The sequence below is a fragment of the Perca flavescens genome, chromosome 22, assembly GCF_004354835.1.
Source record: "Perca flavescens isolate YP-PL-M2 chromosome 22, PFLA_1.0, whole genome shotgun sequence".
NCBI classification, from domain to species: domain Eukaryota; kingdom Metazoa; phylum Chordata; class Actinopteri; order Perciformes; family Percidae; genus Perca; species Perca flavescens.
In genome coordinates this window covers 17,134,254-17,206,342 of record NC_041352.1, presented here as the reverse complement: position 1 = coordinate 17,206,342, position 72,089 = coordinate 17,134,254, and the positions used below count along the sequence as shown (strand labels likewise).

Sequence of the window (72,089 nt, the reverse complement as noted above, 5' to 3'; positions counted from 1 at the left end):
ATACATCACTCTGACACTTTTGGGGGGGGATGTCCTAGCATATGAACTCAAAGTTAACATCACACTGAATTGACATTGCATTACAATGGCTGTCTGCTTTCTGGTATGTTGAATTTTAGACACACTGTTAAAAAAAGAAAAACATGCATTCCCTTCTCACAAGAATCCAAGGTCATATTTAAGTTTGCCTCATGTATTCACAAAATGATGAAAGACAAGGATCTGCACCTGATTTTATGTTAGTGAAAATATAAAGCACAGCAGAAATGATTATAGACCTAACTAGATATCATAAGATAATAGCTTAATGCTGTATTATTTTGTCATTAGGGTGATGTGTATGGATTTAACCTAATATACCCACCTTCTGAATGTCAGCTCAGACAGCTTGACGTATTTCTGCTTTTCCCCGAGCTGAACACGCAACAGCATTTTGCCTCTGTTAACAAAGAAAATATATATTCAAAATCATCATTTAGTGCTGGTTCAACTAAGTGTTAGCTAACTATCCATTTCTCTCAGTAGTACAAGCTACGCAATGCACTATGCATTACTTAGACGTTACACTGCAATTACAAAAGCTGAAGTAGACAAAGTTGTGCTGGTTGAATATAACCATAGATATATCTATGGAATATAACGTTAAGCTGCCATTTTCTGCAGCAAATGGGTGTAGGCTAGTTCAAGTTTAGAGGAACGTTGTCCCATTAGCTACCAAATAACTAGCTATGTGCCAAAGTTAGCTAGCTCATTAGCTATTTTAGTTCGAACAGTAACCATTAAAATGGTTAAGCACTGTTCAACAAACCCGTCATGCAAATCAGTGATGTAAGTTATCGTTTTATAACACCAACATTAGCTAGCTAACTATCAGAAGCATGCTAACATTACCAGTATATATAGCTTTATAAAACACAGTTAACGTTAGTGTAAGGAAGCCTGGGAAGCTATACAATAACGTTAGCTAACAATACTATCTGTATACATGTTTTGTTGTTAGCGAACGTTATTTTACGTATTTACCATTCTGACAAACTTCATTCGTGAAAATATTGCAACAAATAAATAAAGACAGTTACCGATACTGATGCTAGCTAGCTAACCCCATGACAAGCACAATCTGCGCTCATGCCAAACGGTGGTGTCCTTCAAACGAACTGATTAAGTTAATGTTACCTATTTATAGCCATATGAAACAGCAAGCCATTCACAAAAATATCCAACAAATTCCATGGTTATATCATATAACAGTTATTGCTGTCAACCATCTGAAATGACAAGCTAATTTAGCTGGCTGATGACGAGCTCACTGCAAGGGGGGCCGCCGCATGGAACTCGTAACTTATAATATGACCTCAACATCAGCACAACTCTAAAATTATGTAAAGTTAAAAAATACCGGTTTGGTGGTGACAAACCGGGGATGTAACTTACCTAGCAATACCAGTGGCCTAGCTACTCCTTCGCAATCTTCCTCCACCAACGTACGTGCCAAACTTCAGCAAAGCAGAGTGGCGGGTATTCGTCACTGCTGTAGAGTTGAAATTGTCACTGCGTATCTGCAGATTTTTACACTCACTTTGAACTCCACTGATAGAGCAACTTTACTCTCAAAAATGTTGAAAATACTCTATCTGGGTTAAAATAACTTTACTCTGAAATATTAACACCCCATTTTTTACTGTGTACCCTTTTTGAAAAGGGTAGTTACCCTTTTTGAGAAGGGTAGTTACCCTTTTCAGAAGGGTAACGAATGGTTAGTTACCCTTTTTGAAAAGGGTAGTTAGTTACCCTTCTGAAAAAGGGTAACTACCCTTTTCAAAAAGGGTAACTACCCTTTCAAAAACAGTAACTAATCATTAACTACCTATTTTTTTGTGAACCTTATTGTAAAGTGTTACCCATAAATATTATAGGGAATATAAACGCTCAATCCACAGAAAAATGCACACAGCCAGTATTCAGAAACAGTGCCTTTAAACGAGCTGTCAGGTCTTCCATTCGGTTTTGATGTCACAATTGTACTATATAAAGGTAGAAAGTGCCACTAAAGTGCCGTTACAGTCATTCACTGGCTGCAATGACATGCAGAGACGCCGAGAGTGCATATCTCTGGTAAGAGACAGGCACCAAAAGGGGGTCATGTTTTATAAATAAATACAGATTACATTATTATTACGATTGTTCTGATCACTTTACTTCTTCACTCTCAACCTTTATTTACCTATTTTGTCCTAACATTACAGTTGCTGTCCTGTCCTATATTATAACAACAAAAAAGTAGTTCTGCAAGAAAATAATCTTGGGCCTGATTTTATTGTACATGGGTTTTGGGGGCTTTGACATAAAAACTTTGGGAGCCCCATTGTTAGCAAGCTAGCAAACAACCAACTAACCAGCCTCTGCAATTCCAGCCACCGGTCTGCTTCTTCATCTCTTGGCTACATTCATTCTGTCAGTCTCCTTTCATGTTATACATATTACAGCAGCAGGTACTGTAGCTAATGCAAAGGTTTTTAGCTCACTTGACAGCTCACACAACCAGAGGCGCAACTCCATCTGTCACGCTCTAATAAACTGACACCGTCTGAGATGTTGTCTGCTTTTCCTCCTGACAAATGTATTACTTTTAAGTGAAGCGCTTTGTGTAGAAGCACAGCATTTGATCAACACTGGTGGAGAGACAAGGTTTGAAAATAAGAGGATAGCACATTTTTCATACTGTATCTCCATTTCTTTTTTCATTTCATTTCATTTTAATTTCTCTGAGTCAAGGCACAGAAAAAAACAATGAATCAAATATGTGGCTAAAGTCCCCTTATCAGCTAAACTGGCTAATAAAGCAACAGTCAATCATGTTCTGAGATAATTATTGGCTATACAATGGCACCTCAGTTTTCTGACTAGCTTAGATTAGGCTCCTGTATTAAGTGTGCATGCAGCTACGGGTAAGTCCACTTCTGCTACAGCTAAATTTAAGTATTGTATTTTATTGTTTAAAGGGGGTTTTGGCTAATAGTGTCTCATATAAGAAGCAGATATATGCAGACACTTACCGATATAGGATTGGTGGCTTATTGTGGAGCATTTGCAAAGTTGATTTAATCATAGAAGTGCATCTTTTTGAGTGTTTTTATTTATCAGTAAGGTATGTTTCAGTAATGTCTCATCAGTCTAGGAATTCAGATGCTACTATTTTACAGTAACCAGTCTTTTAGGTAAATAATCGTTTTTATGCTGTATGAGTGTATTTTTATTCTGAATTATTTACCTTTTAAAACCACATTTGTACACAGAGAATAAATGTGCAAAGAAATTAAATCCATGTTCAAGTGCATTTTCACCAATGCCTTAAAGCTACAATGACCGCAATCTGACTTGCAGCTATCACAACAAAAATGAAATCTTCGTATAATACTGAGGGTTTTAAGACCCTACTTGTCCAGTACACACTGCAGAAATAAAACTTGAGTTGTCAGTTGCAGATTGTAGAACATTGTAGAGTGTAGAATTTAGACATCTCAGAAATTAGCAGGCCTTCTCTTTGGTGTCATTAAATGTCAAGAAAGAGATTGGTACAGACAATTTGTACAGACAGTTGTATGTTTAGGAGCTCAAAACTTTTTTCTCAACTACTGTATTGAGAAACATTTTTAACAAAATTAGGAGAAGGCAGGGTGCCTGGGTAGCTCATCTGGTCAGCAGGCGCCCATATATAGAGGATTAATCGTCGATGCCGCGGCTGCAGGTTCGACTCCGACCTGCAGCCCTTGGGCATGTCATTCCTCCTCTCTCTTCCCTTTCATGTCTTCAGCTGCCCTATAAAAAAAAAAAAAGGCCTAAAATGCCCCCCCCCAAAAAAAAAAAAAAAAAAAAAAGCAAGACAGGAGGAGAAATGCAGTCCATGACTCCACACAATGACCTGACTCTACGTCTTGCCTATCACCTGCTTTGATCCACCGTGAGCATTTAATAGGAAATGATAAAGGTGACGGATGTGTTTGAATCTAACTTTATTGCCACAAGGCAGAAAACAAATTGAAATGACTACAATGAGTGGATTTTCAGGACACAATGTCACACATAAGCAAGCAAATACACACAAAGTCTTACTCCATTGCAAAAACTGCTCTGTCATTTATTTTTTCTGCAATTTATAATCCCTAATATACTTTCCTCTTTGGCAAAGGCAGAGCAATGGGTTCAACTGAGGCATTTCTGAATTATGAGTCAAGCGAAAAAAAACGGTTTAAGAACTTGGCTTGAATTAAGTTTGCTTCGATGACCTCATTACACAATTTAAGTAATCACTGCCACTGAGTCACCCACATTTAGAATAATGCAACTGGGAATGCAATATTGCAAAGTATTGATCTTTCATTTTCATTATTTGGTAACTTTCCATCAAAACCTTTTTGACAGACTGAGGATGAAAATGGCTGTGCCCTGAGTTAATTACTCGACTTGGAAACACATCCTGTGTTCAAAGGTTGGAGCAGAGAACATAAAAAAAAATCAGGCATGATCATCTATGTAAAACTTCACAGTGGCCCTTCATCTTCGACAGCAGCCAGCTCTACTTAGCAAGCCACAAGAAAGTGTGGCTGACGGTGTGCAGGAGCCCTCCTGTAATTCCTACTGATACCTGTGCATTAAGCTACCTATCCTCAGTGGAAGAACACATCAAAAGCAGATTAAAATTAAAACTTAAAAACAAGGTGATCCAATATATGGTTAAGTCTGCAGAGGATAAACTCTTCCCCAGAAATTCAAAACAAAAACCAAGACTTGAAGATGACTATAATGGAAATGTTCAAAACTGTGGTGGGCTGAAGGGTTTTTTCCCCCAGCAGGTGCCATAAATGATGCAATGTGGACAACCACGAAATATCAAGTGACCCTTTTATCACAATGTAGATTCAGACGATACAGGAAGATACAGGATTCAGAGATGATGTCTGTCTGGCGCAGTAAATTGATCACCGTGTGGATGTCACATAGTTTGTGTTATCCCCTTTTGGAGCCACAGAGAGGGTCATTGTTGTATTGTGAATACATGAATACAGATGTATGGCTTTGTTTTAGGGTTTGCTTAAGACCCTGAATGCATCAGTGCAGACTGTAAACATGCCCGGTCCTGCGTCTGAGCTCAAACATACAGGAGTTATGAAGGGCAAAGCTCAAGATGTGCTGCCACACTGATACCCCCAGACACCATTCAACCACAGCCATAATTAATACTTTATTCCCCAGCAGTTGCCTTCATGAGGAGCAGATGCAGGGAAGATGACCTGAGATTGGGAAACCACATGTGAAGAGGCAGCATGGAAGCGAGGTATCACGTTTACTTTCATAAATATGGCAATCCCCCCAATCATCCCCCCTCCCCACACCCGTTCTCCACCTAGCAATTAAATCCAGTTAGAGATTACTCTCAGCTGCATCCCGGTCTTCAGAGGAGTCTCAGCCTCCAGCCTGGACTGGTAATAACTATGGTCTGCTGTGTTTTAGCCATTCATTTGATAAAGTGTTTTTCACCTTGCAGCTTTCATTATCCACACACCAGAAAGTGTGTGCATGCCCACATGTGCGTTTATTTGCTTGGCTCGGAGTGAGTTGATTAAACAAGTGTCATGTCATTATTCTGTAATCAATTTTTTAATTATAATTCAGCCTCTATAATGCTGTAATGGAAGGTGAACTCGGATCTATACTGGAGCAGCGGGGTGATTAGACGTCGCTGGAAGCTTTCCAGTGAAGAAAAAAAGAAAAGAGGGAGAGACTTTTTTCCCCTGAGTTAGATCGATCCTGTTGACTGAAATGGCCTTGGTTCATAACAGACCATGTCTGCTAGCAACAGCTTAGCTGGTCCACTGAGGTGTCTGTCCACACATCTTTTGGGGGGTTCTTTAAAGACGGTGAGTAAAGCAGTCTCTCTGAGAAAGAAGGAAAAAAAGATGTTTATTGTGATGACCCCGCTTGACACTGTGAGGCTACTTCCTTGGTGCAAAAACATGCTACTCCAGGGCTAGACTTTCAGACAATCTGCACGCAAAGACTTCTGAAACTATATTAACATTGCATGAAGCAGATCACCCAATTTTTCCAATCATGATCTCTTTGTGTAAACTCATAAAGGAGAGTCTTTACATTAATTTTGTTTATTATCGCCTGTTTCAAGTCAGACTTGCCTTGAATCAAAATGCTGCTCGCTACAAGTTTTGTTTTGCTACCTTTACACTTCATTTCCTTAAAGCCGGTTAAGTGCTCATTCTTCACTGCTGTAGCCAGGCTTACTTGTTTTATCATAACTGATTCTTGTAGGACTGAAAAATGTAGGATCATTTTGGTTTATTACAACTTGGATGGTATTTTCAGCCATCATTTTTGTCAGTTATAGTAACATTTAGCATACCATCTTAATTGTTGAGATCTGGGACAAGTACAGGTTTTAAAGAAGCCCCCAGGATAGGCGGACTTATTTGGATGAGAAAACGTAGGTTGTAATAAACCAGAATTATGCTTTAAAGGCCCTGAAAACATATTTTCTCAATCGGCTGATGGATGGGATCCACATGGACAACAGATTGTTTTTGTCGAACTTCGAACAGTTTTGGTTATATTACGTGTTTTTATTATATATGTGTTTTTGCTCTTTTCTAATTGGTTTGAAGGGGGTGGGGCTTAGTTGGAAAAAAGGTGCTGTCATGTTTTTCTGTGCACCAATTAGAGTATAGCAACATTTGAATCAAAACGGAATGAAAGTTGCAGGGTTGGTTTGTTGTTTTGACTGTTAATAAATAAATAATAGACACAAATGTTTTTCTCAGAGGTTTATCTTTGAAAATTGCTTATTCAGTGATTAATATTTTAATAGAAAATATATTTTCTAATATTTAAATAGAAAAAAAAGAATTAAAGGTTATCAGTGGTATGTATACTAAACTTCAAATCACCTATAATGTAAATATGAACATTCATATCTACTGTTTGGGTGCAGAGAGCGAGCAGTGCCAACCTCACATATTAAAACAAAGAAACCAGGTGAATGACTTGCTCTTGTCAACCTTTACAGAACAATAGAAATCATCCTGACTTAGATTACACATTGGCATTGTTTGTGCACGATGTAGAAATATATTGGGTTTAGAATAAGAATGTCCTATAGCCTGTCTGGCATGTGTAAAATAAGACAGGTACAAATTTAGTGGAGTGCTCCTGATTTGTTTAATAAACATTTGGAACAGAATGCACCTAATGAAATATCTTAAAGGAACAGACAATCTTTAGGCCACGAGAGAAGAAGAGAATGAGAGCGATCCCAAGGCTAGCGCGCAACTTCTCTATCTTCTCAGAGACAGAAAGTCTGAGTGATATCCAACCAATTGGCGGCCCCAACGCAATGGCGGGAGGAGGTACCTGAAGATGAATAAAAGAATAGGGAAAAGGAAGGTCCGGGGTCAGACCCGGAGAGACTTTGATGGTGACTAGGGAGAGAAAGTCCTGAAGGAGCGGCTGATCCATATGCATATGAAATATCTGCTTGCAATATCATTTTACTAAAGATTGTTATAGTTTAACTTAACAAATCCTGAGTATTCATTTCCTGGTCTGCCTTTCAACAAACACAATAATTAAAGGGGAAACAGCCTGTTGACCCTGCTACCAGGGGCGTAGAACAAAATTCTGTGCCCTGTAGAAAGGCATTTTCTATGGGCCCCTCCCCGCATCCACAGCTATTCATTCTAGCATCTTTTTGGGCCCTCCTCACATTTTCCCCCCAGTCCGACACCCCTGCCTGCTGCTGTCTAGCAAGCGATACAGAAGTATCCACTGTCGTACCACCAGACTACAGAGCAGCTTCTTTCATCAGGCTGCAAGACTCCTCAATTCATGCTCCATACTCTACCATAAAGTTTGTTTTTTTTTTAGCATGAAGAGACAACTTGCATTTCATTGTGCAACCTGTGTTGTTGTATGACAATAAATTAACTTTGATCCTGTATGGCTCGTTAGTACAAACCACCAAAAAACAAACAAATTCTTTTTTTTTTCTTTTCTCAATTTCTCATTTTTCTGACTAGGAGAAATCGGGAAGTACGAAGGTGCGACCAGATGTCAGCAAAGTCAAATAACTACTAACCCTATCAATCATAACACTATTACCCCCCCCCCCACAGAAATACACACATTCACCTCACATGTACCGTTTTCCTCCCGAGAAATATTGCTCACTATACTGGCATGAGTTAGCAAATAATTGCTAGTCAGGGGAAGAGGTAGCTTATAATATGCATTGGGAATTTTAATCTTGACTTTTAATAAGCTTTTGACCTTCTTGCGTCTGCAGCCTATAATTAGAAATTCTGGCTGGGCCAGATTGACAGAATGCTTAGGGGAGGTAAAACCTTGTGCGACTGCGGTCAGCAGACCTTCTAAATCATGCGGCTGCATGAGAAATGTTTAATCTAACAAATTGGTTTTTGTTTCCTCTCCTTTTTTTCTTTCTTTCATGCAGTCGGTATTCTGAATATGGAGGTGATGTCATCGTCTCATCCTTTTAAGAGTGACTGTGGACCATATATTCTGAGAGAGAGGCAGAGAATCAGGACCGAATGGTCTTTCCTCCTTCAGCCAAATCTAATTGTGCCCTTATCTTTTCCAAGTTTAACTGCCCCATTGAAGAGGATTGAGCTTTTTGGACTTTAACTGTTGATTTGCCTGTGTGTGTGTTTTTGCATATGGGGAGTTATATATTAAATTGAGTTGCAGCGCTCCTTGATATTTCTGCTATTGACAGCATGCAGGTAACCTGGTTTGAACTTCCTCAAACAGCAGTAGTTGAATTTCTCTTGTATCTGATTATAAAATGAACTCTCTCTTCTTCTTCTGCTGTTAGCATGTGTCAGGCAGCACTAAATTTAGCAATTGGCATTTATTTACTTCATGTCCTTGCTGGTGTGTCCTTGCTAAATGAAGGCGAACAGGACTGTCACCATCCAGAGGACAGCACTGGCCAGCGTCTCGGGAGTTGATGGATAACGTGGAGATGTATACGCCTGCGTGTGTGTGAGCATGAGCAGAACAAGAATATACATGTGTGCAAATAATCTACGTGTGAACACACACATGCACACACACACAAAAAAAGACCTCGTTTTGCACAATCACTGTTTGCAGTAATCCATTCAGATCACACGGTACAGGAAGCTGGGTGCATGACCAGCCATCACAACAGGGCCTGTGCGCCTTCAGTTATACAGGTATTTGAGTTTGCAGCCTGTGAAGGTATTCAGGCTTCCATGTGGCATAGTGGTATTTGCACCTTTGCTGTTTCAGTGTGTCAGTGTTGAGCGCTACACAGTCCTATGGATCAGTGCCTCTGTATGGATCCCTTGGAGCAGCCTCTTGTTCCTTAAACATTCCAGGTACATCCACGCCAGCTCCTTCCTGTCGCTCCCCTTGTGTGGCGCTGATTGACAAGCGTCCGCTTCTCTCAGGCGCGTAATCAATCTGCTAATTGGTGTCGGAGGGTCGGTTGCTGTTGAAGCGTCCCTCGCTCTTTCTTTGGCTAATTTATCTTTGTCATCACCAGACTTGCAAGGTACATTAGTTGGGAAAGTTCAGTCTCTGCAGATCCTCCCTCTCCCTCTCTCCCTCTCTCCTCTCTCTCTCTCTCTCTCTCTCTCTCTCTCTCTCTCTCACACACACACACACACACACACACACACACACAAACACACACACACACACACACACACACACACACACACACACACACACACACACACAGTATGCTACTGTGCTTTGTTCATCTTTTTTTCTTACTGCAATACATCACACAAAAGGAGTGAGGGTAAATGTTAGCCTTGCACTGTTTCCATTGGTAACCACAGCCCATGAGGTAGGAAGGAGAGCAGGTCAGTCTCTCTGTGCAGGATAATTGGTGACAACAATGTGCTTTGTCATAATTCAGTACAGCTAATACATCAGTAGAGTTATAATTAGTGGGAAGGCTTCTCAAAGTTGTTGAGTACAGTCTGATAATGAGCAGGTTTTCTTTCAAAAATATTAAAACTGCATACATAGTGTATATATGTAAAACAATGAACAGTATTAAATGCATGTGTTTCCTGATAAAGGCATCTACAGAGAGCTGAAACAGCACTTCACATCTGATTGATTTGCAGGCCGTTTCTACCCAGGGTGCCAATCAAGCCTTGATTAGACACCACTGACTCGTTGATGACGGTTCAGACGGCAGCAGCTGTGTCCGCAGTCTCACCAAGCGCAGAAGATTGATTGCACAAGGCCGCTTTGCCCCAGATTAATCCTGGCAAATGACACAAGAGTCATGAAGTTTTCATCTTTCTCAGTTTACCAGGTGCAGTGTAATAGTGGGGAAGTAAAAGGAAAGGCATGTGTGGTGCTACTTGAACTACTGCTTGCTCCCAAACTTGTGGATTAGGCCCCCAGTGCCCCCTATTGGCCCCCAAATCATGTGTTGATCCTCTCAAACACACTGATCCTCCACATTCAGGAGGAAAAAACACTTCAATTTGTGTGAATGGACTGTGAAAAATAAGTTTTCTATGTTCATTATAACATATGCATGCATCCATTTGGTACTGCTATATAATAACTAAGACAATATAATGCTTTATGCATTCGTATTGTCCTATCCGTCTTTTCCACCTAGATGTTCCCTTTTTAGTGTATTTTCTGCTTGCTTCCGCTTTCTGTCTCCCTTTTTTTTAGGTGCAGTGATATATAGGTGCAGAAGTGAGGTAAGGTCTCTTATGGGAGGAAATTATGGTAAACAGCAGGGGAGAATTCTTTATTCTAGCCCTGCCAGCTATCTTACTCGCTACGCGACAAGAACAGCGGCTGCACACTGATCATACCCTCATTAAAGTTGTTCACTTTCTCCTTTTTCACTCTTTTTTTTCTTTTATGCACTCACTGCTCTTTAAGTGCTTTAAGCACTGCGGCAGTCGCCTCTCTAAAAGTCTGTTTCTGAGCTGTTAACAACCACCTTTTCAACAATGACAGGACTATCAGAAGATGATTTTATGCAAACTTCTTTCCGAAGATCGATCCAACTCCATTACCTCCATTTAATTCACTTGCTACTTTTATATTAGTGCCTTAAATGTCTTTTCAATGCAAAATAAGATTCTTAACATAGCTTAGGGATCAGAAGCTGACCTTCTCATTATTATAATTCACTGCAGTCGTGTGAAAGCCGTACCACTCCAGTTTTATTGATTTTCAAGTTTTGATCGTAACTTTTGGACTTTCATTACTTTTAGAACCCTGTGTACTTAAAAAAAAAAAAAAAAAAAATAAAGATGCACTTCAGTCATTCAGACACAAAAATGATTTATGTAGAAAGTTCACATTTCAGGGATAAATGTAATTCCCAGACTGTAAATTATATCTGCAAAGCATGCCCATTTGTTGTGTGACTGATTATTCCTGTTAAATTATTGACATACAGAATAATCTGATGGTAGATCGGTACAAAGTACAAAAAGATAAGACGGGAAATAGCCGTGTTTATAAGAATCTATTATCCGATTTCATAGTAAAACCTCAGTTTTTTAATAGGAATAGATTTCAGAAGGATGTCAAGGTGCTTCTTGATCCACATCAAAGGACATAAACTACCACAGACCTCCAACAGGTCATCATGACCAATGCTATGAGGCTAGATCTGATCACCCTCTCCACAATGTTGCTTCCTATATCGGCCTGCTATGCGTCACACTGCACGTTGTTTCAACCCTGACCCAGACATCCAACCAGACAAAAACTCTGATAAGACCAGTAGGCAAGATGAATACACTCCTTTTATCTGTGTCTTAATAATTAAATAAGTAATTGTTCTCATGATTTCTGGATATTCTATGCCGTTCTGCAAATTTTCATTTACTAGATTTAGATCAAGTCTAAGTCTTCTTGCCTGTTTGGACAATAACCCTTCTCTCTGTGTCTCTGACTTTCTGTATTTGAAGAAAAAGCATTCAGGGCAGTGAATTCAACACATTTTTGAGCATCGAGCTCCAGCCTTTTCGGCAGCTTACTTGACAATGTAGCGAGTGGGTGAGTTTTTAAACACTGCCCTGTCAGTTTTCAGGGAGCTACGCAAGCAGAGGATGTGGCGAAGTCTCACACCGGCCCCTGCCTTCCCAAAAGCTCTGCGGTGGAAGCCGGCCTCTGATAGTTTGGTGAGATTATAGAGGAACAGAAGAGGGTCTAAGCTGAACAAAAACACTTGAAAAGAAGCAAACAAAACAGCAACAAATCTCTGTAGCTACTGTAAAATATCCTAAAAATAGGAGGTTTCTTATGAGAAATGGCATGAGGTGAGGTTACTCGAGAACCAAGAGGATCTAAGGTGGGAAAACACCTTTTCTGCAGGAACAAAGCATAAACATCAATTTTAGCAGCACTAAACAATAATCCATCTGTGCCACTATTAAATAATAAGAGCCTTGAGCGAGATAATCTCTGTGAGATTGGTTGTACTGCAAGGTGTAACCATCATCCCCGCTCTGAGCAAGTCCGTTTCCTTTCTTTTGATCTGCAGATAGATCACGTCTTCACAAAGCTGAAAGATAATGTACAATACAATATTATGTTCATATGTACACGGTACTAAAACAGCCTTCAGTACACTCCTCAAACACCTGCACAGTCTCCTCTGTGATCCCCTCACCTGTGATCTAAGCCTTTTATAAACCTCTCCACCCTGCAGTAGCACAGGCAAAAAAACTTTCAAGCCATAAACTCCTCCCCTCTGCTCCTAACAGGGCAGCCGTTCTCTGAGGCAGTAAAGATAAAGGATGAGGAGTTTCCCACCTGCAGACAGAAGTGGGGAGAAGTTCACTCACTTCCAGGGCTGCCAGACACAGGCTTGATTGTACTTTCACCTGTTAGACCTTATCCTAATTTAGAATATACCGTATAAACTGACAACTGTTGAGCTAACCGTAAAGTTGGACCTTCTCTGAAATCTCAAAGTAATATGATGTTTAGGACTAGTTTGGACATGCCCATGCAGCCCCTTCTTCTCCATATATCCCACCCAAAGCAATGTTCCAGTTTTTTGTTTGTAGTGTTGAAATGTATTTAGTTCATGGGGTTTTATTTGCAGTGGCAAGACGGGATTAGTCCCGGCTTACCAAGCTGTATACAGACACATCGAGAAGAGAAGAAGTCGGCTGTTTGGATTGTGTGAACTCTGGTGGAGCATGAAAGAATGTAACCGGCTTCAATCCGTACACGTGTGAAGGGACAAACAGGGAGAAATATGTTATGTAATTACATATATATATATATATGTGTGTGAAATATTCATTAAGTGACCAATGGAGGCTAATGTTGCTCAGCTGGATGTGTAAATAAGCTACTGTTTGCCAACACATTCACCATATCAACTTTATAGGGCGATAATATACAAATATTGTTTTTACAAGTGGACATAAAAATCAATAAATGCAGGTTAAAGAAAACATAACACAATGGACAAAACACTAGTTAATGAAGACAAGGACTTCACCTCTTTAACAAAGAATATACTGCATTTAAAACATGTGGGGAAAAGTAAAATGCAAGCAAATTGAGAGACACATTCACAAATGTAGCCTGGCATACAGAAACAGACTGCAAATACAGAATACACAAGCAAATATACAAACGTGGGGAGTCCTACAACACAATAAAAGTTAGTTACAACATAGTCTCGCATTGCCAGATCTCTCTCCACAAGATCTGGCCAGTCCACACAGCATATATCCGGGATGGGAGAAAAACATGCTCTTGTTTATTGGCATTTCTTTAAAGCAATCACAATCGTCTTGGGCAGCGCTAAGTGCCGGACGGAGCAGCGGTGCCTCTGCAAAAAAGCCTCGGGAAGGAACTTGTTTTGGTGTACGTTCAAAGGTTTTAGTCGTGCAACAGAAAACTCAGACTGGACATATAGTCTAGCTAGCTGTCTGGATTTACCCTGCAGAGATCTAAGGAGCAGTTAACCATAGTCCTCATAAATCAACCAGAGCTTAGAATGCCAACACAAAGAAAGCAGAAGGTGACAGACATCCGGCCGAAATGGGGGAATCCGGTGGAATTTCCGGTGGCACCGGAACATTCACGAAAATGAAACGTCGTTGTTATAGAATAGTTACAACACAAATGAGAACGAACTACTTATTTTTTTAAAGATTATTTTTGGGGGGCTTTTCCCTTTATTAGTAGTAGTGACAGTGGATAGACATGAAAGGGGGAGAGAGACAGGGGATGACACGCAGCAAAGGGCAGCAGGTCGAATTCGAACCTGTCAGATCAGAAAACTCTATGGGTTGTTTTAGAGGGCATGGACAAACCATGTATTTTGTTGTTTAATTTAGAGGACTAAAAACAGGATGTTCCTGTTTGTCCCTTGTGTTTCACTGGCCTGGGGGGGGGGGAACAGGTGTGATTTAACCCCCTATCGTTGGCTAGTGAGGAGAGTAACTGTCTGGACCACAAAGTGTTATGCAGTCCAAAATAACAAATCAAACAATTCCATTGTTCAGCGTGGTATAACTCAACATCTCCTGGTGTCTTCCATGTTTGTCACATCAATGGCTAAATACAAGTCAGACCCATCCTAGGTGTGACGTCAGTGCTGACCCTCCAAAGTCTTCACACACGCCATAATCTACTATGCCAAAAGACTTATAGCAATATATTGACACAGGGGCGTAGCACAAAATTCTGGGCCCTGTAGAAAGGCATTTTCTATGGGCCCCTCCCCGCATCTACAGCTATTCCCGACGCCCCTGTATTGACATATTGCAATTTCCCCTATTATGAGGCTATTATAAGCTGTGTGGTAAGAGATGTGTCTGTTTTGCAAATAGACACACCCAAAAGTGATGCCACAAGTCGGTTTATGTCTGTATCCATCTATCTGTCTATCTATCTATCTATCTATATCTATCCTCCTTTTGAATCTGCTACTGATCAGACATCAAAGTTTTAATGCAGGTCAATACCACACATTTTCTCTCAGAGAAAAAAGAAGTGTCTTCCACGTAAGAAGTATCTTCCATGTAAGACAATTAACCCACACAAGCACGCTGTATATATCATAAAATAGGCATGAGAGCCAAGCAGGCTGATTGTTTGGCAGCTTTTTATGAAGCTGCCATGAAGGGATTTGAAGTATTTGATGTATCTCAGGGAGTTTCTGCTAGTTAAATGAATGAATGAAGATGTCTCGTGGTGGATTTTGTTATTCAGTGTGTCAGTGGAGGAAGGGGTGTGAGAGGCAGGGGTCATCACCAAGGTGCGAGCGAGAGGTGCAGTGCAGTCTGGATGCTAATCAGACTCGTCCTCCGGAGCAGCGTTTGACATTTCCCATCAACACCAGCTCCTGGCTCGCTCGCTCTCTTCACCTGGGCTCTCTCAGACGCTTAGCTCCGAACCAGACTATCTCCCATACTATGTTGACACAGGCAGGCTGCTCCGTCAGTCACTCACCTCATTAACTCCTGTTGGGCTGTTATTCCCACTGCTATAGTCGTACATGCACTTGCCCTCTAATATGCACACTCGCATACATCCACCGAATCAAAGTTTCCCACTCGGAGGCAGTCAAGTGTTTGTCAGTTTGCACATTTTGACATGTCTTGATGTTTTGCTGCTTGTGTGAATTACTACAGCTGCAGGATTCACTTTCTGTCTGTTAGCCTCTGATCAGGTGAATTGATTTTGGAGTGTGCAAACAGGATAAGTGTGTACTTTTTCCTTGTCTGTTTGTATTAAAGCTAAATAGATACATCACTTTCACTTTTACATAGATAAGGAAAAGTACAAATATTATTTGCAGGGAGGGCAGCTCGGAAAAGGGGGAAGATAATCTATTTTTAGTTTCTGCTAAGTAAAGGGTGGTTTATTTTTTGGCAGAAAAACATAATTTTACATTAACATATCAAAGGGCACCCCCCCCCCCCCAATCCTAATCATTTTGTACAGTCCCTAACTGAACCCTGGGAAGTAGTTCCTTCAGACTAAGTTGTATTTATACTTAGCCGAAAGCAGCCAAAGCAGGTGCATTCACGATAAACCGATAGCTGGATGTCAATCATCTACACATTTCAATAAAACAATAGGCTACAATGTGTATGCCAGAGGAAAATATTTGTTAGTGACAAAGAGCATTGATCATTATGCAGACCTCAGTATTCATCACAAAATGAATTGCTGCTTAACACCAGCAAATATCCAGCTGACAAAGATCTGTGTCCATCCAAAGCCACAACTCATAATTAGATATGAGGCAGTGTCACTTTGGTTTAACTTCCTTCTTCCTTCCAGGCAATAACTTTGATCAGTTTCCTGGATTAGTAAAGTTTGAATGAACGCACAGAACAGGAAGGACATAAGTTGCTGTGGAAATGATCGCTATCAACTTTGATTAAATACAAACTGTGACACCATGGAGTGTGCCAGCATTTCCTTTTTTTGATAAATAGGGATATCTTGCATCAAATCAATTTGAAATTGGTTTAAATGAAAGGGGAAAATGTAATGCAAGAGCACATAAAAGGTTTAGTGACGCAGAATAGTGTTACTGGGAAATGTGAAGTAAGTAATCTGTATTTAACAAGCCAACCAAACAAGTAAACAACTATGTCAGTTTGATGACAGACACAGTGTTTTGCAGATATTATTAAGGCAGATGAGAAAGAGGTGATTGAGGAGAGAACTGCCTGAGCAGTATGTTAGCGTATCATAATTGACTATCAGACACTCAGGTGGTTAGTGTGGTTTGCATGGGTAGTGTGGTAGCCTGCTAACGGGGTGTGATTAAGCTTCCCTGCTGTTTGTTGTGTTCCTACACCTCATTTTAGTCAGAAGGGAATTATAACCTCCATTTTTGTAGCCAGGGGTAAAATGGCACACACTGAAAGCACTCAGGGCTCATTAAAGAGATACAATCAGTGTCCTTTCTTTAATAAAAGCAAATGCTGAAAAGATCATGTTGAAGCAGATTGTTCCTCACTAAGAAGTATATTTAGGTAGCTAATAGTCTGATTAAGTTGGTACATCAGTCAGTTGTAGATTATTTCACAACTTTATGGTTTGAGTCACTGGTGGTGTTTTGATTGAAACTGTTTCCAGTAACCTTGTTGTTCAACACATTTTTCCAAATTAACTACCAGCAGGTTTAGATCATTTAGTTCCGGTTACAGATTTTCCTGAAATGCGCGTCTACAAACAATACGTTAAAAGTTTGCTGCTCTGTATTATCAATAAAATCAAACTAAAATAATGAGATAATGAAATAATCTCGCCCTATAGACATTTCTTTCCCACTTGATTTAAAACGGCACTCGACCAGTTTTACAAAGTTCTGAAGTTCAGTTTACGTGTCATGCGGACCATTCAACCTGTGAAAACAATAATGCTTTCTGTCTGAGAAAAAACCCTGATAATGTCATCAAACTGCGATACAAACTTGAAGCGTCAAGAAAGAAAGAAGTGAAAGAAATCGGTGTATACTACTCAAGGAAGAAACGAAGGAGGCTATAGAGTTGCAATTTGGGAAGTGTAGAATCCAGTGTTTTTGGAGCATGAGTCATGCTAAGGACTAAAAGTCGGGATATCTTAGCTTCTTCTGCATCAATTTTGACCATTCTTTCTTTCATCTGTCTGTCTCTTTTGAGTTTAACCCTAACCCATAAACTTAATATCCCTCAAGAACAAAACACTTTAGGGCTTAAAAAAAGAGACAAATCAATTTGCTAAGATGTACATTCTTTACCGTTTCTTCTCAGGAACTGTCAGAAATGCATGCAAGTGTCAAGACTTCCTCCTTGTTTTAAGGAAATAAAGAAAATTCTAGAACATTTTTTTAATGGAAAGGTTGAGCTTGTTCACTTTCTTGCCAAGAGTTAAGATGAGAAGATCGATGCCATTTCTCTATCTGTACATTAAATATGAAACTAGAGCAAGGAGAAGATTAGCTTAGCTTAGCACGAAGAGTGGGAACAGGGGAAAACAGCTAGCCTGGCTCTGTTCAAAGGGAACAAAATCCAGCACCTCTACAGCTGATTTTTTGTGTTGGATTTCTTCAGTACAGTTATGACTGAAAGTAAACAGTCACATGTACATGTCATGTGACCCTGAGCCCCTCCCGTCTCCGTCACCATTGCTTAAGATTGTGATGGTGTTGCACGGTGGCCAGCGCTGACTCACCTGGTGGAGTAGAACACACACCAGCCCCCCGCTCTCCACTCACTCACCTCCTTCCCCTCCCACTGAGTTCAGCCTGCACTGCAGTTCAAAGTGGTTTTGCCTGTCTAGCCTTGGCGTTTAATGTTTAAGTATTGGGAGCGGCTGGAGAGTGCAAACAAAATGCCTTTACAGACTCTAGGGCACGCTGAGGGCTGTGATTCCAGATACTGTATTGTGAAATTTCCATTGTGCTTGACAGAGTAGCTTCAGGGCACCTGAATCTGTTAAGCTGAATTTTGACTCCTTACTTCTTAATAATGTTTGATGGGTGTGGCTTAGATAAACCACTTAGAGGAAGATTATTCAAACTTTATTATGCTGACAAAAGAGTACACATGTTCACGGGATAGAAGACAACGTGTCGTGCTATAAACTGTTTGTCAAAAGTTCAGAACAGGATAAAGGTTTGAATGCGGACCCCACCTGCAAGAGAAAACCACAATGAGTTGTGGTATGGCTGGCTTTCTGTTGGGTTGGAAGAAAGGAAACCCTACTTCAGCAAAGGAAAACAACACAGAAAGCCTGACACTACTTATATGTTTGTGCGTGATTATTCTGTAGTTCTAATCCGTCTAACAATGTTACAAAACATTCAGACAGGAGGAGGCTTTAAAGGAGTAATTGGGGGGACTTACACTGGTAAAACTCCGCTCAACCGTTTCTAGTTGCATCTCGCTCGTGCTTGATCGGGACTGTGGCACAAGAAATCAAACATGGGTGTGGATTTAGTCTGATTTGAAGCATATCTCTTAATTCCCTTGAATGTAAGGCTGAAGAAGGAGCTTTTTAAAGAAGGAGGGTAACAAATATAGATGTCTCAGACTGGATAGATATATTTTTTAGGGGGGATTACAGGTTTGATGTGACACAGAAGGGGCCAAAAACTGATGACTCATTGGCCGTTTTCACGCCACACGCTGGATTATCCATCACATGCAATAGGCTGCTTAATAAGAATTGTGTAATGCCCTCAATTCCTGCAGATTTCATGTAATCAGCCTCTGTTTTGCTGTGTCACTTCATACCAAAAACCAAGGTCAACGTAAATAAAAGAGTACCAGAATTTCACATAAGACACACATATGGGATTTTGGAAGCTGTTCATTTATTTATATTTTGTTGTTTTTTTATAAAGAGGTTTCCAAAAAACTTGGATGTTGTTTTCAGTTTGCTTGTTCCAACTTAAATTGCAGGATTATGTGCTCCTTTGTGGTTTAGCTGTTGGGCTTATAAAACCCTTTAAATCCCTATTTGGCAAATGTCTATTTTAAAGTTGAATTGCAAACTCTAGATTGTATACAGGTGTGTGGATATACTATTCTTGTCCGTGTGTTAACCCAATGATAATCTGGTGGCCTGCCCAGCGTGTTTACATCCCAGCATGCATTCACCCTGAACAGGAATGACCCAGTTTCAGACCAGAACAGGAATAAGCAGGTATTGCAAGTATTTTTAGTGTTTGTTTTAAGATGTTTGAGTTTTTTAACACAGTATAAAGACAAGTTCTCAATCAAAAGTTCATATACTAAATTGACCTTAGGTACTTTGATTAATTGTCTAAACTGTATGCTGTGATTTCCATTGCCTTTAGTTGCAAACTCCACCCATCTGGCACTGGAGGAGGCCAAAACCAAACAATGAAGTGTAATGTTTGCAAATACTATTTGCCCCAGGTCGGGCTGATAGATGGTTTGTTTCCTCTGTGGGAGAAACTCAAGTTCAAATCCAGTCTGTCACATCAGCACACCTTGCTCTTTAAGATGCATTATTCATTGCAAGCTCTGCATTATTTATTTCACTTAGCATCACATTTTGTCACTTACTCTCATTTACAAAGAACCCCTTAAAGTCTCTATAATCATAATAATCATTAATTATTATTATCTCGTCCTTTTTTGGATGCGAGGACTGATGCCTCAGTGGACTCTTGCTGCGTCACCTCCTCCCATCTCTGTGGTTTTGAGGTGTTTGTGTGGCATGCCATGTTTTATCTCAGAGCAGTGACACCTGAACCAAGACTCTGACCTGAGGCCAAACAGCGCCTCCAGTGTCCCTCAGGGCACCACAACTGCTGTCAGCTCTGGGTTTGAACAGTACCTCTGCAGAAACAACTGCTAGAATGTGTCTAGTAAAGACATCTTCATGGCATTTTGCAAATACAGAGGGAATTTTGTGACAAGTGTACTGAAACCCAACACTAGACCATCTTTGTCGGGGTTACACGGCAGCGTGCCAAGTGCATAAGCTATCTTTTGGCCAACACCTGATGTTCACGGTCTCAGTTAGCGGCAGGCAATCTCACCTGTCCTGGTTGCCTGAACACCACCAGACTGGAGGTCAGCCAGAGTAAGGTTTAATGAGACTGAAGACACACCAAAGGCTGGCATATCTGTCCTCACTTCAGAGCAACTGTGCCACTGTCAGTGTGATGAGAGCTAAAGTTGCCCCAAAACAGACCCTCTTCCTGTAATTACTCTAACAGTTAGTTTGTTATGACACAAATCATTTTCCTTGCTGAAACATTTGAGAAATCTGCTTTTGTCTGAACCGATATGCCTTGAATGTGGATACAGTTTTGTGATGTTGCCATGCTGTTGTTAGTCAACAACACCAACATTAAACAACGTCTTAATTAGCTCTAATCACAGGAATATAACTATGTGTATGTTGGGCTGAAAACAACTCAGGAAGGTTGGTGATTGAAATAAAATGTATCTAATATGGGTGGAGAATGAATTACAGAAGTGCTGGGTGCTACTGCTAGCCATGAGTGCAAGAAGCCCCCCTCTCCTCCCCTTCTCATCAAATGGAGGGAGTAAAAGAGGAAGTTACAGTTAAGCGCAAACACATATGTCTGCCATAACTATGGTCACTAAATACAGTGGTTACCAAGGCTTAATCTGTCAATGAAGTGGACTTTGGAAGTAAGACAGTGCAGAGCCTCTGGGTGATCCTTGGCCCATAACAGATGCATGCAGAACATGTTAGATGCTAAGTAGGCTGGTTCCAATAAGAACTGACCTTAGATGTACAGATGGGCCTGTAATACACTCTAAAGCCTCATCTATATTGTACTGTAGGTCTGTCCCATTCCCACCCTCATTCATAAGGAGTCTACTTCATTATATGAGTCAGAGATGTGACAATATGAACTGTAATTCGACTATAGGTCTAGATACAAAATAATGAATTGAATGAAGGGGGGGACAAGGACGCAGAGTGGTGCACTGCGCAGATATTAGTGCAGGTTTATTTTCAGGTTTCAGTGAAGTTTTCGATAGAATTGCGTAGTGTCAAACCGAAAGGTAAATTCCGTTACATTTGCTCGCATGTGCTTAGACTTTGATTAACCTAAATGGTAAACGTCTCCAAAGTCATTTCCGTGCGTATTCACGTTGTTTCACATGTCCACCAGTCTAATCATTTTTACAGGAAGTAAACTTTTCATTATGATTATTCATTGATTTGGATGATACGAGGTCACAGCAAAATCATCCAGCACAGGCGTGCGCATTCGGGGCCACGAGCAGTTTTATTCTCCTGGGAAATGCATTCTGTGCGGAAAGTTATCACAGACGCAGTTCAATTACCGCACACATACTGAAATCACTTCACCCAACTACACTGCTTCAGATTTGAGCTTAGTGCCGAGCAAGTGCTCCTGTCTGTCCCGCCTTTCCTGTGAAATCTGGAAAATGGGAGGGTGAAAAAAGACGGTTTATAATTGATGTTTTCCCATGGAACAGCCCTCCTCCCCGCAACACAGGCTAACCCTCAGGTGGAAGAAATCTTTTAAGATTTTTTTTTTGTGGGATAACATCAGGAGGGTTTGTCTAGGCGAGCCAATCAAATCCCTCCCCTGCTATAGATCGGTGCTATAATACAAAGCAGTAAAAGCGGTCGCCTCACACAAGCGGCTGCAGCTCGACTAGAGATCCCGTGGCTTTTAATTCCCTCACTACTTTTTTTTTTTAACCCTGCTTCGATGTGCCCCGTTATTACCATTTGTCCGAGGCGTTCATTTCCGCACCTGCCACAGTAGAGACCAGGCGAAGGCGAAGTAGAGGAGGAGACAAGGACATTGCGAGAGCCGGGAGAGGCAGACGGTAGAGACAGCAGCGGCGACTCGTTTGAGATCTTAAAGGACAAAAAATGCTGCTCTGGACCAGAATCGTATTGGTCGGTCTCATCTGCTTGTCCTTGGTGTCATCTGGGATGGGATGCGGACCGGGCAGGGGCTACGGCAGGAGAAGACACCCGAAGAAACTGACACCTCTTGCGTACAAGCAGTTCATCCCCAACGTGGCGGAGAAGACCCTCGGGGCAAGCGGCAGATACGAAGGCAAGATCACAAGAAACTCCGAGCGATTTAAAGAACTGACTCCCAATTATAATACTGACATCATATTCAAGGACGAGGAGAACACCGGTGCCGACAGGCTAATGACTCAGGTAAGGAGACAGATTTTCCCCTACTGCCCGCACCATCACTGCGCACTGCAACAACCTCCTTGTCAGACTGATTGCGCACCTTAAGTGAAGTCTGTTTTACCCGCGGCTGAACTCTTCACACTGTGCCTTTTAACTTCACTGTAAAAGCAGATGCGCTTTATGCACCAGCACGGGAGTTTTCAAAGGCTGCAGTCTTGAAGCGAATGTAGAAATCCAGCTGGAGAAGTGATGTGCAGGCGGACAGTCAGGACACTCGGCCTTCATGATTGTGACAGTGTATTTAAAATATTAATGTGCCCCTCTCTTCATATCTATATTTATATCTTTGTGAGGCTCTATTGGTTGTTTTACATGCGCAAATTCCTGTTACATTACATTTCGTAAAGGCATTGAGTATTTGTTGCGTATTTACGCTTAGCTTGGAGCTTGTTTGAAGCGCCTTTTCTTTATTCCAGATCTGAATACAGAGAGCTGGGGATGCCGCTTCAAATAGCCGGGCTTATTCAGGCATGGCGTGGCTCATTCAGACATTTTCTCGCACAGGCTGCTGTAATTTTGTCTTTCGCATGATGTGCATCAATGCATGAAAACAGTGACATGTCTTTAGCAGTGTTCTGAACACTATCAGGACTTCATAAATGGGTGGGACTCGGTCAATTATAGGAGCAAGGCGCACAGGAGTGATGGTGCCTTACTTGTATGGACGATGAAATCTTTTTTTTAATACTCCATCCTTATGTAGGCATTTAGTTATCAAAGCTCATAGCTCGTTCTGTACAGATAAGACGAGGCTCACAATACATCGGAGAGATGTAGCCTTGATTTTTTTTTTCCAGGCTGCAGGATGCCGCGTCTCTTCAGCATGACTTTTAGCACTCAGATGCTGGTGAATTATTAAAAGCGCTTGGGTGATATTTTCTCGGTAATAATAAAATGCCGGTGGTGATGGTGCCGGTGGTGATGAAGCCAGGCGCGCGCCGGAGTCCCTGAACCCTTGCCTCGCTCCATGCATGAGCACGAGCTCCGATGAAATATTCACTGTGCGTGCGGTCTCTGCGTCCCTCTCAGCCCTCCCCAATCCCCTCTGTGATATACCTATAGGCTCTCATACACACAGATCATGAAATCACAGGCGCGTGGGATGTAATGCCCAAACTGTGGTCCAGGGACAAATCCAAGGATTCTCGAGGAGGTCCCAGGGTCTCCAGCAAAAATGGGGATAGTTTGATTTTACTGTGTTTTGTGAATTTCTGAGAATATTGAATGTGTCGGCAAGGCTTTCAATCTGAGTAAAACACCCCACCTGCTGTATAAACAGATGTGTGTACAAGTCTGTATAAAATCATAGAATCGAGATAGGAGTCCCTCAGATAAAATGTGATTATATGGGGCATCTGTGGCTGATCGTTTGTCTATTTGGGGCCTTAGAATAACATGGGAGCTAATTTGGGTTTTACAGATTTATAGAAAGGTGCAGTAGATGTGGCTTCTGGTTCATCGTTCGCTTTCCGTTCAGCACCGGAGCGTTTACAGAAAGCACAACAACAAGCTCTAAGTGTTACATGTACATAAAATGGCTTTTTAGACACCCCTCACTGGGCCTGAAACGCCATTTGAACTTATGACCTTTGGTCAGCGGGAGGCCATAGTAAGTTAAAACATGTAAGATTGTTCTTATCGTACATGCCATTGTAAAGCCATCAAATGATGGTGTGTACATCCACAATCGAGGGACCGTAACTGTTTTGAAGGCTACTCTGCGCTGGCATTAGCATTATCACATGGGTATTTACGCTGAGCCAACGGTCTTTGCGCTGTTCCACGGCTTTACGCATGAACCTAATATGTTTTTACGCACGGAGTTTTACGCACGAGTATAGTGAACTTTCCTTGTTATCTTGCGTTTTAGAAAATATATGTTGTGTTTATACATTAAACAAGGCACGTGTATGCAGTGGCTCCCTTAGCTGTGTGCATTAAATTACTCAATCAAATATTTCACTGAGGTCCAACCAAGACTATAATACGTAAAACTTGAAGGAGGGCTTCAAGCATCTACTCCCTTAACTATTAAGGCACAGCTCACTCCCAGGAAAGTTGCCAAAAGAGGCGTTTTACAGTCATTTGCAGATAATCTTCTGGAGTGACGGGACCTGAGATAAGGAGGACAATCACTTCACAAATAACAGTACCATCTAAACCACATATTGTAGCTACATCTTCAGTCGTAAAATATTTGTCTCAAAATAAGTAGAGATTTGCTCAATCTTCTAAATGCAATGAGTTTCCAATGAGATTTCATTTGGGTTTTTTTTCCGGACACCACTTGTAAAGCAGAAAAGGTGCTCAAGTAAAATGAAAGAAAATGACTGTAATGGCAAATATTAATTTTCTCGTTTAAGAAAAGCTCCAATACTAGTGCTTCTTTTTGCAGTGTAGCGCTGTTAGGAGCCTGCAGTCTCTGCCCACAGTGCAAACGCGTCGGGAAAGAGATGAGCTGGCGGTTTGTTTGCACTGACAGGTAGCTGATAAGTGTTTCCTCTAACCAAATCATTTGTGAAAAGATTAAGAGGAAGGCTGTTGAACAACTTTACCCCAAGCACAAAGCGCCGGTCTAGGGCGCCCTGCTGGGCTTCACGGTGGCTGAGCAGAATTTGGCTTGATTTGCGGCACACGACCTAATGAATTAATAAATAGGTTAAGCTTTACGGCTCTTGACTCCAACAATCCCACTCAGAATGTGGGAGGTTTTTTGGGGGGTGGGGGGGGCGTTTTTTATTCAACACATTCTACAAGTGTGATATCCTCATAAAACACCTACTGGTATATGTGGAAGCCCTTTTTTCTTTTTATTATACGAGTTTTGTGGTCTGTGTGAACATTCTTGCTTTAGGACATGCAGGCTGTCCAAAAAGTAAAAGGACAGTGGCTTACACACATAGACGCTTCTCTGTGCGCCCAAATGCCATCCCTGGATATTTCACAAGTCTGTTAGTCAGCAGCCAACACACCTCGACTTAAGGAGGCATGTCACGTCTCCCAGACTTTGCAGGAGAGGAATAATGAAAGTTTCCCTCCGCGGTTGGACTGAAAAGACTCTTTGTGATGTTTTAATTTGACATATTGGTTGAGTGTCGAGAATAGTTGTCTTGGAGAAGGCCAAGCATCTTCATTGAAAGCGCAGAGAGGTTGGGGTGTGACGATTTATTTACAGGCCAAACTCCAGACATTTTAAAGTAGCCAGCTGCTCTTGAAGATCACCTTCATATCGTCTGCATATCAATTATTGATTTAAAGAAAACAGACATGTTGCAACCAACAAAAGATTCGCTAATGTCACGGCCTAATACAAATTCGTGCATTTATAATGTTTGCATTTTGTGTTCAATGCAACACTTTTTGATAGAAAGGGGTGCTGCTCGCACCTTTCCGAGACCAAAGACCATATGTTATAGGCCAGTGAAGCGAATGCGGTGCCTTATCAATATTTCATCAGCAGCTTTCTTATCCGAGATGTGCCCTCTGACGCTACTGCTCACACTGACAAATGTACGCTCAGAGATGCAGTTCAGCCCCAGTGTTTCGCCTCAGCTGGGAGGAATCAGGTGGGGATGGAGAGGTGTGGGCGAGCCCTCAGTGAGTTTGATTTTCAATCGTTTTCACTATAATGGACAGCAGAGATCAAGCGAACAAACCAGATGTTTATTGGCAAGCGCTATGTGCGCACGTGGTCTAATATTTTATTTCTCTTACCAAAAAATGATATATTTTAGTCAATTATGAGCACCTGCTACTCTTGACAACAGCAGTTGTGTCAATATAAGACATGCTTTGGTGACAAATGCTGTTCCAGATTATGCCTCTGGACCGCTTATATGTGCAAGCTATGACAGGTGACTAATTGGTCCATTTCTCCCACCTGCAGAGATGTAAAGACAAGTTGAACTCTCTGGCCATCTCAGTGATGAATCAGTGGCCTGGTGTGAAGCTGCGGGTCACAGAAGGATGGGATGAAGACGGACACCACTTCGAGGAGTCGCTCCACTACGAGGGCAGGGCCGTGGACATCACCACCTCGGACAGAGACAAGAGCAAATACGGCACTCTGTCCAGGCTGGCGGTGGAAGCCGGATTCGACTGGGTCCATTATGAATCCAAAGCCCACATTCACTGCTCTGTGAAAGCAGGTAAGGCTGCAAGATGGGGGGTCGGGGACCCTTTAATAGTAAGAGAAACTCAGCCATGCGCACTGTGGTGCTGGCTGGAGGAGAAGATATCCAGATGTATCAGCAGTGCACATGACATGTCCTGTCAGGTGCGATTTTAATCTGAAATAGCAGGTGCAACTTTGGGAAGCTGTAGTCCTGCTTTATCTTTTAGAAAACGTCCATGCAACATGAAAGTTCCTTCAACTGCTTGTGGGGGGTAAACTGAATTAGAAGTGATGAAGGTGTCAAGCGTCCAACAAGACAGACACAAAGTGTCCAAAAACACTGGTTTCAGAGACCAGCCAGCTGCAACATTTATAGGCTCCAAGAAACAAAGCGTAGGTATAGAAATGCAATAATATGAGTCTTACACAAAACTATACATTTCATAACATAAAAAAAACAAATTATCATCCAGTTAATGATTAATCACAAGAACGCGCACTCAATATTTGTCTAATGAGATAATTGGTCTGCAGAGTATAACCATTCATTTTGACAAGATTTTTGTATAATGAAATATATTTCTATGAATTATGTATGGGCACACATCCCAGCCTGTGTCGTTATGAGCATTTCCCATGCAGCTTAATTCTTGATCTTACATCGCCCCACACTGTTTCCTGGTGGGAACCACGACCATAATCTAACAGGGCTCCTCGGTGAGACCTAAAGCACATCATTTTGTTCATTGTTTTTTTTGCACACCAGTCAGAAAAGCCAAAATAAAATGCTGGACGTTGTGACGTGGTTAGGGAATGTTTGGGATTTGAGCATATAATGGAAAACGAAAATAATTCCTTGTTAAAGCTATTCTTTTCGGATCGTATTTGCCTCAGCTTTGGGATTCAGTTTTTAATGTTGGCTCATTTTTTAAAGCTAAAATAACCTTACAGGCCTTCACTAAGCTAAAAGACACCTATGGCGCGTAGAAAGTATTTCTTCACAGTGATTGATGAACGCGGCACTTTTTCTTCATTGACTTCATTGATAAATCCCTTACTTTTCATTCAACACACACGTTTTGAGATCACAGTATGATCCAGGCCGACGTGTCATTAGGGGTCATGCGACTTTACCAAAAGGATTTGGCTAAACAATGTTGAATTGATTGGGGTAAATCTGGTTTTCAGTTGTCACCTTATTTCATGCTCGGGAATCTTAAAAGAAGATTAAAAGCCCCAAATTCTGAGTAGGAAACCCCCTTTTCTGTGTGCAGGACAGTGTGATCCTAGAGACTGGTATGTGAAGAGCTCCACCAAGGCCAAAATTATTGTCATCAAGCCTGACAACAAAGCAGTGAGATGTGGTAGAAAGAGGGCACATAGATGTTGCACAACAGAAAGCATTTAAGAGTCCGGGCCCTCATTTAAATTCAAATCTACAACTCGAGAGGCTTGGAAAAGTGGCTCCACTGGGTAAATAGTAGTTGTGAGTCGCCTATTTGTGTGAATTGTCACATAGAGGTTTCTGCACCTGAGTAAATATGGGAAGAGTAGCTGGGAAAGGCGTAAGTGTTCTTTACCGAGAGTAGCTCGATCCACAAGCTGATTTAGAATAACAATGCCTGCTCTTTATTGGGTTTTTTTTTTAATTAAGAATAGATGAGCCAAGGCTTTCAGTTTTCTCGTCTCAGACAACGTGGGCCGAGCCAATACGCATTTGGCATGGAGGAGCAGACCGGCATCATTATGCAAAATGCATATGGCCCACCATGATGTGTGTAGGAAAAATACAAATACTAGCAAAAAAAAAAAAAAAAGGAAGGTCATTGAATGGGCTTTTGAATGGGGCGGTGGTCCTTAAATGTAATGGCTCAACGCACCTGTGATAGGCTAGATTATTTTTTAAGTTCTAAAAGTGTTAACACGCTTAAAATATTGAATCTTTGGGACATTTTTTTAACGTCTGGAAGGTGTTTTTTATAAATTATTTTGCAGTACCACAATGGGTCTACCATGGTAGAAGACAAACATTTTCCGATGGTGTAAAAACGCATTGTATGCTGCATTTTAACAACACTCTTATTTTCACAGAAAACTCAGTGGCAGCAAAGTCAGGCGGCTGCTTCCCAGGCTCCTCCACTGTCACCCTTCAGGATGGAACCAAGAAGGCGGTCAAACACCTCCAAACCGGCGACAGAGTCCTGGCAGCAGATGACGATGGAAACCCGATTTACACCGACTTCATCATGTTCATAGACCAAGACTCGACTACCAGGAGGCTCTTCTACGTGATCGAAACCGACTCGGGCCAGAAAATCACCCTCACCGCCGCGCACCTCCTCTTCGTCGGCCACAACACCACGGAAGAGGAGCGGATGTCTGCGATCTTCGCCAGCCAAGTCCAATCTGGACAAAAGGTGTTCGTGTTATATGCTGAGCGAAGTCGACTCGAGCCTGTGACCGTAAAACGGATTTACACGGAAGAGCACGAGGGCTCTTTTGCGCCAGTGACCGTGCAGGGGACAGTCGTGGTGGACCAGATCCTTGCGTCCTGTTACGCAGTGATCGATGACCACGATCTGGCGCACTGGGCCCTGGCACCCATCAGGCTCGCCCACTGGGTGTCATCGTGGCTTTTCCGTTCCCAGCCTCAAGTCAGTGCACAGAACGACGGAGTGCACTGGTACTCCAAGATCCTCTATCAATTAGGAACATGGCTCTTGGACAGCCACTCGATCCATCCACTTGGGATGTCAGTTTATCCAAGTTGAAACCTCTACTACAGGAGCAGAATGAGACTTATATATGTAGGACACACGAACTATTCAGTAGATTAAAAAAATAAAAAATAATAATAATAATTAAAAAACGAAAGAACAAACAAACAAGACAAAGGCCCCAGCGGAGTTGGGATATTTATTTCAGTGACTTTTCCATGTGTCCCCTTTCAAAGAATGAATGGAGCCTTAAAAAGTTTCTCTTTGAATAATTTATTCTCATGTGAACTCGCTGCTGTCACACAAATGGATTCTAAAACGGTGTGAGCAGCAAATTGTGCATAATCTATTTTTGTATATCTCAAATGCAAAAAAAAAAAAAAAAAAATGAAGAAAAAAAAAGAAAAAGAAAAAAATATCGCAGAGAAAGACGAAGACCATGTAGAAAGGAGCTAACTTTGACAGGTTGTAATGTTCATATGTGCATATATGTGCAACTGACTGTTATATTTTGGGGAGAACAAACTTCGCGGGGTTCCATAAATTATATTTTTATACACAGAATTGTAAATTAGATTTTGACAGATCGCTACCGAATCACATTTCGTTATTTGAAATAGTGTAAGATATAAGAATATATTTTAATTTAAATACAGTAGTTGGGAAAGTATTGGAAAATCTTGTACTGCTTGGTTTATTAAGAATTTTATTATTTTGGTAAACTGTTCGTTTTAAGTTGTCAGAGAGGGACAGATATTCTGCCTCATGTCTGCATTCTCTGCTTTTCTTTTTTGTTGTGTTTCTATTTTCGGTTTTCTTCTGAGAAAAATATTAAATGCAGATTCTGACAATTCAGTAACAGTTAAAAGTAGTACTGAAACAGTTTCGTTAAATAAATTAATAAGTAACTCCTGTAAATGTACTAAAATGTATTTTTCTTTTCATATTTTGTAATAGGGAAATAGTTTTATAGAAATGACCTGCGGCAGATGCAAAGTTTGGATAGTCTATATAGCCAGACCATACCAGTTAACTTTCATAACAGGGCGATGCGTCAAAAATGTCTAGAGTTTATTATTTATATGTTTATTACAAAATGAGATAAAGAAAACCTTCAAACTTGCAGTTGTTCCATGTCTTTGTCTGAGTGAGCTTCACAGGAAACCCAAAGAGCAACATTTGAACGACAATATGAGGCTTTTTTTCAGGCCAAATTAAGCTCTTAAATTAGTTGTATAGGAACAGCTCTTGACTTGTATGGATATTTTCACTTTGGTGTTTCATAACGAACTTAACATTCGTTTTGGGTGGTTATAATTAACACATAATTGTTTCACACGGTAAGTGAAGGAGCTTAGCCTACTGGGTGAGCTAGCAAACAATGTCGCCCTGTTTGCTAGCTTTTACAAAATGGAGAAAATATTGCGCTTTGAACTACCTTTTGCATGCTTGCGAAATGTTGAGAGCCCATGTCAAATTTAACGAGGTTTGCCCTCCGCAAATAACTCCTAACTTGCAGACAAATTAAACAGAAGTGTGTTTGTTGGCCCTAAATGTGCTTCTCGGTTGTCTGCTGGTTGAGGTCAGATTGCTCCATCAGTGACTGACCGTCCAGTCCTGAAGAAGAAACTCTGTCATTGTCTAAAATCACAGAAGGAAAACATTTGCCAGTCTTATCAAATCGCTATAACCGTCCAATATTTTCGCAGCGACCTATAGTGTGCATGTAGCATTTGATAGCGAGGTTTCAGTGATGTAGGCTTTATGTGTCCTCTTGAGGCATGAGAAGGCTACATATTTCTGATATCGATTACAGCCGTTTCTCCCAGTAACCATGTTATTAAGTTAAGCAAGTGCGACACCATGTGGTGAAACACCGGTAGTGCTGATTGACAATGCCTGGAAATCCGAGAGCTGTGAGTTCCAAATACTTTTATATGAAAACTGATTAAACTCACAGGCAGAATCGAGTAGCAAGTGCTATTTAGGAGTCAACTACTATATACATTCCTTTGTGGGCAGATAGGGGGCTTATAACAAACTGAATGGCTTTCAATGGTGTTGTTTTAAGGATTTAAGTTTGTGTCAAACTTAATAAATCACGTGTAGTGAAAAGCAGAAGTGCAAATGACTTACCTATATATATATATATATATATACACACACACATACATACACATATATATATACACACACACACATACATACACATATATATATACACACACACATACATACACATATATATATATATATATATATATATATATATATATATATATATATATATATATATATATATACATATATATATATATATATATATACACATAAATATATACATATATATATACACATAAATATATACATATATATATACACATAAATACATACATACATACATATACAAATGAATAATGTGAATCTATTGTTTTTCCAATCAAAATCATAAAAGTGATCATCCTTCACCCAGACTTATCAAAGGTAAAAGGGGCCACTGAACCTGAGTTTCTGAACACTGTAGCAACATGAGCAGGAATTTCATTTCCTTCTCCCAGGTCACCCACATTGTGTTTTGTTGTTGATACTGTGAGGTGGAAACTTTGGGTTGGGACAAAGCGGGCCCATCTCTGCCGGCGCTGTGACCTTGGGTCCTTGGCAGACACAAAAGCGTCCGTGCAGGGCAGCATTCCTCAGAGCAGGTAAACAGAGCCTCCTCTAATCCCTCTGGGGGCCCTCAGTCTGCTGGAGCTCAACAACGGCTTTTACAAATGTTGACATTTGCAAACATGAACAGTCTGGAAAACAAAACTCTCCGTTTCTAAGAGTTCTGCTGCAAATGGCAGCGCTCCGTTCTCTCCAGGCAACATTTACTCCTCTGTGGCAGCAACCAGCAGAGTGCACAAGACTTCGGTGCACGGTAAGTTGTAGGAAAATATATATTTTACAAGGATCTGGTCCTAAACATGGTAACAGACCTTCACTACTGCATCCTCTCCTTACGGTCAATAAACTGAAAGAGAGAACTGAACTTTTCAAGGCAGACTAACTACACATGCAAATACACGCATGATAGATGGACAAATGGCTAGATAAATACAGTAGATGGACAGAAGTAAAGATGGATACATACATGCATGATTTTAACATGTTTTTACCAAAATAAAGATAAAACAATGCTGCCAGATAGGAGGAGTAACAACGTATGGCAATTAAAACTCTTCGATTTGAACCAATAAGTGTAACTTCAGTGTTCTCATGACCTTCCCTGTTGGTGCAGCCTTTGAAGACTTGTTGGGTACTCAAGTGTACATGGTCTCAAATATCTTCGACTGCAGCACGGTTTTCACTTGCATATAAACATCACAAAATGCTCAACAAGTTGGAATTTCTTAAAATTAGGTCTCAGATATTTGTCTTCAGTTTCATGTGAATACGGAATGAAACCCTTAAAGGAGTTGCCAGATTAATCGGAGTGGTCGCAAGATAATTGTGTCAGAAAAGAAGGAAAATATTGTTCTACTACACAGTTTCTTTTCTGACTCCCCCCTGTACAACACGAGATAAGGTTCTGAAGAGAAAAAATAATAGTCAATCGGAGAGGTTTAATCACTTTTGTTGTGTTCAAAACACAACTTAAAATATATTGAACCAGTGATGAGGGATCACAAGCCATCGCGGCTGCATTTAAAGGGATTCCCGCTGAAAGAAATTAAGAACCACTGTTTCAGATGACACTCATTCCAGTCTAGGCATTTGCCTCTGACTGAAGGACCTTGGTGCGTTTATCTGAAAGTAAGTAGTTTTAAACTCACTTGCCAAACCCTTCCAATTTTACAAGAAAAACAAACTCAATGTCATTGCTGTGTATATCAAAGTTTATTTTTCTCCAGTTTCTAGTATCAAATTTAACACATTCCATCTCTTTAAGAATTATTAACTTTCTTTTAAAATCATTCTTTAGAAAAATAAAAATGTACAGTATAACACGCTTGATTTCAGAATTGTCCAACACAAAACATGATTACTTCATGTTATACATCAAATTGTGAACATACATGACAGGATGGATTGTCAACCATTTCAGTCAAAACTCGAGGTTGGATTTTCAGTCATTATTTGGTGCACCATGCTGTTCGGGATAAGGAAACCACTGTAGTTTCTTTTTCAAAATCCAACCAAACAATGTATGTCAAGAAGTTGGGATGACCTTTGGTGCAGCGAAAGCCATAAAGCTGCTTTAGAGTTACGTGTCTGCTCTGTGAACCCGGCTGTCGTCACAGAGATGGAAACCTCCATCCATTGGGCTAACAAACAATGGTAATCCAGGTAGGCCACCCTGCTTGATACAGAAGTCTTAAGTTCATTCAACAGCAGCAGCATCAAGGAAAAGATGAGCAACTGTCAAATATATATAAGAATGAAGAAGAACATTGGCAGGAGAGCAGTTATGGAAGGAAATGTGGCAGGCCAAATGAAAATGCAACATCTCTTGAATGAGGGAAGTAAACTCAAGTAAAATCTTCATTCCAAGGCTGGACACTGCATGGCTGTAAAAGAACCTAAAGTGTTACGTGAGTGAGTTAAGGCAGAAAGTGACATAGCAGTATCATGGCTAAAGCTGGTCAATGGCTCCTCTTACCAGTACGCTGTTGAAAAATATAAATGTGTTAATAGGAGAAGGGATTCTGTTTTGGTGATGTGGTGTGCCCTATGCCACCCAAAACGAAACTACAGCAACAACCTTAACCGGCCCAATGGGTTTCAACCAGGACCACCACAACTGTTGGACCATGCCAATAGTTTTGAATGCTTTTGCTCAAGCTGTTTGTACCTCTCATGTAATCAATACTTCTACTTTTGAGATGTTTGCATACATGGTTTCATTAGTCACATTTAAGCACCTGACTTGCTCAAACATAAATACAAGACAAATTAAAAAAAAAAAAAAAAACAAAAAAAAAAAAAAACTGTGGGTCATTTGACAACACTCAAAGCTGCTTTCTGCTGGTACAAAAAAAAAAAAAAAAAATCCACCTGGCGTATCATAAACTTAAACAAGGCGCAACGTTACTGGAACCAAAAAACACGGCAGATGACATACGGTTTCTTTTTGGTTGTTTAGCACAACTTGAGGAAAATTAGATTAAAGGACAAATCCGGCGCAAAATTAACCTAGGGGTTAATAACATGTGTACCAAGTCAACCGTTCTCTGGGATATATTTTCATGCTAATCGAATGTGACCAGTTTTAGCGCAAACCGCCAATTAGTTTATAACGCTAGTAGTCGGGGCACGGGTAAAGTAAAAAGACATTGCCATTTCATGCCCGTTTTCCCAAGATGGCGCCTGCCTGTATACGTTAACGGTACGGTCTTTATAAACTATCTTTTTTAATAAACTGTCTGTACACTTACAAAGTTCTCAATGCTCGGTTTACATGTAAGGACCCTCATTATGCTACCGTGGAAGTGTGGTGCTATTTTGAGCCTTGTTAGTGGTATAGAAATAGCGATTTCGTTTTAATTTACCCATGCCCCGACGACTAGCGTTATAAGCTAATTAGCGGTCTGCGCTAAAACTGGTCACATTTGATAAGCATGAAAACATAACCCAGAGAACGGTCGACTTGGTACACATGCGTTATTAACCCCTAGGTTCATTTTGCGCCAGATTTCTCCTTTAAAACACTTTGTTTGGTGATGTGTTGTGTATAAAACATGCAGCAAATTAATTATTTTTTCATACCAGCAGGATAGAAAAGCCTTTGAGAAATTAAAACCGTAGCAAGTGGTTTCAAATGACCTTCTGGGTTTTTTCAAAGTTAATCTTAAATTATTACATTAGAGGGACAAACTTAACCACCCAACTCAAATTTCAGATATTGGAGCTTTGTATAAGCACCTCAACACATCAAGGAACCAATAACCTCAACTGCCTTAACAGGCAACAATAACATAACTTTGACAAAAGTAAAGCCAATTAATAGTTGAATGTGATGAATTACCAATTTTAAGCAAGTTGACTTGCATACAGTGCTAAGATGATGTAAAACCAACAGCTGCCTTTAAGTTGCTGAAACATGCTAAACCCTTGGTATAGTCCTTTAACTTTGCTTTTAGGGCTAGCAATCACACCGATAACAACTCCGTTTAAGTGGATGTGACCTAAAGAAAAAGAAAGAATGATTATTTCAGCCAGTCTGAAAAATCTCAGCACCCTGGATCACCTGTTAAAAAAAAAGTTGTAAAGTTAGTGTTATGTAGAACCCAACCCAGCAAGTGTTGCGTATTTGACCCAAAGCTAGTAAAACCATTCTGATACTAGCTGCTATAATGACAGCGTATTCAAGCATTAAGAAAGACCCATAGTTATGGCACAGATGAATCTATCTTAATCAAATATTAAATACCATAATGCAACCACATCAGGTGACGCGATTGGAAAAACAACCTAGTTAAATAGCTTGCTGTAAATCAGGACGCAATAGAGCACCGTTTTTCCTCAAGGAAACCACTATGAGAAATACATCATGTCTAAAAGGTCAAGGTACATATATGTACGAATTTCTTAAAATTAAGGTACAAAAAGATTCAATATGAATCTGCTCTGTCATTACAAGACCAAATGTCTTGTAGCAATATAACTATCACTGGCATTGCCCATACTTTTTCAAATCCACAGGATTTACCACAGCACTAAAAATCAAGTGCAACACACAACATGAAAGACATCAAAAGTACACATTGTTAGAGAACAAAACCCTCTACATCAGTTCAACTCAAAACAAAAGGAATAAAACATAAAGAAGTCAGTTTAGAACAACTGCACAACATACAAAAAAAGACTTAAAACCATGGAACCTTAGGTTTTACAAGAAGAAAGAAGAAATTGTAGGAGTTTAGACATTTTCAGACACCCCATTTGTCCCGATACTTCAAATACTTCAAGCATGTTGCGAATCTAGTGACCTTTACTGGCAAGAATCACGAATGTGCAGCTTAATTTTTGTGTGGATTTTGATTTTTTTCAAGTAATGGCTAATTTAAGGGAAGTACCTCTAAATCTATCAATTTGAGTCACAAATAATAGGCCAATAGGTACTTGTGAACATGAACAACTCTTTATGAAGTCTTAAAACCAGACAACCATGAACTTAATCTGTGATGTCATCCAGATGCACAGCCATGAGTTGATTTACTAACAGTAATTTTGAAGACTGTATGACTAAATGTTAACCCTCCAAATGATCTTTGTATTAGTCAAATCCAGTGAAAGAGTTTAAAATGTGGCTACATTTACCTTGCCTATTGCTTTACCTCTAGCATGTCAGGGCTGTAGGGAGCTGAACATTAGTATGACATCACAGTTAAATGGGTAGGACAAAAATGATTGTGTTTCTGGCTATGAAGCAAATCATTTCAATGCCAAAATTCAGTGACATCCCCCTAAATCTATATGAGGTAGTATTTCTTGCCATACAAGGTGTTTAAAAAGTTTTATAAAGTATATGTGATATGTTGTAAGATGAATAACCAAGAACTTACAAGATACGTAAAAGTGTAAATTAATAAAAAGCAGCACATATAAGAAAGATTATTATTCGTAAAGGCACCAGAGACAGACATCACACACAACCACACATCTTTGGGCTAAAGTTTAACCGGCTTCACATACCTGCATGTTCACGGTATATTGGCCATGTTTTTATTTTACCTTAAACTTGTTGTCAAATGTCTTATAAACAGAATTGTGGTCCAGTCATTCTTCATTTTGGCTCTAAATTGGAAACATAACACTAGTAAAATGATTTATGTCTGGACACATTAGCATATCCTTACATATAAAAATGCTTAACTTGATACAACATAAGTAAAGAATAACAAAAAAAAAAATTCAACAGGATAAATATTGAGAGAAAGTTCTGGTCTACTTATGCACATGATCACTACATAGATAATGGTTGCCCCCTCGGCTTTCTTTGTCACATTAACATAGGTAACAACGTCTTAAGATTTAAAAGAACTGTTTTTGTTTAACAAACTTTAAACCCGGAACGGACAAAAATGTTGTGTGATAAAGAAAGAAATGATGGAATTGTGGAAAACGTAAATGAGCCTAACTTGCTAAATGTAGTGATATCTCATGAAATCTAACAGAGCCAGAAACTAGTATTTAGAAAATGTAAGAATTTCAGTGATGTGGTAGCACTCCCCAAACAAGGGCACATGCTCAGAGAAAATTAAAAAAAGTTTTACTCAGAATTTCTCATGAAAAAAAAACGTATCTTTATGTAGGAGTACAATATCAATATGATTTATTATAATAAGGGGAATTCAATGTATGTGGAAAAGTAATACAGTGAATTTGTTTTAGTTTTTCTGCTCTACTGCCAAACATCTATGTTATCAGCTCAGCGTGAAGACAAACTGTTCAAAGTGCTATTCTAGGTAAACCATGCAGCTCAGTAATAACCAAATGATCAATCTGACAGTCATGCAGATTCTGAACAATTATAGGCAAGAGGAGGAGCCTAATGTATAGAAATGTATCCTGAGGAGATTTGTAAGCAATCCTCTCTGACAAAGCAAAATTAATGACTAATACATCTCCCAAACAATATACATTTGTAATTATAAAAAAACTCAACAAAAAAACACTTGCATACACATTTCCTCAAAGACCACTCAACACAGACTATAAACCTAAATCTAACTCATCCATAATCAGACATACAACTAAAATATTCATCCAAAATGCATGGGAGGTTATTCCAAAATGGATTCTAGGTAACAGTTAAAAGATCTCATTAAGTTTAGAACAAGGAGCAATGCCAACTGACCAAATTGACTAACCTAAACTAGAGATGATCTGAACAATCTCCCACAGAAGCAGCACTAAAACTGAAAAGCACCACAAGTCTACACAAAAGTCACAAAATTTACAATTCCTAATAAAACCATTGGGAATTTAGAAAACCAGTATTCATTGTACATCCAGTGCCAATTTGCTCCCAGCCACTGCTGTGTGTCAAATGTTAAATATTTCACTTCTTTGCCTGTATGCAAGTTCTCCACTAGGGAGTGCCATTCACCCAAAAACATCTTGGAGACTCCTCTCTACCTGAAAGCTGGCTTGAGTTGGAAAAATGAAGCACCATTAGTGATGAAATACTGCCATCTATAGAGGGGGAGAAATACTGCTAGCCACAGTCCGCCATAACAATTTCCTGCACCCAAACCAATCAGCGAGCCGCAAATAATAAAAAACTACTGTGAAGTGGTCATATCTCAATTACAAAGTTAAAGTGTTTGTTTGGTTTTAATAATTAGTCTAACTGAGGAGGGGAGCAACCATTATCCCATGATAAATTCTACTTAGTGTCCATGTAAGATGCACAAAACATTTTTCACAAACTACATCAAAGTAGGTTTATGTGTCCAGTGTCTCTCCAGTGCCATTTTACACGAATGGACAATTTGGTAAACAAAGTCAAACAATAGCATGCTCGCAGCTAAGGTCTTTATGTTCACTGTTCCAAGTTGATAGGAGATGAATGATGGTTCTGTACAGAGACGTTGGTGTGTAACCACAAAGGGCTGAAGAAATATTCCTATGCCAGGTTGGAGTTGTGCACGAGAGGCTCCCACGTTGGGAGAAAGTGACTTCTTGTAACAGGACTCCCTGGCTCTATTGTGCTCCTCATCCATCAATCAGCGACACATCAATGTGGGACAAATCAATCATGTGCCTGTGTAGTAATTGTGATAATAATGTTTGAGCCATCGTCTCTGGGGTAAAGATACTAATGAACACTTATGTTGTGTATACAATGTGTACAGCAGCTAAATTCCATGACCAGCACATTGGCAAAATGCAAAGGCTACCAACCACAGAATGTAATATTTGAATTGGTATTTCAATAAAGATGATTAAAAGAGGGAGGAATATTGATTACCTATGGAAGCTCAATTGAAAACTTGCTGCATGCTGGGGACTGGAAAATGTGGCGATTGCTTTTCTCTGCTGGGGCATCATTTTGAACATCTGCAATAAACAGAAATAGTAAAATACAAATAGGACTCTCTCATAGCAGACATTTTGACTTGTCAATAGTAGGAAAAGCAAAGGTGTTACTGATAACCAACGATGGCTCTGTTCTATTCATGTGCTTCAGTGAGTGACAATGAGCAAGCACGCATGATACCAGGAACTTGAAATCAAAGCAGCTAAATGGAATTCAGCCATCATTCATTTCGTTATTTACACCTGTGCTTTTCCTAATGTGACAAGTCAAAATGTCTGCTGTGAAAAAGGTTTATCTAGTACAACTAGATTCTCCCCTTATCCACAAGAGGGAGTGGGGGTGGTATCAGGAAATTTATTTATTCATACACGTTCTCTACCTACCATATCACTACGACAGAGGGCGCTATGGGATCACACTAGGAAAATGTATTTACTGCCCCTCTGGTTGGTGCAAGTACATATCTATATTTTAAGTTTTCATCATGAGGTACGTATAAAGACTGTTACTCTTTATACAAATTGGATGCTTCGGTACCTACCTCTATGGGGCCGATGGACATGAGAAGATTCTGCAGTTGAACATCAGTTGTGGATGAGGAGAGGCCCTTTATGGACACAGTGCAGCGTTCGCCCTCCGCTCCTCTTTGGCTCTGTCTGGTGGACATTGGACGACCTCGACCCATCTGACCACCCCCTCTACCTCGGCCCCGGCCCGAAACGACAACCTACACCGACGCCAGGTGTGAGAAAAATTGCCCAAATGTGATAAAAAACAAAACAAAACAAATCAGGGAAAGGTTAAGAGAAAGATGGCGGGCGAAAACACAGACTAAAGCTTTCACTGGCATTGATGTTTTAATCTCGCATTCAACCATGTGGAGAGGAGCTATACGGTTTCTCAGCACAAAGGAAAATTTTAAAAACGCTATGTTTTCCTCTCGCACCTCTCAGACACACCAAGCTTTCACATGATTGAGATATCATATTTCTACATAGAACATCAACGTCAGAGCATGATGCTTGTGGCATGGCATATCTTCATTTGAGCTTGAGAGTGAGAGGTATGTTTCTTCAGCTGCAGAGGAAGAGGAGGGAGAGACCCCAAAAGGGAGGAGAGGAGGGAGAGGGAGAGTGTGTACGTTTGCATTGGGGGAGTATAAAGGGAGAGGAGCCATGCAAGCGTTATGGTGACTGCCTTACCGTGTCAGCATAAGTGAATATGGTAACTGTGACAGCAGTCTGGTGGTGACAGGCGTGCAGAGAGGCCAGGGGACCTTGTGTAGCCCCCCGCGTTACACTGCTTTCAGCTTGTCAATACTCCTGCACCTGGCATGCTGTCCTGTCTTATTACCACTACTGCTCGATTGCTATGTCTACTGAATGCCAGGGTTGCGCCAGCGGCATAGGACAACTTTACAGGAGATATTTCAGCTTCTTTTTTTCAGAACTGCCATTACACCACATTCTGCACTAATAATAATAATAATAATAATAATAATAATAAAAATAAATACATCTTAAGTGAAATGGTTGCTGGTGTCCACAGCACAGATAAGGTGTGTGCTCATTTATGACATACCCTGTTTTGCTGTTGGTTGCCCATAACCCCTCGGCCAGCCTGTGGTGTAACGCCTGGTCCCTGTTGCTGCTGCGCTGTCATGGTAACCTTTCTTTGCACGGCCTGGTTGAGTGGGGTTGCCGACCAGGTGCCTTGTTGCTGCAATGGGCCGCTGGCTGCCACTGGCCCCTTTCCACTCTGGATGGGGATGATGGAGGAGACCACTAATTTAGCACCTCACACAAAATCCCAGCATTTATCTCCATCTACCTGCAGGCATCACAAACTCCTATTCACATTAGACATTTAGGCAAAGTGTTTATGGACAAAAAGGGAAGGCAAGGACATTTCTACAAAGCAAAGGGAAAAAGGGCCAGCATTGGCGCTGGATACCTATCAGACATGCTGTGGGGAATAAAGATCAACCCAACAAGGTGATGTGCTCATTATCAAATAAAGTCACAGCTCAACTCCGTTGACATGCGGGGAAGAATTGAAGGTCGTCTCTTCCCCGACTCTGCGGAGAGATGTGACAGATCAATACAGGGGAAGAAAAGAGGCGATATCTCTGACCTGTCCCCAGTTGAGTGTAAATGGATTAATCCGTCCTATAGAAATCACAGCTTCTGATTGCACCCATCAAATGCTAAGCTGCATTACACTGGAATGACAGAGGCTCGATGTGTACCCGATTCCCCTTATACCCCTCCTCCCCAGCTTTTGTGTCTAGCACTGCTTTGTATTTTCCCGGATGAAAATATAATTTGCCTCTTATCTGTGTGCCTAAGCCATACAAATCCAAATCCTCAAAAGTGGCAACTTTCTTACACAGGTATTATGTTTCCCCCCGTTCAACCAAGAAAGATTAATTACAAGGGTCTGGGATTGGCATTCTTTTGTTGCCTTGCACCTGAGAGATGGCTTGATGGAAAAAAGCAACTGAGGGATGACAGCGAGCAAGAAAAAGAGAGCGAGCAAGGAAAAAAAAAAAAGAGGGAGGCGATAACATTGTCAAGTGCCCATTGATGACAGCAGAACAATGTGGAAGAGGGAGCATCTAGACAATCTTCTTTTCACTATGGCTATAGGCCTTAGCTGTTTCTTTCTATTTCCATCTCTCTTTCTCCACCTCACATCCTACACTCCTTTTTTCCTCCAAGATGCGGTACATCAGATAGCTCTGCGCAGGTTTACATTAACACACTGACACCCAGTTATCTTCATCTGCAGCCAGCCTGTGATTTTGGCTCTGTGGCTTGATCCTCTGGGATGGAGTCGGAAAGCAGCTTATTTCAAATACTATCACATTCCACCAACATGTCTCATCAGTGACAAGTATGAATGTTTAACATGCATGCCTTTGTGGTTTTTCAATACGATTAATGTGTAATTAAGGCCACAGCAGTAACTTATCAAGTGAGTATAAAATAGCCAGCAGTGGTAATTCTGGACTAGTTGTTGTTACTGTCATTCTTGTATTACCCTCTCTAAGGCCTCTATCTTTCAAAGAATACTCGTCTGCCCTTAAAAGAGGATATCAACCTTTAAGAGCAGTGATGAGGTGTCCCCAACTCTACAGATAAATGTCATACTGCTCTCTTTAATGCCTACTGCCTTTCTGTGATCTAAAGGTAAAATACCAGTTCCCAAAGCTTTAGAGAGGAAACTCTTAACAGATCAATTTTTACCAAAATGACACCCCCCATCACCTTGTCATTCCCATAGGTTAGATATCTTTTAGATTACAAAATAGACAGTATGAGGCCAATCAGTGGCATTTCATTTCAACACTGTCGTTTCCCTGTGGGTAAAATCACAAAAGAAGGTGTGCTCACCGCTCCTGAAAGTTTGACGACTCTGATTTTTGGTGGCACCTGCTGGTCTTCAAAACCAGAATTTTTGGCCCGCTGCATCACAGTTCTTTTAGTCCCAGGTATAGGTCCTTGAGTTGGAGCCTGAGCCTGGCCAGGGCCCACAGAGGGAGTTACAGGTATTATCTTTTGGGGGACCTGATTGGCTTGGATCTGAACACCAGGCATGTTAATGTTCTGCACAGCACTGTTTCTTCGCTGTTGTTGCAGCTGCTGCTGCTGATTTTGTTGAGGCGGTTTCCATTGCTGGTCTGGAACAGGCCCAGGGGTCTGTTGCTGCTGGGCACTACCTTTTACCATCTGCAGGCGTGTCTTGACATTGGGACGTGGTGTAGGGATCTGGGGAGTGCCGTTGGGCGGGATGGGGGTGGCTTGGTTAGAATTCTTAAATGATTGATTTAATGATTGTGTTCTCTGAGGCAACTGTCTTTGCTGTTGTGGCTGTAGTAGTTGTTGCTGCTGTGGTTGTTGCTGTTGTTGTTGTTGTACAGGGTGTGGCATTTGTTGATTTTGTTGTGAGGGTTTAATCTGTGAAGTAGCTGGGCCTTGGCTAGGAGTCTGGGCATTGAGCCTGTCCAGCAGCTCCTTCTTTCTAACTCCAGCCTGCATCTGCCGTCGCATCTCCTTTCTCTTCAGGATCTCCTCTCTCAGACGCTTCTGTTCTTCAATCTTCAGACGGTACTGCCGTGTCTCCTCATCCTCATCAGGGTCCTGTGGCACAACACACAAACTGACAATATGACTATCTGTCTCCAATTACTGGAAGGGGAGCCGCGAGCCACTGTGTCCTATTTGAACATATTACTTGGCCTGACACTCAGATGGAATCAAAGGCAAAACCCAAGAGAAAAATGCAATAGTATTGATCAGGTCTTTCCAACTGAGTGAGAGTGCTGTCATTAAGAACCTTATGATTGGGCTTTTAATAAATTGGGGTACTTCTCAGCAAACTAATAATTACAGTACAATGTCTGTGTTAACTGGGAATTTAGCAGGTAACAAATACTCAGTTTACAGTACCATTTCAGAAGGATATCCATAAAAAAGTAGTAGTCAATTTTTTTTCCACATAAGTGCCAAAAAGCTGACCTGTGGTGCCGTGCTGGACAGTGTGCTTGGGATTTCCTTGCGAACCACTGTCCTGCCTGCTCCCCCAGGCTGTGATTCGATCTTGGCAGCAACTTGGCCTCTTCCTCTGCCACCACCAGGCACCAGCTGAGTGTTCTGCCCAGGACGCACCCCCTGCGTTGCCTTGTCAACAGCCCTAATGTTGGCAGCAGGGCGGGCACTGTTCATGTTTGTGTTGCCAGGTGCTACAGGGAGCTCCCGGAGGTTGCTGTTACGCTGCTGCATTTGTTTGGAGACGGGTGTGTTCTGCAGAAAGGGCAAAATATAAACATTTCATGTTGGATTTACAATCAATGTGATATTAATATTTGCATTTAGGGTTATCCATTTTTCACATGCTACTTGTGTGTTTTTGAGGAAAGAAAGTAATTAGAATGACCCCATTCTACTGCTTTTCTTCACTTTGAGCAGAAAATAGATGAGCTGATATGTTAATCTCTCACCATCCTCAGCCTGTTGGACATGTTGCGCTGTTGGGAGTTCTGAGGGCGGGGAGTCATCTGCCTGGGGCTACCATGAGCATGCTGTTGATGGAAGAGATTCTGGCCATGGTGCATCATGGGGCGGGGCTCATTGACATTTAGATGTTGCTGCTGATGATGGGGTAACTCCTGCCTATGATGTTGCTGCTGCTGGTGCATGGGCTGATGGGGTGGCAAGGGGTCGTGATGCTGAAGCTGGGAGACAGGAGGGCCGTGCATTAAGCCCTGAAATATCAGAGAAAAGAGACTTGAGTAAAGCCGCAAAATCAGAACTTATGACATATGATGCAAAAAGTACGTCATTTTTATTTCATTTTTTACAATACCAATAGTATAGCTTCTTTGAACGCTAATCTCAACGTTAAATAGTTTACTTTATTGGTTTACACATATACAAATACTGCAGATTAATATACACAATCAATAAAAGATGTGATGGAGATGCAAAAGACCCTCAGAGGGGCTTAATCTGGGCACTCTCCAATGCATAATCCAATTAAAATGGAAACAAACTAAAATAATGAAAAAAAAGAAAGAAAAAAAAAGCCCAAACTAAAATTAAACACAATATCAAATCAACAGAATAAATACGACGGTAAAATAATATTAGAAGTTCCATGGGTTGTTTACAAAGACATTCCATAGGGATGACATTTAGGGGTGTGCAAAAAAAAAAGAAAAAATTGATTCATATTCAAATCATGATTCAAGCTCTACCGATTCAAAATCGATTCACAGAATTCCAAAAATCGATTCATATTTTTTAATTAATTAAAAAAATTTTTTTTTTATTGTATGTCTACTGCAATCACTTGGGAAAAGTAACTACATTTACATACTGTGAATAGTTTTTTGAAATCGAGAATCGTTTTTGAATCGATTCGACATTTTTGAAATTGTGCACCCCTAATAACATTGCACAAACAAAACACACCACTAACCTTTAATAGCTTTCCTTAATTGTAAATAAGGCAATTTCCTGCATATAATTAACCTCTAACTGGTATCCTAAAGCAGCTACCTAGTAGTACAACAATAGTGATTCAATCACTAGAGGGAGCTCTTGTCTATGCCTCTTGACAAAATGCCGAGGTACCATGCAGACATTAGTCTTTTTCCTTAATGCTTCAGTAACAGTGAATATGATAACCAGTCTACTTTATTTGTGTACAGTACTCTTGTCTAGTCATTGCTTAGGCCACAGCAGTTTTAATAATCCAGAGCAAAACCGACAAAAATTCATACATTCATGGCAGACAAAGCATGTGAATTGTTCGCCAGCTCCTTTACAAGAATTGACACGGGTAAGACAGGATGCTACAAAAAAAAAAATCATGACACTCAGATCAAATTACCATATTTAGCAAGCAAATTCAATAAACATTTAGGGAGGAACTAAAGAAACAGCACAAATTGTTGTGCAACACACAGACACAAATGCACAAAATCTGCAGGTTCTTAAAATCACTTACTCTTAGTCGTACCTGCATCCCAAACTGGACTTGTGGAGGGGGGAAAAGGTTCCCCTGCTGGCCAAAAGGCTGACGAGGGTCCATGAAGGGTCTGGGCTGGTTGGGGGGGCCACCATGTTGATTCAAGCCGACCATCCCCTGATGACCTTGGTGCGGAGGGAGGTTGGGCCTTGGGGGTTCTCTTGGAAAAAGTCCTAGTGGACCCTGACCTGGCTGGTTAAAGGGTCCGGGTGGGCCGAAGCCCATGTGGCCCTGGCTGGGCAGCTGCTGCTGCTGCTGCTGCTGCTGCTGCTGCTGGTGCTGCTGGTGGATGTTGTGGCTGCTGTTCATCAGAGGACTGGGACCCTGGTGATCAAACATGTGCTGCCCTGGAAACCGTGTTGACTCTGTGCCCACACGAGGAAGACCAAACAACCACACAACATAGATGTCAGTTTTTGACTTGTGAGCCAATTTCAATGCATCAATAAATCCCTCTCTAGATGTATAGTGGTATGGCAAACGAAAACAGACAACTCTATCAAGGTGAAAAGGTAAACAACAAAAAGTGTGTTGTATTTAATTCTGCATTAACATTGTTAATGGAAAATTGGAAATATAGTTGTTTAATGCAGTTTCCAAGGCTCATTCAGATGTATATATATACACACACACACACACATGCATTTAACATGAGTCCTGCTGATAGAGCAGCACCAGAAAGCTAGCAGCATACCCTGTAGGTATACTGCCAGAGGTGATGCTGAATAGGATTAAATATGTCAAGAGAGCTTTGTAACCCTCGTCCAAGGTGGGTGTGGTACTCACCTCCCATAAAGAGGGGCTCTCTGTCTTGGGGGCCTTGAGGTGGCTGGTTCCTAAAGGGCTCCATGTGATGAGGGGGCCGCTGGGGCTGACCAAAATTACCAGACATGTGCTGCTGGAAGTCTCCTGGTCCCTGGGAAAACACAAAACTCATGAATTATAGGCCATACTGGGAACTCAATAATCACAAACAAATTAAACTAATGGAAAATGGGAATTTGTTGTGAAGTATTGCAGCTGGCAGGGAGTGCTTGTAATTGAAAGGCTAGGGTCATTAAAAAAAGCAGAATCTTGAGTTGTAAACATCAATATGCATGCCAATATTAACCCTTCGACTTGAATTTGTGAGCAAACCTGCATTAATGCTACTTGGGGCTTTGTTGATAAACCTTCTAAAAGCCTGTCTTTAACAAGAAAAGGGTATTTCAGGAGGGGATAAGTGCCTTCACCTTTGTTTCAACTGCTTTGTATGTTTGACAGCTTTCTACTCATTGCATACACATCACTCCCCATCTATCTTCCAAGGAAAACTAGATAACAACCCTTTAATCCCTCCTTGGAATTTGAATCCCCCTCATAACCATCTCCTTTATTCTTTCAAATATCCATCTCTGTTGAAAAATTAACCTGCTATTCAACACGTGGCACTTCCACAAATGGTCTGCTTGCCTCCTCCAAGCCTATTGTAAATTACTTAAGATGCTATCAAGGCTTAATCCATCTTTATGCCATTGCTGCATAACGGTATTTAGAGAGAAGAGGTGTTAGAAAGCTAGAAGGCCAGAGTCCCAAAAACTTGCTTAACAGAAAGTTCATCAAAGGGGCTTACAAAGACAGGGGATCACAATGAGGGTGCACTCATACTGTTTTAAAAAGGTCAGACAGGCAGGTTTTCACAATGAGGACTGCAGTGTACATATAATACCTCTTAAATAACAAAGCTCAAAGCTAATCCTTGATAAACAGGCTGCGGGCAACTCAATATGCAACTGCTGCTAGAACAGTTCTCAGCAGTGAGGGGATAACCAAGACAAATATAGAGGAGAGGGGGCAAATGTCAAAGTATTTAATAAAGAATAGAAATTTGAGATATTCTTTGTTTTCGGGACATGGTAATGTTCACAAGAGCGTTAAGGAGCTGTGACCTAGGTTATAATCGTTAACAAAAACGACAAAAATAACGAAAACTAGATGGGGAAAAAACACTGTTGAAAAAACGAGGCATTACAAAAAAAAACGATAACTAACTAAAACTGTAATGTCTGTTTGCAAAACTAACTCAAATAAAATAATCAAGTAATAAATGTCCTTAGTTTTTTTTCCGTCTTTGTCAATGTCTTTCATAGAGCAAATAACGTTATATCTTTCAGAGTTGACATTTCCGACCATAGTCTTGTTTTATACAGTCTATGCCATAGACATATATAGTTTCCAACTGGAAACCCAGAAATCCTGACATTCCATGTCAAATTGAACACAACATAGTCCATGCCCCTCGCCTGGCATCATGGCGGTACCAAAGCGGAAGAAAGCAGCAGAGTCCTATTTGATTATGACTGTGTCAGATAAAAGCAAGTGCCTTGCAGTGGAAGGTGGGAAAATATGTGGACAAGTTATTAAATTTTTTTAATAACTTAGAATTTCAAAGTACATTTGAGAAGCGCGCACAAGGAGGCTAGTTTACCTTAAAAAAGGAGAACGCAAAGCCCCCTTTGCCCGAAATAGAAGCTAACCCCGGTACAGGGCATGGATGTATGGATACAGGGCCTGGTAGCATGACGGAGCCAACCGTAGGACAGAGAACACTACAGGCGGGCTTTCACCGGCAACCCGATAGCTGCTGGTTAGTAAATACGCAGGAACACCAAAAGCGGAAGGAAGCCTGGGTTAATATGTGGACTGATACTGGGATGTCTACGCAACTGTGAGTCGACTGACTTCAAAACGTTTGCCACTATACTCGAACCAAAGTTCCAAACACCTGTTCACGTCTGTCTTCTTTCGTCCGTTGGCTATTTAGGTTTTTTCCTGGCACACGTCACTTACACATTTTGCACTTACTGCGGCATCTTGTGTAGACGGTTTACATATTTGTGCTCATCATATGTAAATTTTATATAACCTACTGGTGTTATTCTTATACATATTTCTAAAATTGTATGATGTTTTTTTTTCAGTTATTACACAATACTGTTTCTGACCTTTTTGAATCTTGCCCTAATACTAAAACTAATAAAAACTAAACTAAAACTAAGCATTTTCCAAAAATAAAAACTAAACTAGCAAACCCGCTTTAAAAACTAATTAAAACTAAACTTAATTTGAAAACAAAAAGTCAAAACAAAATAAAAAACAAAATAAAAATGCAAAACCATAATAACCTTGGCTGTGACTGCTACCAATTACCTACATTATTATCAAGGAAGAATTTAATAATCAACATGTACAACAAGAAATAAAGGATTTCAAAAAGGATTTCAAAAAGATGTATATAGGCAACTAGAAATTACAGCCCTTACTGACAACATTTCCAAATAGCGTGGTTGATGGCCTCTTTATTTTGTGGTTAAACTGAATGTCATTATCTAAACCAATTAAAAATTCTAATACCTTTAATTGGTGCTGAGATTAATATTTCAAAACCAGTCTTCACCAGCAAAAAATGTATGCAGTAGTACTAGAGGCTATGACCCCCCATTCGCCCAGTCTTTTAACAATTAAATTTGATGGGATGATAATGTATGATAATCATGAGTAATCAGGTGCCCAGTGGTAAATGGAACGTTGCCGGCTGGTATGTCACCTGCATTTCAAATTGTGTCCTTGGCAACAGCAGCCTAAACACGATTGACAGCTGGGGAATACAACACTATGCTATTCATCCGGCCAGTTGTCTGCAAACCCTTCCAACCCCACCTTCTACTCTCTGATAAGAGGCAAAACAGCTCCCTGCTACTGTGCTATCTATATCTAGCACAATCACAGACCTCAGGGAACAGGAATTGCACGATACTGATATTGAAGGTTGGAAAAGGGGTAAGTAAAAATACAGTTGGACAAAGATTGACTCTATGTGAAAGCCTGGCTCATTTGACAACAGTGTTATAAATCCACATAAATGCAATTAGATGCAGCTATTTTCCAATGGCTAATTTGCATAAATCCATAAAAAATGCACATTCCAGGAAGATGTCAGTCAGTACCAGCACCACCTGATGCCTGGGCATCATTTACTAGAAGCACTGAGTAACTTAAGGAACTTTGGCTGACTTGCGGTTGAGCCATTTCCCTCAATACAGTAATTACTTTAAAGGCATTTCCGTCATCCCTTGGATGGGTTCTTTGTGAGTGAAATAAAGGACCTTTTCTTCCAGGAAATCACTGACTTAAGATCCCTATTCTCTGACGTGAAATTCAGCCTTCGGAATATATAGTGGAAAAAGGCAAGAGGCTCTTCCCAGTCCCATCAAACCGCCAGCAAGTTTCATTAATTCAAATACCGTTCAAAAAGGTCTCCGTGCCTTTGGGACACAAACTTGTGTAAAGTGAATTTTAACTGGCAGTATATCCTGGTTTCACAATTCCATTATGTACCAAGCTGGCTATTTGGAACCCCAGCCCATCCATGAAGAGTTGCAAACTAAGTCCCGCCACTGCAGCCTCGACCTCCAAAAGTCTACTGCCTAAAGCCCCTATCACGCATTTCCAGTTGTGCAGCCAGACTCGTATCAGTGTTTACAGATTTGCTTTAACGGTATTTGGCCAGGGCAGGCGGTCTAATTGCCGTAATGATATTGCCCTTACAAAAAGGGACGCTAACCGTGTGGAGAGGGAGAGTAAGTGAGGCAAAAGAGAGAGAAAGGAGCAGCTGCTACTCACAGGGAACCTCTGAGGACCCACAGCAGGTCTGGGCTGGCTCTGAGCAGGAGGCATCAAGGGCACTGCAATGAGAGAGAGAAAGAGCAAGTGGGGGTGGATAGAGGAGGGGGAGAAAAATAAAAAAGAGGGGCAGTAGGCAGAGAGAGGGTGGTGATAGCAGAAAGGGTGGAGCCCATTAGACATCACCATGCTAAAGGCTGTTACACAGATATAGGCCTACACGTTAAATTGTATATCAGAGTTGCTGCTCACATCTTTAAAACAGCTGGGCACGGACCAGGGGCTCAAGGAAATATCACATATACATATATATACACACACACACACACATATTTTAATACGTCATTTGCTGTTTGACAACATTTGGCACAATATAAATCAGTAAACTGGATTGCTGGTTACTGTAATTGTATGTCAACATCTACAACTGGAAAACATTCAACTGGAATCTATCACTTCATTGAATACATACATAAATAAATATACACCGACATATATAAAAACTCACCCACACATTTAATAATAACCACAGGCAATCCCTGATTTTCCTCCCAGGAGCAAAACCCAAACCCCATGTGCACTTGCACACCGTGACACACACACACACACACACACACACACACACCTTGGCCTGGACAGACCGGCCAGATAAACCCATTTTGGGAAATGAAATGGTGATGCTGCCAAAAGAAAAATGGAGGATAAACCCATTAATGGCTGAGAGAGCTATTCACTTGTCATTCAACCAAACAACAAAATGACATTCTAATCCAGACACCTTTCAGGACAGTGCAAGGATAACTGCCTGCCATAATATGCACCTCAATTGAGCATCTTGGTAATTAACTATTGTGGCACAATTTTCGATAAAATGAAAATCTGATTTTCTTTCTCAGAATTTAGATTATGAAATTTAGATAATAAAAAATAAAAATGTTAAAGATATTTTAGCTTTTTTTTTAAGATAGTGACAGAGAGGAAAGGGGAGAGAGGGGGCAAGATCTGCAGCAAAGAGCCCACTGGCTGGGCTCGAACCCAGGTCCAACACAGCAAAATGGTAATATAATGGTACCCGCTCCACCTTGTAAGCTACTGGGAGGCAGAAATGTTCTATCAGGGGAGCTTGGATTGTTGCAACATATCTCCTTCCTCATGCATAGGTGTCAGAGTTCTGCTGTCATTTATGAATGAGATTGCAATATCAGTTTTGTGCTTTATACTATTAATCAGCAGCATCAGTCAGCACTGTGGTAGGGCTGGGCAATATATATATATAATATATAGATATCGTGATATGAGACTGGATATCGTCTTAGATTTTGGATATCGTAACATCGTGTTATCTGTCCCTGGTTTGAATGGCTGGATTACAGTAAAGTGATGTAATTTTTTGAATTTACCAGACTGTTCTAGCTTTTCTATTATTTGCCTTTACCCACTTAGTTATTATATACACATTAATGATGTTCTCTCATTGTGTACATTTTTTTTGTAAGCACCAATTGTCAACCCTACAATATTGCCACAATATCGATATTGAGGTATTTGGTCAACAATATCGTGATATCTGATTTTTCCCCATATCGCCCAGCTCTACACTGTGGTGAATCCAGAAAAACACTGGAAATGAGGGGAAATTATTTTAAATCCAGAGAAGTTAAATAAAAGCAGTCTCATAAAAATCACTTGAGTGCTAGTAAATTAACCTACCTTGTACAGACGATGCTGTTGGCCCTCTGAAATGGGGGTTAATGTGGATGTTTTTGGGCTGTGGAGGCTGCTGTTGGTGATGCTGGGGGAAATTGGGTGGTGGGGAGCTCATCATTCGTGGTGGTGGCTCCATCTGGGGCCGCAATGGCGGGGAGCGGTGAGCCATGTGTGGGGGGATGAGGGGCTGAAGGGGCTGCTGGGCCAGTGGTCGCCCATGGTCTTGAAAGGGAGGAGGTCCTCTCGGATGGGAAGGGTGGTGCTGGTGCGAGTGCAGTTGCTGCTGATGAGGAAGAGGCATTCGGAGAGATGGCTGCTAATTGGAAAGAGATGGGGAAATGGAGAGGAGTGGAAAAACCTGTCAAAACATATTTCTTTCTGGTAATATTCTTATATCACTGCTTGCAGCTATGCGATGACACACCAACAAGTCAATTCACAAGCAAGATTGAAGATGGTATCCTAAAGTAATTTAACGTAAGACTCCACTGACTATTAAAAGTATATATATATATATATATATATATATATATATATATATATATATATATATATATATATATATATATATATATATATATATATATATCTCCCACCAAGGTTGGTTTTATGTTACGTGTGTGTGCTATAATTCATCAACCAGGAATGCACCAACTAATAACTGAACAATCAAGTGAAGTTTCAAATGGGTGCTTGATAATTGGCCAGTCTGTTTAAGCTACCAAACAAACAAACATGCCAGTGACCAAATTAGTTACGTGGTTAAACATACAGTATGCTGGAAAAAAATACAGGCTCATTAACAGCAGTCAGCAGAATGTTTGTAGTGTTGGCATATTGTCCATCTGTCATTAAATATTTATTTTCAGTGTTGATGTTTTGTTTTGAATTTTACAGCATATTATCAATGAATAAAGACAAAAATAATGGAGAGCTGGAGTAAAACGTCATGCAGCCTTGAGAACAATTGGTTGAATACAATGGTATATTGGTAATTCATTATTAATGTACAATAATTTAGTTTTTGTGCATTTTTGTACAATGTTGCCTTGGTGAAATACATAGTTTAAAAAATGGAAATGTGGTATCTTTGACGTCACGTCCACAGGAAATTATTTTAACAAATAGACCTGGCCCAGTTCCGAAATTTGAAAACCTTCCACTGTGTTACTGAAGATCATCACCACTAGTTCTTTTTATATAGGTTATATGTTCAAAGTGACTTTTTCCCTTGACCTTCAAAAAGATCTTGTATGACCCGATGAGCCATGTAAATCAAAGGATTAAATGCTTGGAGTGATATCTAATAATAAAAGCCCACAAGAAACTAAATCCAGGGCAAAGAACAAACTTAATTTTGTATAATACTGTCTAAATGGACTACTGCCAAATTAATTGCTATAATCCATTTATCAACATAGATAAGGGGGAGCAGAGCATTTTGACTTTTGTCATGCGTAAATGACCATAGCTTTTCAGGTCTTAGATAGTGAAGAGAGCAGCACTGAATAAAACATGTAAAATACAAAAGACACCCATTCTTGTAGTAGCTGACAAATACAGGAAGGTAAAAAGTCAAGCCATTTCAAATCATCTTATCCACTGAAGCTCTTATGCTCTTTTTAGCTTCTCTTCAAGAGGAGTGGTTCAGCGTTGAGTGATGCGTTACTCAGTGTAGCCAAAAAGATTATCTCTTTACAAGGGTACAGGTAGATGACTGTACAATGGTTTACCTGCATGCCCATGTTTCCCATCAGGGGGAGCCTCTGGCCAATCATTCTTCCTCTGTTTCCTCCTCTAAAATCTACCATTCCAAATGGCAAGAAGCCTCCTCTTCCTCTGCCTCCTCGCATTCCTCCTCGCATGCCTCGGCCTCCATATCGGTTTTGTTTCTTTTGCCGTTCTTGTTCTTCAAACTCCATCAGATCTTGCTTAGCCTTCTCTGACAGCTCTAATGATAGGTAGAACAGGAAACCAGAGCACTTGTACATTAACCAAAAAGTACAGGAGCAAGTAATGTAAACCAATTGCACTGTGGCGCAAAGAAAAATAAATATTTGAAAATTCGCTCCGATTGCTACTGAATAAAGGATAAATATTGCCCAGACGGAATAATTAGTACCTAGTGTTTCAGGGATAATCCTCCTGTTACTGCCTGCATCAGCCAACCGCACAACGGCGCCATCCTTTCTCTCAGATTTAAACCTTATGCGACCAGACTTTTCATCTTCCTCATCCTCCTCATCCGATTCCTCCTTTGTCTCTTCTTCGGGCACACCTTCATTTTCAACCTGAGGAAATTTTCAGAGGTTAAAAACAAAAGCGTGTGTGAAGTGTTTAACGTCATCATGGTTTTCGGTGCATCACAAAGTCTCTAATTAGCTAATTAATCTATTAGTTGATCGAACGAATTTGAACCTCAACATTTTTCAATAATAAATATATAGTTTAAGTAACTTTTTAAGCAAAAATGCCAACAATTATCTAGTTCCAGTTTCTAAAATGTGAATATTCCCTTGTTTTCTTAGTCTTCTATAACATTATACAGAATATGCTTGGGGTTTGAACAGTGAGCCGGACAAAACAAGACATTTGAAAATGACATCTTTAGTTTTAGAAAATTGTGACTACTTGAAATTTAATTGACCAAGTGATTAACAGATTAATCAATAACAAAAATAATCTTCATAGTGGTCAACATTTAACACTGAATATCATTCTTCAAACCTTCTGCATGAAACTTATGATAAAATGTATTAAAATAAAATAAACTTCAGACATTAACCTACACTGCTTTGAATGCACCACATAACTACAGAGCCCTATGTTCACACACTAAATGATGATGGTATGAAGTATGGAGGGTGTCAGCACACCTCCTCTGTGTCAAAGACCTGAGAGCCCTCGGCTGTGTCCTCCTCCTCCTCTTCCTGCTGCTCTTCTCCCCCTACCTCCCTCTGCTCCTCGGGGACCTCCTCCTGTTGGACTCCATGTTTACCCAGACGCTCATCATCATAGGTTTGGTATTCATCATCCTTTAAAGATCACATGGATAATACGTATTGATTAGTTTAAGTGGTAACAGCGCTTTGATAAGGATCAGAAATGGCCGACTGCTTCAGCCATTGCTGGAAAACAATCTCTTGGTGTCTCTGCTGAAAATGAAAAATCTATTTATGCTATGCATGCTATTATGGTGTATGGCAAATATATGAATGTAAGAGATACATGGATGAGTTCAACTGACATCCAAGAGCACATTTTATGAATGTAAATGTACAAATTTTGTATTTAATTTGAGTGGCTAAAATAAATACAAACGGCCTTCATGATATGTATACTTGTATCTGTAATATAAAAAATATAAATTTTAGCTTTTTTTTTATGAAAAACAACAAACATACGGAGGCAAACATTAAAATGTTATGGAGAGGATTTTGGGGAGACACCATGTAACACCCCCTCCCCCTCCGCCTCCTCTCCCAACCCACATTACCATAACAGTGGGAGCAAGGCTTCATTTCTATTCCTGACAGCATTTGAAATTCAATGAGATGTAAATGTTTGACATGATATACAGAAATACAGGCACGGATAAAAGCACTCCTCCCCAGTTCTAATGACGGTGAAAATATAATTGACTGACTGCTCACAAATCACTCTGTTACTGGCCGCACTGTAAGTTCATGACTCCATGCCAAAACATTTCACAGACAAACATTCTGGGAGATGACAAATCAGTTTTACTAATCCACAAGAAAATTCCAGTTCAAGTCGTCAATGCAATCATTTCATAGAATTCCAAATACACATCTCAGTCATTCCAGCAAACCAACAACCTCATACTACTGGTATGGGAGTTGCCCTAATTTAAACATTCTATCTGCATAACACCCTCTAACAAAAACTCATAGCTAAATAAGGTCAGACTGTAGGTCACACCACGGTGTTTGGTGTTGCGCTCCATTAACCTGCCAAACAGCAGCACATATTAATGCAGAAAAGAAAAAAGAAAAACAATCATCAAACCAGACGAATGGACAGGCTGCCCCAAGGGAACACAACAGCTTAATCCTTTAAACTGTTCCACATAGTACTCAATGAATACCATGCCGAGTAAAATGTCAAGGCCAGGAGGTTTAGTGACCTTGTAAACAGTTATTACACATAATACAAATCCAGACATTTCCCAAAATCCAAAATAGGCATACACTTGTGCTGCACACCCCCAGTAAGAAGGTCAACATCTTATCTTTGTTTAGAAAAAGGAGGTAGGCCAATATATCTCTGTCAGGTGCCAAACACCATCACACCTTGGTAAATGGACCATAACGGACATTTGCACATGGATCTGGTCTTATCTTTGATCCTCTTAGTCCTGGCTAAGAGGGAAGGGAAAGGAATAAAAGGGAAACTCGCATCAATCATTAGAAAACTGTATAGGGTGTCCTCAAGTAGGTCAATAATCTTTTCACCTGCATGAGACTTTATCAGATCCAGTCTAAAGCCAGAGATAAAAGCCCCCCACATTAACCTCCGCCAATTGGCAGCACATCTCCCCAACACAAAGCAGCTTCTTACTCCCCCAAAGATACAGGGCCCAAGGTCACAATGGCACAGGGATTTGGAGGCGACAGCACAGCATTACCTCATGCCAAACAAGCTGTCAACACAAACTTTGTCAGCAAGATGGAGAAATTAAATGGCAGGAAGTGATAATGAATCTAATCCTCTCCTGTCCCAAAACGCCAACCAACATCTCCTTCTTCTGAATACATTTTTAATCCCGACTGTCCCCTTGCCGGGAAAAGAAAACTGATATTATCTCTTTGATACAATAGAGCTGGACAGAAGTAAGAGTGGGAGGGTGTGTGTGTGTGTGTGTGTGTGTGTGTGTGTGTGTGTGTGTGTGTGTGTGTGTGTGTGTGTGTGTGTGTGTGTGTGTGTATCCGCAGGCTTTTATGTGCGAGTAAGCAAATGTGAGAACTCACTTGAAATTCACCATCTATGGGCTCATTGATTTGGATGTCTAGCACTTCATCCTGGTAGCCATCGTCACCCTCAGCTAGCTCTCCAGCGTAATCCATTTGGTCTTCCGGCATCTCTGCGTTGCCGTCTTGGCTGTATTCCTGCGTGTACTCCCCTTCCCCCTCTTGTTGGTACCCCTCCTCGTCTACATCACCTTTTTCACCCAGGTTTACAACGTCATCTGTGTAGTCTGCTTCCTGCGCGTTGCCCTGCTGGTCATAGGATGTGCCCATGCTGTATGTGGCATTGAGGCTCACATCCTGACCACTGAAAAACAAACAAACATTGGGACTTTGCAGAAAACAGGGATGCAGTATGATGATAAAAATGATATGCAAAATTTAAATCCTAACTGTCAGCTTTAAAACTGAAAACATACTTGGCACTTATGTCATTAGCTTACCTCATATTTACATCTTCATCATCACTTTGTAGAAGGTCATCATTCAGCTCTTCATCAGACACTTCTGAGGGATTCTGATACAGAAAAAAAGAACCATCATGGTGTGCTTTAAAATACTATTCTACTCTTCCTCAGTTGTGTTTGTCCGTGTGCGAGGCATGGGGGCAGGGGACCACCTCCAACCCCAAAGGACGCTCTATTCCCATGTGGTGAAGGCAATCTGGGCAGGTCAACACAGTCCTTTTTTGTCCACTGTACTTCCTCCTGGTTCACATCAACAGTTCCCCCCACAGAGGAGCCACCTGCTACAAGTCAACTGTTCACTTTAAATTTTCTAAATATTCTACCAACACCCAATGTTTTGGATATTATTTTCCATTTCCTGTGTTTAAGCATAGAAAACATAATGACGATCCAAGCGTTTTTTTGGCACCAAGTATAAAATCAAAGTAAACAAAAAGACAAGAGTTTGTATTATCTTACCTTTTTAACTGACAGCCAATCCTCCTCCAACAAACCCTCTTCCAAATCACTTTTAAGGAGAAACAACACAATAACAAGTTAGCGGAGTCCGATAATGGTGCAGAGTTATTTCTATTTACAATTTATGGTATTGTGCATATAATATTGTGCTTGTTTTCACTGTATGTCCCAGTGAGGTATATCAACTGCTTTCTTTGTGTAAAACTTCTTGCCTGTCAATAACCTTAAAGTGATGGTTCGGATTAATTTCACCCTAGGGTCCCTTTGCACCATGACCTCGAGCCAAACAAACCCCCCCTCTTTTTTAGCCTGTTTTATTTTCATTACCGTTTTTAATTGCTCTTTAAGGTTTTAAGTATGGTACTTTAAATAGCCGTGTTGCTAAAAAGTGCTATAGAAATAAAGTTCCCTTGGCTTGCCCTACAACCTCAGCCTGTCAGTCAGTCAACAGGGCATATGAACACTTTTGTCTTGTGCTTGTCAGTCAGTCACCAGGGCAATAGAGAACACCTGTTTCTGAAGTGTAACATTACTGCACGGCAATCTAGCTATTATGTGTCTGCATGAAGTTCTGAAAAGTGTAACCACACTTGTGTCCGTTTTACCGGCATTGCCGTGTCTCACTGTGACTTTAACAAACTGCAGAGGCAATGTAGCTTTTGTACCATCAGCACCACAGCTCTGTGTGTGTGTGTGTCAGAGCTGAGCCCTACTCTCTGTGAAAGATGCAGAGAGGATATGGCAAGCCAATTTAACATTCAATAGCTAGACTGGATATTTATTGCAGATATCCATAATTCAATTCTTCCTAGTCATAAAGAACAATTCAGATATCCACAATGACATTCTTCCTATCTACAATGGTCATTTCAGACATCCACAACGTCATTCTTACTAGTACAAATGATGTCACATTTCACATTCATGTGTACGGGGCTTTCGATTTCAGATATCCACAACGTCATTCTTCCTATCCAGAATGAACATTCCAGATAACTGCAATAGAATTATTACTAGGAAGAACACTCATTTTAGATATCTACAATACAATTGTTACTAATTAAAACTAAATTGTTACTAATCAAAACTAAAGTGAGCCATTTTGGCATTTATTATCTTTTTGCTTAACGTCAAACACTGCATCAGTTACTATTTCAGATAAATAAAATTACATTGTGGATGGAAAGCATTTCTATTATAGATACCCACAATTGTATTTTACCTAATAAAATTGCAGTTGTACGTATCCATGATGACATTTTTTACTAGTCAGAATGTATTTTGGATAGTCAAAATTACAATACAAATATCTGGAATGTTAGTTTCATTTGTCATTAGAGTTTTGATTAGTAACAATTGTATTGTAGATATCTAAAATGGGTGTTCTTCCTAGTAATAATTCTATTGCAAATATCTGGAATGTTCATTCTGGATAGGAAGAATGACGATGTGGATATCTGAAATTGAAAGCACTGTACACATGAATGTGAAATGTGACGTCATTTGTACTAGTAAGAATGATGTTGTGGATGTCTGAAATGACCATCGTAGATAGGAAGAATGTCATTGTGGATATCTGAATTGTTCTTTTTCAGTAGGAAGAGTTGAATTATGGATATCTGCAATAAATATCCAGTCTAGCTATTAAATGTTCAAATTTTTAGATATCTTTTATTTACTTTTGACTAGTACAATCAAAGTTGTAGATATCTTGAAATACAATTTCTACTAGTAAAACTGTTATTGTAGAGTCCTCCAATTACAATTCTAACTAGTGAGAATACAATTTTATCCAGTAGAAATGCTATTATGGATATTTAAAATATATTTACAGATGGGAATGTGGTTTGATTAAATGCTACTTTTTTACCCTAAAAACGCACTCCCACGGGTCCCATGAAATATGAACACTACAGTAGCTTGGAAAATAGTGTTAGTGGCACTGAATTTGATGACTTGTTTTGTTTATCAGACTCCAGATGGGACAAGAAGCTAACGTTAGCAAACCCTGCGGTCCCTCTGACTTTGACTCCCCGCTGCAGGAGACGTTATATTCCCCCAACACAACACACAGTATTCACTTACTGTTTAAAACATTTTCTAGGTTACTGGGGATGCATACCGCTAAAAAAACACAGTAATATTCCCTCAGCATTTTGTTTTGTTGAAAAACTGTAAAAATGAGCGGTGACATTAAATCACCTGTTTTTAGGTACCAGTATCATAAGGTACCGTCCACGTGCTGGATGGCGACGTTATTGTTCATACTTGGGCACAATGTTTAGCAATGACAGTAGAAGTGGTCATACTGAGTGGAAATGTGATATTTGAGATGCACATTGCAAAATGTATTATGTATCTGGAATTGGTTATGAGCTATGTATGTGTGATAGATATCTGTAAAGCTGAATAGACTCACAGTAGTAAAACCGATTTTATTCTGATCCAAAGACTTTCTGTGATAGAAAGGACACTAATGACACTGGAATGTAATCATAATTTATATGAGGCTTTTAAGAAACGATTGCAAATAAAGCAAACTGTTGCTAAAAAAAGGAACTACAAGCTGTATTCACTTAGGTAATGTTACTTTTGACAACTTTTTCCTGCTGTTCATTTAGCCATATCCCAGCCTCCCACCTGCTGAAAAAGAAATTCTAGCGGAAACACTGTATCTCATGAAAAGTTGTTTTGTTGATGCATGGTTTTTAAAGTATAGTGATGTTTTGTTTATAGGAAGATAGGAGTATTATGTTGCATTTAACCGGTTTTGATTTTGACTACCATAGCACATTGTAAATTACATACACTACAGTCCACTTGTTTTAGAGAAATTAGAACATGAGTAGATGATTTACCTCTCTAGATCATCATCTTCACCCCTCCTCCTGCGTAGCCGCTCAGCACCAGGTTTGTCATATTCATCGAAGTCATAATCTGCAAAAGAAAGGCAGGACTATGCTAATATTCACCATCATCATAGGTTGATATGAGTCTGTCTTGCACAATTTGATATGTAGAGACTATTAGCACACAACGTTGTTGATTCAGATTGGCATTACCATCATACCAATCTGAATCAACAACTTGTGCAACAAGTACACAAATGCCATGTGTAGCAACAGCAAGCAGAAAATATCAACCAAAGGGCACGATTAACTCACACATCTTCTAGGATATAATGGGAGGGATGACCAGAATGATGACTCCACAGACATTCCCATTCAAGTTATTTCACGTAATACAACACAATGTTGTAAGCAATAACAGACTGAAAACATGAATATCCAGGATGCATCCGACAATAATAACGGCTGTATTTACTTCAAAGATTTGCATTTTTAAATTGTTGTTACTTGGTTCCCACTGCATGCATTCTTTTCAGACGTGAGTGCAACAAATACTGATAAAAGCAAATTACTTAAATCAAGAAGTCAAATACTGAATTGTTACTACTAATAATTATATATCTAGTATTTTAGATAGACAACCAATTAGTTTTTAATTGCTGTAAAAACAGATCTTAAAATGTAAATTTAGGTAAATATTTTGCCAGCTAGATCAAATTGTTTACATACAGGATATTCAATCTTTCAACATTTGTTTCATTGTAATATATGTGTTGTTCCAAATATTTGACTTTCTTTATAGATTTTGTATTAAAGCTCCATTGTGTAATTGTTTTAGTTGATTCTTAGTAAAAAACCTTTGTTCTTTCACAGATATGTGCTCATTCATGTGTAATTACTTCCACCACTAACAAGCAAGGATTTTTAAAAAGGGACGTAGAAGTTGTCTGCTTTCTTCTCAAAAGGTAATTCTGCCTATTTGTGTAAATTTAAAGTTTTATAGTTGCTTTGCTAACTATAGCATGGCTGTGCATAACGCTAGAATGACATCTAGGATACTTATCCTTGCGTCAATGATGAAAAAGGATTGTGTGTATATATATATATATATATATATATATATTTTTGAGGGCAGCTAACATTACCTTTAGCTGTCTCCATGAAGCTCTATATATATATATATATATATATATATATATATATATATATATATATATATATATATTTTGAGGGCAGCTAACATTACCTTTAGCTGTCTCCATGAAGCTCCCAGCTACGCTAACGCGACGCAGTTAGAAAACAAAAACGAGCTAACTAATGTCAACATAAGCACTTTGGCTCAGTGGATGTTGATTTTAAAGTCATGTTAAAATTATTTCCCGTCCTGCGTTACGATTTCCAGCCGCAGTCTGTCACTCCCCCTTGTACTAAGTTAACTCGATACACAACGTTCGCGCCGTAATGTTGTACTAACGTATGGTACATAACGTTAGCTTAGACCTCACAATGCCTTGTGTTTCTCACTCCCGCTAAGTTATTGTTCGTAAGATGTGACATGAGTGAGACATGTGGGTAGGCCAAGGCGAGAACGTTTGCCAACATATTAATAAAAAAAGTCACATTCAAATAGTATTGATTTTTTTTTTACTATTCCAATTATATTCGAATTTCGGTATTTGCTCCACCAGCCCTAAAGTATATCAATGAATATTTGATAGGAGATTACAGTTACAGGGCTCCAGACTAACTTTTTGCCTTAGTTGCACTGGTGCGCCTAACTTTTTTATTTAGGTGCACCAGCACAAAATGTAGGAGCACCCAAATTTTTCCTTGCATCGCCGTTAACGCTGAATGGCAATACACGATATATAGCTCTGTATTTTTTTACAAAGTGGGCTAAATGTTCAGTTTTAAGTCAAAGCCAGCTTTTCACAAGCTCTTTTATTAAAACAGATTGTGATTAAAATAAAATGCAAAGACAGGGTTTCCTTTACCAGTTTGAAAATATACAGCTTCAATACATGTAAATGAAATTATCTGAAAAAAATAGCCTAGGATATATAAAAAAAATATTAATATCTCTGAGAAAGCTCCTTCACTTGTTTTCAACAACAATAACAGACTGATTAAAACAGAGAGGACGCCCGGATAGCTCAGTTGGTGTGTATGTATGTATGTGTCTTTATCTATCTATCTATCTATCTATCTATCTATCTATCTATCTATCTATCTATCTATCTATCTATCTATCTATATCTATCTATATCTATCTATATCTATCTATATCTATCTATCTAGGTTCGACTCCGACCTGCGGCACTTTCCTACGTGTCATTCTCCCCTTTCATGTCTTCAGCTTTCCTATCAAAATAAAGGCCGAAATCTAAAAAAAAAAAAAAAAAAAAAAACAAAAGACATAAGGAGACAGGGAGAGAGGGGGAGTGTGATGGACTGAAAAGTATGCTACTCACAGAGTGACCGCTAACTCATTATGAATGGGTCCAGCACAGGTCGAATGCGCTTTGGCGGGTCAGCGGCGTTACACACGTCTTGTGTAGGCTATGAAATGTCTGTATCGTCACTGCGCTGCATTTTTATGAACTATGACATTCTGGCCATGGGTCACATCTCTCGCCCAGGTCCAGCAGGCTCCATCTTGCACGCTATTACTAGGGGTGTGACGAGATCTCGTTGTACGAGATCTTGCGAGATTAAAACGTGACGAGATTTCTCGTCGAGGTGAAAAGTTGTCTCGTGAGGCGATGTGATGTCAGCATGATGGAACGTGAAATTACTATTGAAGATCCCCCTGCCACTTCTAAATCATTTTTGTGGCCACATTTTGGTTTTCCTGCGGAAATAATAAAACGACAAGACGAACACATTATGTAAACATTGTAAGAAACAAATGCCGTATACCGCGGCTAACACGAGCACTATGCAAAAAACACTTACAGCACCACCACAGCTCTCTACTAACTAGTAGTACGGCATTTTTTTCTTACAATGTTTACATATTGTGTTTGTCTTGTCTGTCACTCTTTTGCCGTTTATTATTTCCGCAGGAAAACCAAAATGTTGCCACACAAATGATTTAAAAGTGGCAGGGGGATCTTCAATAGTAATTCCACGCTCCATCACGCTGACATCACATCGCCTCACAAGACAACTTTTCACCTCGACGAGAGATCTCGTCTCGTTCTCGTGAACCCAATCTCGTGATGTGTCTCGTCTCGTGGAGTAAGCGCTAGCGATAGCTACCCCTAGCTATTACTCAACAAACTGAAGTTAGTTGCATTTAATAACTTCTAATGTGTTTTTCGCCGTGCCGGCCGCAATAACAGGATTACCAGCGGAAACAATGGTACCAATACAGGTTTCCCTCTCATACTTAAAAAAGGTCCCGTGGCATGAAAATTTCACTTTAAGGTTTTTTAACATTAATATGAGTTCCCCCTGCCTGCCTATGGTCCCCCAGTCGCTAGAAATGGCGATATGTGTAAACTGAGCCCTGGGTATCCTGCTCTGCCTTTGAGAAAATGAAAGCTCAGATAAACGACATCGCTTCGTTTGTGGAGAGGCAGCGGATGCAAGGGCGTTAGGTGCAACCTAGGAAAAATCTTAATCGCACACTTACAAATTTTGGTCGCATTCTAGAGCCAATTCCTCCTCAGCAGTTAGTAGTTGCATGCTTCGTCTATGACACTTTTTGTCAACACTGTTAAAAAGGTCCCATGGCATGAAAATGTCACTTTGAGGTTTTGAGCCTGCCTATGGTCCCAGAGTGGCTAGAAATGGCGATAGGTGTCAAGGTCAAGTTTATTTATAGAGAACATTTACAAGCAGTCACTACTGCCCCAAAGTGCTGTACAGATACTAAATACCGGTAAACATTATAAAAAGCAAACTAATTAGCCAAAAAGAAGAAGTAAAAAACCCACTGAAAACATAGTATCCCAGAAACAATAATAATTAAAACATATGTAAACATGATTACAAACAATATTCACAATGTCACAGCTCAGCTTATGTTAAAAGCCATTTCGAAAAGATGAGTTTTTAAAAGTGATTTAAAAGACTAGATAGAGCTAGCTGCTTTAATATTGAGGGGAAGAGGATTGCAGAGCTTAGGACCTGCAACTAAAAAGGCTCTGTCCCCTCTGGTTTTCAGTCTGGATCTAGGACATTTCAAAAGAAGCTTATCATTGTGCTCTAACTGGGGTATGTAAAATCAACATATCAGCTAGATAAGAAGGTGCCAATCCATTTAAAGATTTAAAAACAAATAATAAAATCTTAAAATGGATTCTGAGAGCGACAGGCAACCAGTGGAGAGACGATAGTACTGGGGTAATGTGGTCAAAGCGCTTTTTCCCTGTCAGCAGGCGTGCAGCTGCATTTTGAACTAATTGCTATCGGCGAACAGAAGACTGGTCGAGGCCATAGTATAAAGAGTTGCAGTAGTCCAGGCGATTTGTAATCAGGGCATGTACAACTTTTTCCAGTTGACTTTGGGGTAGGTACAACTTCACCTTCCCAAGAAGTCTAAGCTGAAAGAAGCTTGTTTTTACTACTGAGCTAATTTGTTTATCCAGTTTAAATGAACTATCAATAATAACTCCAAGACTTTTTACACACGGGCTATAGTTATAGAGTAATGGGCCAAGAGCACTATTTAAATCTAAGATATCGGGTTCTCCAAAAGTTATAATTTCAGTCATTTAAGTGTAAGAAATTTATTTCACGTAGACAATTACTCAGTGCTTCACTAGAATTCGTTTTGGTATTTAAAAAGGTAAATAGATCTGGACGTCATCCGCAAAGCAGTGAAACGAAATATTATATTTGTAAACCAAGCCCTGGGTATCCTGCTCCGCCTTTGAGAAAAAGTAAGCTCAGATGGGCCAATCTGGACTCTTCCCTTTATGTCATCATAAGGGGGAAAGGTTTAGGGCTGTGATCGATTGAAGAAATTTAGTCGACTAACACTCATTCAATTGTATCGACTAATCGATTAGTTGATTTAATCGACAGATCTGTAAATCTGAGTTTCTCCGCAAAGAGTCATGCAAAAGCACCACTTTAATTCTTGTGTTTACCAGAAATGTGCTCGTACGTTTCTTGGAAATAAGTCATTCAGCATGAAAAAAGCATCAAACATGACTAATCGACTAAAGAAATCTAAGTTGAATAAGACCAAAACGACCGATTAGTCGACTAATGGGCTAAGCGGGATCAGCCCTAGAAAGGTTACCTCCCCCTTTCTCTGCTTTGCCCACCCAGAGAATTTGGCCCACCCATGAGAAAGAGAGAGACATCATGGCTTGCAAACGAGCAAAGCATGGCAGTTGGTCAACTGCAGAAATCTGTTTAGAATAATGCAACAAGGACAAAGCATGTAAACCGCGCTGTTTGTTTATTCAGCACAGCAGGCCTGGTGTGATGCGCGTGAGTAGAGGGGAGACTCCGCGCATGACACGTGTTGCATTTTGTAACTGCAGCCTAACTTTTGTAGACATTTGTTACTTTTATTTATATATATATATATATATATATATATATATATATATAATATTTCTGATTATGGCATAGCTTTCTCCCCACTCAATTAGGCTTTAAAAAAAAAAAAAAAAAAAAAAATCGCTTGATCAAGGGCCCGGCCCGAGGATAGTGGTGAAAAATAACGGGACGAGAATCTAAACTCTAATCTACGCATACCCAGGGTCGGAAATTAACACTCGCCAAGCACCAAATGCGGGTACATTTTCCATTTGGCAAGTAAATCTCAGAGGGCTATCCGCCACAGATAAATGTTTGCACCAAAATAGTTATTTCGGTCTTCATTTGGGTGAAGCTGCAGCTACTTTCTTCTGTTCCTCTGCTGTCAGCACGTCGGAACTTTGTGGGGACGGGCCGACACACACACTGACGCAACACACCGGAACGCTAGCTCTTTCATCCACATGAGCCAAAACTACATTTTCTTTCTGAGATCCGCGGGGGCTCCGCGGCAGGCAGCCTGCGGGGCTCTGCGGCCGGCGCAAAGTCACTGTTTCTGGGTTACTGTGGGCTGCCAATATCTCTGTGCCCGAGTAGCAGTGCTTCGGCTGTAGCCTACTTCACCCAATATAGTCCCAAGTCAATATCTGCCTAGGAAATTGTCTAGTCTTAATCTGCATTGCTATTTTTACTCGTTGTGAATATACAGGCCACAAGAAGTAATTAGGTTTTATTTTTGTTGTTGTTGGGGTCACTTTTAGTCAGGGCATGCTAACGGCAACAAAGAATTCCATTCATTACGCTAAGCTAAGCTAGCGGCGGCGGCGCCGGACTAAGACAATACATGCACTGAGACAAAAATGTGTTAGCCCACATATATAAATATAGAGGAGACGGTGAATAACCCTATTTCAACAAACGGTGGCGTATTCCTTTAATTTTAAAAGAAAAAAAATTTTATATATTAGGTGACCATGCCATATTTTCCAAGTTTTAGCATTTAGGTGATAATCAGTAACTGGTTAATTGAGCAAAAGAGTTTGAGAGAAAAGCCACTGCATGATTTAAATATTGGAATATTTGTTTCTGGCTAACAACCTAGATATGTTGTTAATCGCAGGGTAATACAGGACAATATCAGCTATATGAACATATTTGCTTGTTAACTCTAACGTTACCCCAGTAGTGCTAGTTTTATGTGTACACAGGCCTGGTGCATGTTTTCACATATATGAACATATCTTTAAGGATAAGTGACATGCCATATAACCTCTGATAGTAACTATAGCCCAATGCTAATCAAAAACGCCAACGCAAATGTGGAATACAAAAACCACGTAAACTGCGTCATATAACGTTACTGGTGCACCCAAACACATATGCAGTCGCTAATTCAGTCCCAAACCTGACGACAAGGACAGACAATAAATAAAAAAACTGTTAATGTTAGGTAACAGTTAACGTTAACGTTGGTGAAGTTAAAGCTGTTGACAAAATGCCACCATGCATATTAAGCCAAATAACTGCGTGTTCTTTCTGAGTGTTTGCCTTGTGCGGAATCTGATAGCTTCTATTAGCAATGCTACAGGGGCTAACGTTAGCTTGCATTTGAGCCCAAACACCTAACTTTATGGAGCCATTAATCCCTTTAAAACATAATATTACCAACGTAGCTACACACTTCAAGATTAACGTTAACTTTTAACATGGCAAACGGGACGCCAGAAGTACTCTCGATCAGCTATTCAAGTAACGTTACGGAACGTTATTCTACCCGTTATAACGTTAACGTTACTAGCTAGCGTTAGGTGATGTTACAACCGTTCAATTCAACGTAACGTTCTGTTTACAACCAAGAGTGTAATTGTTTGTCCAAGGTAAAGCTAATTTAACTATAACGTTAGCTAGTTAACCACAGTGCAGTATGTGGCCTAGTGTTTTCAAACCCTGTTAACATTAGTTAGCCATGTTAGCTAACTTAGCTACATAGCTAACTTAGCACTGTCGACAAAGCCGCTGACATAAACGTTACTCACCCTGAGCGTTGGCTGACATGATGCAAGGCGCGTCCCGCTTAGAGTTTGATTACAAAGCCGGAGAGTGCATTTAATCTTTAGTATTACACCATTTCGACGGTACAAAACGTGAGACTACAAAGGGAATATCTTCTATGCGGCAGTGACGTCCATTCGCTTCCATTCACGACCAGAGTCCAAACATGGCCGAGGTGTGTTTGCTGCGATGATGCATTGTGGGTCTGCTGTGCTTGACAGGTCAGGTAAACACAGTGGCTGATCATTATGAATCTGACTTGTGTCTACCCTCCTCAACTGCATGCAGTATATTAGTGTGTAAGTGTTTGTTGTGGAAAATACTTGTTTGTTGCATATTGTTGGATAGGTTATCGGCTCACAATATTGCTTCCATAAACACGTGCCTCATTATTGGTTTAAGAAACTGACACCTATAGATGATGAAGCCTCTTACTGTATAAGTTTAGAAATTCTAGTAGGCCCACAGGTAGGCTATGAATATATATTCTTATGAGTTTCTTCTTTTTAACACTTGGGCTGAATTGGAAATATATTTATATATATTTTTAAATAAAACACGCCTTATACTATATTTTGCATGGCCCTTGTTGTACTTCTGAGTGTAGTGGCTTTATACAGTACAAGATAATAAATACAATTATCATAAATAAGTAATGGTTGCCACCTTTAACATGACAGCCAGTCTGCAAATTCAATATTACTTTGTTCTCTGGCTAGTTGTACTTCATTTAAGTCTGTACAGTAAGAGGTTGGGATCATCATCATGCAGGGTTGACTGGCACTAGAAGGTTGTTCCTACAATGGGGTTTCTGAACTGTCCAATTTTCTGTAGAGTTGTTTGGAGGTGACATTAATTTGACACATCTGTATGGACAGAACTTAACTCATTGGAACCAGTCCCACCTTTATTTACAATTGGATGCAAGTTTAAAAGCACAACAAATCTTTGCATGCGTCAGACCCTGACAATTTGTCAAATTTAAAAACTATGATTCTTGGTTTCCAATTTTAGTGCTACAGAAAATATACCTATGTATAAATACTTGTCCTTTTTAGATTTTGGTCAATTTGGTAATTCAAAATGGGGTTTAATCTTTATTCAAGTCACTCCTTTGATTTTTCTTCCCTAAGGTCAAAGCCTTTTTATCTCTGACCAAGTGTTTTTCTTTTTTGTGCTTAAGTCTGGAAGTCAAAGTTGTTGTCTGAGACTACAGCATAATTTTAACCCCCAAATTCCTCCTGGGCTGACAAACGTCAACAAAGACCCCAAAAGACACCAAAGAGAGGTGAGCAGTGAACTGAAGCCTCCTTGTATTGGCTCATTATGGGGTCCCGCAGTGAGGAAGAAGCTATTTTGTATCACCACAAGGTCAGTATCTGAAAGCCAGAGCAATGGAGGGGATCAGCCATGGGATTTTTAATTTGAGAAAGCATAAAGGGGTTTTCCTAGTGAAAGACAGTGTGCAAATTCTAATGGACTGTGGGAATTGTACAGACAAGATGTTGAGGTGGCAAATGCTTTCCCTTTATATTTAAAAGTAATATGAAGTGCAATTTATCCACAGTATTGCAAACTCCCAGACACTTCCTTGTATGTCATGTGCAGTTACTTCTGCATTTAAGCTATCAAGTCAATATTTAGTGTACAAAACAATGTGCAACTGCTCTTCTGATACATGCATTCTAAACTTTATCAAGCCCACATTTTTCATCTTGTATGTGCATGCACAAGCTTGTGTATCCAGTTGTTCTCCTTGAATTGAATGCAGGTGCAATTCATATCAATATGTATTCCACACCTTATTAAATATTCACTCCAAACAGCTGTTTCCAAAGCTGTATGACATATTTATGCTCCCTGGATTCACTTTCCCAGGAATTTTGATTTTACTTCCAAATAGATGTGAAAAGGGGAGCTGTCACACTCTATTATGGTGACCTCAATGATTCTGTGCCCAATCCAAATCCAGTGGTTTTCCATAACAATGCAAATTAAAGGGTGCAAAGCCGAAGGAGACAATACTTGTTATTTTCCATCCAAAGGACAGAGGTTCTTTACAACAAACTTGTCTGTATGGCTTTAAATTGTATTTAAATGCCAACTTGGAAGTTGTTTTGTGTGACATAGTATGTTTTTTGCTGTCAATTCATGAGGGTCAGCAACGGTCTTGAGAAAGTGACACTGGAGCTGTTAATCTGTTCATTTTTTAAATCATTATACATTGTGTTTAATACAGACTATCGTCCAAGTTGGAGCAGTTTTTGTAATGAGGGGAGCTGAAATGAATGTGTAACCATGTGGCCATACCCAAGAACTATTAGCTTAATATACTGCAACAGAAACATTTGCTTTTGGCAGATTTTTAGATGTCTTTTTCACTAGCACATGGGAGTCTGGGGTTTGAATGCTATATTTTTCAGTGGAAACTGGTCAGGGATTAACCCTAACCCTAAAATAAATGAATAAAATACATGTGTGACTATTCACAAATAATTTATAAATAGATAGAGACCTGGGCAGCAGGAAATATCCTGATGAAGAGGACCATTGTAGTAATTTCAGATAACTGTAGCCTAGGCATGCACAACAAAGTATTGCTCACAAACACAATGGCTGCTGCATGTATCATTGACAACTGTAACTCGTGGTTCTGCTGATTTAAAACAAAAGGCACACCACACTGTGGTTACTTTATACACTGAGGAAATATTTATATGTATTTAATGGTATGTAAAATTATATATATATATATATATATATATATATATATATATATATATATATATATATATATATATATATATGAAAAAGGCAGATTATTTTAGTTAATTGCAATTAGGCCATGTGATGTGCATAGCTGGGGTAATCGTGTCTTTGTAATACCATGCATCTGCAATGAGTGAATAGGCTGCAGTCAGTGACCTACATCTCAGTGCAATGAACTGCTTAACTCAGACTGTTGTTTTATTCAGTGCACTGTCAACAGACTGGTGAGGAGGAGGAGGGGCGGGGGGTTTATACTTATCAGCCACTGTGATTGGATGATAGATTCAGCTACTCCTCGTTATTGGCTGCTCCCTCTGTCACTCGGGAACTGTTATCGCCGCTTCCCGCGCCATTCAGCGTGCACGCGCAAGACAACCAGGCACGTACCCGCTTGGAGACTGTCTGGAGTCTGTCTGAAATTGATAAAATTGGAGATGGAGTTTTACATCTGTTTGCACATTTACAA

At 40.1% G+C, this 72,089-nt stretch overlaps 3 protein-coding genes across 9 annotated transcripts in view; 1 reads left to right on the top strand and 2 right to left on the bottom strand.

The window, feature by feature from the left end:
* The window catches only part of LOC114549376 (uncharacterized), a 5,048-nt gene extending 3,509 nt beyond the window's left edge, over positions 1–1,539 (bottom strand). The window contains exons 1-2 of one of the 3 annotated variants that reach the window (XM_028569645.1): positions 1,435–1,539; positions 1–439 (exon numbers count right to left, since the gene is read on the bottom strand). The exon at positions 1–439 is cut by the window's left edge and continues 253 nt beyond it. The gene's annotated coding sequence lies outside the window, so the exon portion shown is untranslated. The other 2 variants (XM_028569646.1, XM_028569647.1) reach the window with 2 other exon arrangements.
* Positions 1,540–22,440: 20,901 nt separating this feature from the next.
* shha (sonic hedgehog signaling molecule a) lies at positions 22,441–29,664 on the top strand. The gene is made up of 3 exons (XM_028569731.1): positions 22,441–22,740; positions 26,666–26,927; positions 28,985–29,664. Exons 1-3 carry the CDS (start codon positions 22,441–22,443, stop codon positions 29,662–29,664), a joined length of 1,242 nt encoding a protein of 413 aa, XP_028425532.1.
* A 6,825-nt stretch (positions 29,665–36,489) lies between these two features.
* Positions 36,490–69,063, bottom strand: rbm33a (RNA binding motif protein 33a). Of its 5 annotated transcripts, none has more exons than XM_028568865.1 (19): positions 68,839–69,063; positions 61,313–61,391; positions 58,455–58,503; positions 57,972–58,045; positions 57,532–57,835; positions 55,417–55,575; positions 54,663–54,831; positions 54,274–54,491; positions 52,544–52,856; positions 50,834–50,895; positions 46,958–47,087; positions 46,151–46,536; positions 44,640–44,903; positions 44,158–44,442; positions 43,033–43,779; positions 41,219–41,395; positions 40,179–40,364; positions 39,569–39,657; positions 36,490–39,361 (listed from the first exon to the last, which is right to left on the bottom strand). In XM_028568865.1, the coding sequence occupies exons 1-19, from the start codon at positions 68,855–68,857 to the stop codon at positions 39,313–39,315; spliced, it is 3,759 nt and encodes a 1,252-aa protein (XP_028424666.1). In that variant the 5' UTR covers positions 68,858–69,063; the 3' UTR covers positions 36,490–39,312. The 5 variants fall into 5 exon arrangements, with proteins under 5 accessions (XP_028424666.1, XP_028424668.1, XP_028424667.1 ...); XM_028568867.1 differs by having other exon boundaries at positions 46,163–46,536; XM_028568866.1 differs by having other exon boundaries at positions 52,544–52,853.
* Positions 69,064–72,089: the final 3,026 nt, after the last annotated feature.

Excerpts from the sequence above, each read along its gene's own strand:
- shha (XM_028569731.1), top strand. The coding sequence starts at position 22,441 with ATGCTGCTCTGGACCAGAATCGTATTGGTCGGTCTCATCTGCTTGTCC. Across the intron at positions 22,741-26,665 it reads CCGACAGGCTAATGACTCAG|AGATGTAAAGACAAGTTGAA; the intron begins GTAAGGAGACAG and ends TCCCACCTGCAG. Across the intron at positions 26,928-28,984 it reads TCACTGCTCTGTGAAAGCAG|AAAACTCAGTGGCAGCAAAG; the intron begins GTAAGGCTGCAA and ends TTATTTTCACAG.
- rbm33a (XM_028568865.1), bottom strand. Across the intron at positions 46,537-46,957 it reads AGAGCCCCTCTTTATGGGAG|AGTCAACACGGTTTCCAGGG; the intron begins GTGAGTACCACA and ends GTGTGGGCACAG. Across the intron at positions 39,362-39,568 it reads TTTCAATTGAGCTTCCATAG|GCACATGATTGATTTGTCCC; the intron begins GTAATCAATATT and ends ATTACTACACAG.